The sequence below is a fragment of the Malus domestica genome, chromosome 06 (assembly GCF_042453785.1).
Source record: "Malus domestica chromosome 06, GDT2T_hap1".
NCBI lineage: Eukaryota > Viridiplantae > Streptophyta > Magnoliopsida > Rosales > Rosaceae > Malus > Malus domestica.
The window spans coordinates 21415318-21487406 of NC_091666.1; the positions used below are offsets into that span (position 1 = coordinate 21415318).

A 72089-nucleotide genomic window follows, 5' to 3' on the forward strand; every position below is an offset into this window, starting at 1 on the left:
AATTGTAATTTCATAATTTAACCATATTTAGTTGATTTTTTTACGCTCCATATGAGTAATTAAAATTTTGGCTCTGTTAGTGATAAAAATCAGCCTTAGTAAAACAAATGACAACATCAAGTGATTCAAAAACCAAAAGCAGCATTATAAACAACGTATGTATGTAGGAAATATAAAGATCAATGAATTAAACAAGCCAATAACTAGTCTTGATCACTGGCAAAGATGTAGAGTACTAGTACTAACTCTAATGCCAATTAGCTACTCTGTTTTCACTTGCATTGCAAACTTTTGAGCGTCTTGGCTGACAGATCAAATGCAATGGTGCAGTCCATGGTGGAAGACTTCTTCTTCTTCATTATAAGCATCAGTTCAACCTTTCCAGTCACCTTAGCCGCACTGTTGAGAGTCAACACCCCGCTGCTCAATTCACTGCCAAGATTAGAGCCGCTTAATGCACTCGAACTCAAGCTCACATCGACGTTCATTTTTTTGGTGGAAAGCATTCCAGCCTTGCTCTTTGGAATAACGACTTGCCCAACAGCTGCGCCTTGGTACAGAAACGTGACAGTGCTTGCATCAAACTTGTAAGGACCCCAGTTTGTGTTTTTCACCTTGATTTGGGTTGTGAATTTTGTGTCGAATAAAGGTGTTGCCGGGACGGAGTTGAGTTCTTGGACGTTGATGTTGCCTAGCCTGACCTTAGGGGTCTTAACTTTCATGACAGTGAGACTGATCACAGTTATGACAATGATCTGAAACACAATGAAAACACCGACATAAATGGCCAACTTGATTCTCTTCTTGCGTTTGAGCTCATCGGCTGATTGCAAAGACTCTGCATCACCTCTCTGGTAACCATTTGCCGGTGCCAAGGGATAGGCCTGGTTGGTTTTCTCAGCCATGTTTCTTTTGTTTTCTGGTATGAAATGGGGAGGAAACTTTCCCTGCTTTTGTTTCGTGGGTTCGGTTTTCTTGGATTAAACTTGATAGTTGAGGAAGTTGTTTGTGGAAATATTGGAATAGTAACGTGCTATATAGTGGTTGAATTGTGAGTGACTCTTTGGAAATTTACCCAGGACCCTTCTAAGGGTAATTCAATGTCCTGAATCTGTTTTTGACGTTAGTTTTCTCAAATTCAATCGTTTGAGTATAGTTTTGGTAATCGTACTCTTTATATGCTTAGGTGCAATTTCTAGCGGCGATTCTGTTATTCCTATTTGTACGGTTGTGCACCAACGGTGTAAGGTGAGTGGACCCCTTCTAAAATGCATTTTTTTATAGTAGAAATGCATACATGAAAAGCATGATTTAATGATTATATTTTATGAAATGTTTTGATGAGATAACATGCTTATTGAGGCTAGTTTGAATTATTACTATTTTTCTTATACCGTGTTTTTTATAGAATATCTGATGGATGACGATATAATATTTAGAACATGTTTCGAACAACTCTTTATAGTATAGATGATGGATGACTTTATACCATGAAGTTACTATTCAAATATATGTATGTTCAATGGTTTTGTACTTACCTAGTGGTCCCTATTCTGCTACGGGGCGAGGGATAGATTCCGCCACGGGCAAGGTTACTATGTTGGCATAGGGCCTGAAAAAATAATCTCTAACTATGGGTTGATAGACACGGGAAGTTGACACGGGACCTGAAGGTGATTTTCCTCTGGCCATTGGCATAAGGACGAGGAGCTGGCACGGGGCTTGGAGTGAGATTGGACATTCACTAGCGATTACTATATATACGAGATATGTTTTGAGACATTGCATGGCATGCTAGGTTTCGGAAAACTTATTTTTATTTATCATGCTATATGTGTTTTCATAAAACCTAGGGGGTTAGTATGTTGATAACTGTTTCAGTATTATTATATATATCAACTTGGTCCACTCATGTTTGTTTTGTGCCCCCTTCAGGAATTAGAATCGAGGTGTACAATCCCGGCTTCAAGGCACTTCCGCATCGGCATCTTCGAGTCCTTTCGGTGTAGGACCCATCCTTTGTTTCATTCAATTTTATACTATTTCTTTTAGTGTTATAGTTAGTTGTATGCTCTGAACACGTTCCTTAAACGCATATTCATTATATTTAAATTTATAAGTCTGATTTATTTCTTGTTCTCAACATTTACATTCAAGAAATGGCTTTCGTCACCCTCAGGTGTCGGCCAACACATGCCTATCCTGGTGTTCGGGGAATATTGGAATCGGGGTGTGTCACAAATGATGTCTCCTAAGACGTTTTGCACACATATAAATGGTAGTAGATTAAATTGTAATCTTACTGGCTTATGGAACCGTTGAATATATATGCCTAAAATGTAGTAAGTACAAACTAAAAAAAAAGAAAAAAAGAAAAAATAGGGCATCATATTTAAAAAATAAGTACAGCAATAATAATGTATTCCTGCAGAAAATACACTAAACTCACAAAGAGTGAAAAAAAATGAAAAAATAACAAATCAAGAATTAATATGGATCTCGCAAGTCTGATCACTTGCACTGCAAACTTTTGAGCGTCTTTGATGACAAATCAAATGCAATGGTACAATCCATGGTGGAAGATTTCTTCTTCTTCATTATCAACATAAGTTCAACCTTTCCTGTCAACTTAGCCGCGCTGTTGAGAGTCAACACCCCGCTGCTCAATTCACTGCCAAGATTGGAACCGCTTAATGCACTCGAACTCAAGCTCACATCCGCGTTCATTTTTTTGGTGGAAAGCATTCCAGCCTTGCTCTTTGGAATAACTACTTGCCCAACAGCCGCGCCTTGGTACAGAAACGTGACAGTGCTTGCATCAAACTTGTAAGGACCCCAGTTTGTGTTTTTCACCTTGATTTGGGTTGTGAATTTTGTGTCGAATGAAGGCGTTGCCGGGACGGAGTTGAGTTCTTGGACGTTGATGTTGCCTAGCCTGACCTTAGGGGTCTTAACTTTCATGACAGTGAGACTGATCACAGTTATGACAATGATCTGAAATACAATGAAAACACCGACATAAATGGCCAACTTGATTCTCTTCTTGCGTTTGAGCTCATCGGCTGATTGCAAAGACTCTGCATCACCTCTCTGGTAACCATTTGCCGGTGCCAAGGGATAGGCCTGGTTGGTTTTCTCAGCCATGTTTCTTTTGTTTTCTGGTATGAAATGGGGTGGAAACTTTCCCTGCTTTTGTTTTGTGGGTTCGGTTTTCTTGGATTAAACTTGATAGCGGAGGGAGTTGTTTGTGGAAATATTGGAAGAGTAGCGTGCTATATATAGTGTTTGGAGTTTGGCCCATTTTCAATGAGTTAAGAGGGGGAATGTATTTCCAGGAAATCGCGAGTTGGGGTAAGAATTTTATTGCTGACGCCAAACGCGTCCAAAGCCGAATGTGAAAACTTACTTTTGACTTCTAGATGATGGATGAGTTTTGAGAGGACTTTTAGCATATTAATCATCAAGAGAAGCTTCGATTCTATCCGTTGGCATACACCACATCTCCCAAATGGCAGGTGAGATTGTGAATCATTACTCTATAATAATCACCCTTCACTAATCAAATTGTTTATAGTATTATCATGATTTATATCTTCTTAATTTGATTGATTCTGTTGTCCAATAAGGTTTCCTCTTCAATATTGCTTGTGAACCATCATAAGCAAGAATTTCAAAACTCTTGAAGACTAAAAGTTTCGGTCCTTTAGAGCAGAGGGATTAATATAAATTATGAAGCTAATAGATGCGAATACAAAGCTGTAAACTTACAAGCCACAATTGAAAAATCTATCTGAGTTGCAAGTGATGAACTACCTTTGTGGATGCGGATTTCCTCTTCAACTTATTTCATCTTGGGTTCAAACTCCCCATTTTTATAGTTTAGATGAATTTAGTTTAGATTATCCTATTGTTTGTCATAAAAAAAAAATATAAAAATCTATGTGCGTTAAGGTAGGGAATATAACCACACAACTAGGGCCGTAAATCAGCTCGAAACAGTTCGAGCTTGACTAGGTTTGGCTTGTGTTTGGCTCGTTAAGGTTCGGTCCGTGAAGGAATGGAGCAAAGTTGAAAATCAAGTATAAAAGGAACAAATGGAATATAAAACTTTATTATTGAAAACAATGAACTACAGTTGCCAAGAAGGCTATATGAACTAAAGAGTCTCCATCTTGACTACGTATAAAATACAAGCACTCCTATATATAGCAAGAAACCCTAAACTTAATGGGCAAGGAATCCTAACCCGTGTCCTCCAAGCAAGGTTCTAAAAGACGCTAGGCACCAGTCGGGCAGCGGGCTGGGCTTAGCGCCTAGGCGGCTAGACGGGCAGCTAAGCGAACTAGGCGGATTTAAGTAAATATATTATATTTCGTATAAATGAGTGTTTGTCTATAATTAAAATATATATAATTTCATCATAAACTATAAAATATAATGATATATTATGAAGTATTGGAATATAATGAAAACATATGGGGAACAAGTCTTTTACAATTTATTAAAAGAAAATAAAACACAAAATGAGAGTTATCTATTTTCTGTCTAAGTGAGTGGCAACCAATGCGGGTGCCTAGGCTGGTCTAGACGAGTGCTTAGAAGGTCTAGGCGGGTGCCTCAGCAGGTCTAAAAGCCATTTCTTAATTTTCAAACGCTTAAGCATTAATCGGGGTGTTTGCCAGCCGCCTAACGCCTAGACTGGGCCTAGGCGGCACTAAGCGAATATTTTTAGAATAGTGCCTCCAAGTAAACTAATAAAAATCATAATAAATTAATTTTCCAACACCCCCTGTCAAACCATGGTGGTAACAACATGAACTTTCTAAGAAGGAAACCAATGGCTAAGCAGAATTCCAATTCTAATGCAAACAACGAAAACCGAGAGCAACCAATGATGGGAGAATCTACTCAGTTTGTTTTGAGTTATCTACTCTTTTGGTTTTGGATTTGTAATTTGTGGGATTTGGATTGTGAGAGTTTAAACACCCTTTTGTATCACCATTTATTTAGTAAAATTCCTCGTTGTTCTTCGTCCATGGACGTAGGCTTTTATGCCGAGCCACGTTAATATCTTGTGTTGTTATTTTGAGATTGTTTGTTTTAGGAGTCGTCTATGACGTTGATAATTATTTTGTTAGAATTCGCTTCCACTTGCGCATAAAAGTACATCACAAAGAAGGCACGGCCTCCTAACTAACCACTGTATGATGATTTGGTTTCTTTGTATTTATTTTGCATTCAGGGTTTCTTTAAGGAAATTAAAATAAATCAACACCACTCATACCTAGCTGAACCAATCTTCGTGACCCGGGATTGGGTCAATTTTTTAGAAGCCCATGATCATGTCAATTTCAGCCGAGGGATACGTTTCCCCAACGATGTTTTTGTTTTAAATTTGTGTTGATGAATACTTTGAATATGACTACTATGATTGCTTGCAGTATTTTTAAGGATACTAATTCAAATAAGGCACTATTTGGTGGGTAAAGAACTAACCAAAGTTGTGAGTATAAGTTGCACATAGGATAAGTGAACAATTTTCGAGGCTAAACGTCGGTATTTGCAAAATATTGCAAGGGAGTTTAAAATCTCTTGTGGTGAATAACTAATCGAGTATTAGCTGTGTACATGTCGTATTTAGACCTCCTATCACAAGCCTCTGATCCTGTCACCAGAATTACACATAATTGAATGTGCCAAAATATGAGAAATTGCAAAAGGGCCAATCTCAAAAAATGTGATACCAACCAATCTTATTTTTAAGACCAAAATTTAATTGGTGATTATTTAAACAACTAAAACTAATTAAAATTTGTTTATATGTTTATTTTATAGCAATGACAAACTCTCTCTCAAAAACCTCAAAGAAAACAAGCTTATTGGCCCAAACTTTCAATATTGGCTCCGCAATCGATGCTATGTCTTAACTGTTGAGAAGTTAGCATTCCATATGGATAAGGACCCTCCTACTAAGAAGTTATCTGATAACGCCACTCAACGGAAAAGGCGTGAAAGGAAGACTTTGTTGGAGGCCAATGAGACATAGCATTGCTATATGCTAGCAAACTTGAGTCTCGAACTTCAAAGACAGATTGACAAATGAAAACCGCCAAAGTTATAATCGATCAACTTGGGAAGTTGTTCGGAGAAGATATCTGCACGGTCTGCAATGATGTTGTTAGGAAGTTCATATGAGCTCGTTGGATTGAAGGAGGTGATATACGAGCTCATGGAATCAAGATGTTCCGTTTGATCGATGACATAAAGAGGCTTGGGGTTGATCTTATCCTGGTCTTCAACATGACATCATACTGCAATCTATACCCGACTCATTCAGTAGGTTCTTCTAAACTACCATACGAATGACATCTCGTGTACGACACAAGAACTGGTCCAGATGATGTCCATCGCTTGCAAAGATATCAAGAGAGCAAAGAGTTGCTCGCCATGGGAGAATCGTCTAAATCAAAGCCCAAAAAAAATAGCAAAAGCCAGTACTTAAAAGTTGAAAGCCAAAGGCACAAGCCAAGGTTAAGATCTTAGGTTCGATTTTCATAAAAAACGAATTTGAACCACATTATTACTAGCTCATTCTTCATTATTTAATTTTTTTTCTTCTAAAAGAGATAAACAAGATTAATTCAATCTAATGATTTAATTATTGACAAATTAATGTTTGTATTAATTAATCAATGTGATATAGTTAAAGTGTTTGAGAAGTGGGAGCTTGGGTGGTGCACATTGTTTGTATCATGCCATTAAATTCATCGAGTGGATTCAAAATGTTTGACATAGTGAGAGTGCAACTTGAAAGTATTTTAGAAGTGTCAAGTAAAGTTGTAAAGAGACTATAGAATTCAAAATTTTAATTTGAAGCTCTAATCCAATCAACAGTATCAAGTTTCCCTTAACTGCGGATTTGATGGGGCAATAGCTCAAGCCGTAAGACCGTATAGGTTTCATTGAGTAATTCTTATCGGCTTCTAATTCATATCCAAGTGAGATATGAGCATAAACATTCTTAGAGGCGATAATCCAAAAAAACGTAGTGGACACCATTACTCAATGAGTGATTAATGCATATAACTGGGATGAAAATTCATAATAGTACGAATTGTCATGCGCATCAACTACCTTTTGTGCAAGTGGGAGATTATTGGAGTATGCCTGGAAAACAATTGACGTGGCAACACGTAATTGGTTATTCGAGGTAACCCAATGTCGAGTCATCGACGACAAAGGGCAAGTGAGAACATCTGCCAAACACAAGACCTAATAGTAGATTATGAAGCTTCGTTATTGATTAGAATGAGTCCAAGGAATAACGTAAGTAGCAAGGACCAAATGTAAAGATGTTCCAATCTTGATATACGTAGCCTACGGATCTTAAGTCTAAAATTATCTTCCTAGCCATTGGATGATGAAAGGACTATCGAACATCAACAAAAGCCCGTTTGTGTCGTATTCATTAGTAAGTCTCGAACAAAGCATGTAGTGACATGGAATAGGTATAAAAGTGCTCATCTATGAGATCGAGTTCACTGAATATTAACCAACCATAAAAGTGTACGAATGGAAGATTTCCTACTTGTCAATCATTCCACACTTTTGAGTTATGGATGCTACTAGTGCTTAGATATGAGGCTTCACTGGTTATCTTGTGTTAATGAATATGATCTCGATCTTGCTTCGAAGCTCTCAAAAAATAGCTAAGCCCTTTAGCATGATGTTCGGGATCATGTGTATCAACATGGAGATACATGAATGCACAAAAAGAAATCTGTCACCTTGTAGGCAATTATGAAGGTTGATATTCTAGTAGCCCATTGACGATCTATATTCAGAAGCAGTCTTTGGCCAAAGCAACATACATGAGTTATATCATGGCGATCATATTCATGCTTAGCATTTGACAAATCCCATGCTGTAAAATATATGATCAGAGTATAGTACAAATGAACCGAATTGCATTGTAACCGTAACTAAGGTTCTAAATATGTGTTATATGAATTCAAACATAATCTAACTAATCTAGGTAGCTGAAGCCATTGCTAAATGTTACTATTTGGCTTGAAAATATTCCTATAAGATTGAATTAGAATGGGTTTTAACAATGTAAAAATGGTGAAGTTTGAATTGTTTATAGAAATGTTTTTTCATTTTATATTTGATTAATTGGTTTGGGCCTTATATATATTATAAGTTACTTGAACGAAAATAAGTAAGGAAGCCTAGTCCAAAAGAAAAGACCGAATTAACAAAATAAATAAAATAATAGCAAATCAAGCTAAAACCCAATAACAGAGGGGGTGTGTGGCAAGCCCAAATTGTAAAACCCCACCCCCGTTTTATTTAAAAAATGGTTTTTGGGTCCTAATTGGTGAACCCAAGGGGCCTACCCCTTGATTTGTGTCCCCTGGTCTCTATCCTCTTTGCTCTCTCCTTGTCCTCTCACTCATCACTCTCTCTCTCTTCCCGAAACTCTCTGCAACTCTCTCCTTCCCTCGAGACTCCCTCGTCAGGATCTCCAACCCATCGAAGTCTATCTCTCTCTCTCTTGCATTCTCTCTGTGCACAGTGGTACCCCCACTGTTTGGAGTTCGACTCCGGCGAGATTTCTCGTCCCTCCGACTTGGGTAAGCCTCGAGAAACCACTTGTCATTTCACGTTGTGTGGTAGTAAATTAAGTGTGTTGTATGTTGTTAGACACATAAACATGTCGGGGAAACATTCTCCATGTTTTCCGGTGAGGAACTCGGCCTTTGTTGGCATTCTCCGGTCAATTTCGACGTCAACTCAACCTCTTCATGGTATATTCTTGTTCCTTGCCTTGATATCTACATTTTTTGTTTTTACATCGTTGATAATGGTTAAGATTCGAGCTCTATCGAAGCTCAGGAATTCTTCGGCTGAAATCCAGCCTTCTTCCTTGGCGTGAAGCGGGCTTCCAAGCCCAAGGCCAGTTGACCAAACCCAGGGCCATGGCCCATTAAGCTTTAAACCCAACCCAAATATTTTTTATTTTATTTATTTGGTTTTCTTTTAAAAACCCAAAAACAATTGGGCCAGGCTTCAAGCCCAGCCCTAAACCCTTTAATCTCTTGAACCCAACCCCAAAACCCATAGGCCTTTAGCCCAACCTGTGACCCTTAAAACCCTTAAAAGCCTAACCCATTAACCCTTATAACCTAGGCTTACGGGCCTAGGACCTTTTGGCCCAAACTCACCAACCCAGCCCAAATCCGATTGGACTATTCCAAGGAATATTCTTTGTGTTGACTCTTTGGAAATTTACCCAGGACCCTTCTAAGGGTAATTCAATGTCCTGAATCTGTTTTTGACGTTAGTTTTCTCAAATTCAATCGTTTGAGTATAGTTTTGGTAATCGTACTCTTTATATGCTTAGGTGCAATTCCTAGCGGCGATTCTGTTATTCCTATTTGTACGGTTGTGCACCAACGGTGTAAGGTGAGTGGACCCCTTCTAAAATGCATTTTTTGATAGTAGAAATGCATACATGAAAAGCATGATTTAATGATTATATTTTATGAAATGTTTTGATGAGATAACATGCTTATTGAGGCTAGTTTGAATTATTACTATTTTTCTTATACCGTGTTTTTTATAGAATATCTGATGGATGACGATATAATATTTAGAACATGTTTCGAACAACTCTTTATAGTATAGATGATGGATGACTTTATACCATGAAGTTACTATTCAAATATATGTATGTTCAATGGTTTTGTACTTACCTAGTGGTCCCTATTCTGCTACGGGGCGAGGGATAGATTCCGCCACGGGCAAGGTTACTATGTTGGCATAGGGCCTGAAAAAATAATCTCTAACTATGGGTTGATAGACACGGGAAGTTGACACGGGACCTGAAGGTGATTTTCCTCTGGCCATTGGCATAAGGACGAGGAGCTGGCACGGGGCTTGGAGTGAGATTGGACATTCACTAGCGATTACTATATATACGAGATATGTTTTGAGACATTGCATGGCATGCTAGGTTTCGGAAAACCTATTTTTATTTATCATGCTATATGTGTTTTCATAAAACCTAGGGGGTTAGTATGTTGATAACTGTTTCAGTATTATTATATATATCAACTTGGTCCACTCATGTTTGTTTTGTGCCCCCTTCAGGAATTAGAATCGAGGTGTACAATCCCGGCTTCAAGGCACTTCTGCATCGGCATCTTCGAGTCCTTTCAGTGTAGGACCCATCCTTTGTTTCATTCAATTTTATACTATTTCTTTTAGTGTTATAGTTAGTTGTATGCTCTGAACACGTTCCTTAAACGCATATTCATTATATTTAAATTTATAAGTCTGATTTATTTCTTGTTCTCAACATTTACATTCAAGAAATGGCTTTCGTCACCCTTAGGTGTCGGCCAACACATGCCTATCCTGGTGTTCGGGGAATATTGGGATCGGGGTGTGTCACAAATGATGTCTCCTAAGACGTTTGGCACACATATAAATGGTAGTAGATTAAATTGTAATCTTACTGGCTTATGGAACCGTTGAATATATATGCCTAAAATGTAGTAAGTACAAACTAAAAAAAAGAAAAAAAGAAAAAATAGGGCATCATATTTAAAAAATAAGTACAGCAATAATAATGTATTCCTGCAGAAAATACACTAAACTCACAAAGAGTGAAAAAAAATGAAAAAATAACAAATCAAGAATTAATATGGATCTCGCAAGTCTGATCACTTGCACTGCAAACTTTTGAGCGTCTTTGATGACAAATCAAATGCAATGGTACAATCCATGGTGGAAGATTTCTTCTTCTTCATTATCAACATAAGTTCAACCTTTCCTGTCAACTTAGCCGCGCTGTTGAGAGTCAACACCCCGCTGCTCAATTCACTGCCAAGATTGGAACCGCTTAATGCACTCGAACTCAAGCTCACATCCACGTTCATTTTTTTGGTGGAAAGCATTCCAGCCTTGCTCTTTGGAATAACTACTTGCCCAACAGCCGCGCCTTGGTACAGAAACGTGACAGTGCTTGCATCAAACTTGTAAGGACCCCAGTTTGTGTTTTTCACCTTGATTTGGGTTGTGAATTTTGTGTCGAATGAAGGCGTTGCTGGGACGGAGTTGAGTTCTTGGACGTTGATGTTGCCTAGCCTGACCTTAGGGGTCTTAACTTTCATGACAGTGAGACTGATCACAGTTATGACAATGATCTGAAACACAATGAAAACACCGACATAAATGGCCAACTTGATTCTCTTCTTGCGTTTGAGCTCATCGGCTGATTGCAAAGACTCTGCATCACCTCTCTGGTAACCATTTGCCGGTGCCAAGGGATAGGCCTGGTTGGTTTTCTCAGCCATGTTTCTTTTGTTTTCTGGTATGAAATGGGGTGGAAACTTTCCCTGCTTTTGTTTTGTGGGTTCGGTTTTCTTGGATTAAAGTTGATAGCGGAGGGAGTTGTTTGTGGAAATATTGGAAGAGTAGCGTGCTATATATAGTGTTTGGAGTTTGGCCCATTTTCAATGAGTTAAGAGGGGGAATGTATTTCCAGGAAATCGCGAGTTGGGGTAAGAATTTTATTGCTGACGCCAAACGCGTCCAAAGCCGAATGTGAAAACTTACTTTTGACTTCTAGATGATGGATGAGTTTTGAGAGGACTTTTAGCATATTAATCATCAAGAGAAGCTTCGATTCTATCCGTTGGCATACACCACATCTCCCAAATGGCAGGTGAGATTGTGAACCATTACTCTATAATAATCACCCTTCACTAATCAAATTGTTTATAGTATTATCATGATTTATATCTTCTTAATTTGATTGATTCTGTTGTCCAATAAGGTTTCCTCTTCAATTTATTGCTCGTAACCATTACAAGCAAGAAGTTCAAAACTCTTGAAGACTGAGAGTTTTGGTCCTTTAGAGCAGAGGGATTAATATAAAATATGAAGATAATAGATGCGAATACAAAGCTATCACTACTACTACTACAAAAAAAAAAAAAAAAAAAAAAACTTTGCGTGACGAAATAAGATTTGCTGTACAAAGTATGAATTCATCGCTCAAAGCCTTGCGCGTCGTTAATGGTTCATCGCGTAAAGCTCTTGAAGATAGGGTTTGTACGACGAAAATTAATCTTCGTCACACAAAGTTTTTGGTTTTTTTTATATTTTATTAAATGGAATTAATTTAATATTTTGGGCCACAAAAATTCTTTTATTATTTCTCGTATTTTAATTTAATTACAGTAACTGTTTGCACGACGAAATATTTGGTAGCGCAAGATTTTTCGATTTTTTAATTTAATTTAAATTAATTGTATGACTTTATTTTTTAATTGCTTTAATTTAAAAATTCACAATAAACAATACAAAGAATCATAATTCAACAAGATGATTTTCGACTGAAATAGAGAAATCAAGACGAATAAATGGGCTTAGCAACACTCTTTGTATTTATAGAACCTTGTTGAATCAATGCTATATGTTTGAAGTGGCCTCTTTAAAAGTTCCCTAAATATTACAGATATAGAAGGTTCGAAGATTCTTTTTTATTGAATTTGTAATCGTACTTCATAATTAAAGTCTAAGTCGATCGGAAACTATTTGGTAAAATCACGGGCGGAGCTAATGCATGCCTACATTTAGGTCTGGCAAATGGGTCGTATATGTCGTTTTCATGTTGTTTTCGTGTAACACATGTTATCTTAACGAGTCGTGTCGTGTCACATCCGTTATCTTAACGGGTCCTTAACAGGTCGGGTCAAATGGGTAAAGTGACCCGACCCATTATGACCTATTATGACCCGTTAAGAATTTTTTTTTTTTCTTCTTAAATTTGCACATACCACACATTGCCACATAAATATTACTTCAAAACATTAAAACATATTTGTCCTTTAAATGCTACATCTACACTCGAAAATAAGAGCCTAATTAACAAACATTCATACACTAACATCCATACACTACTAGTCTATTACAAAATATTAAATGTGCAAGGATATGCAAAATGAAAGAGTTTTTGTTTTCAAGGTTGTGAAGCATTTCTCAAAAGTTTAAACCTTATCAATGGAACTCAAAGCTTGCATGTTATTCCTTTTACAAAATCCTCAATTTTCATCAATCATCATGACATAAGATTTTGTGGTATCCACTAGTGTAAATATTTTAAATTGAAGATCAAATTCATTCATGGTATTCATATAGCGTCAAGGAGTGTAGCTGTAAACAATCATCAAAATCAGAGTTAAAATAACTGTTAAATTGTGATTTTTAGTTGACAACCATGGAAAAGTTTTGTTTCGTTACTTGATCTTTGAATGTTTGTTTTTTGCAATTTTTGGCTTACGATATCTTGAAGTATATACAAATAAGTTTGACGGTTGGATCGTTGAAATTAGTTTCGCCGAATGCATATTCCATCAAAACGATATATTCACTAACATTTAGAGTTTATTTATACTTTCATTAAGTATAACTAGTGTAAATATTTTAAATTGAAGAATGAATTCATTCATTGTATTCATATAGGGTCAAGGAGTATAGCTGTAAAAAAATCATCAAAATCAGAGTTAAAATAACCGTTAAATCATGATATTTTGTTGATAACCGTCGAAAAGTTTTGTCCCGTTACTTGATCTCTGAATGTTTATTTTTTTGCACTTTTTGGCTTATGCGATCTTGAAGTATATACAAACATGTTTGACGGTTAGATCGTTGAAACTAGTTTCGTAAAATGTGTATCTCATCAAAACAATAGATTCACTAACACTGAAGAGTTTATTCATACTTTCATTAAGTATAGTATAAGATTTTGTAGTATCAACAAATGTAAATATTTTAAATTGAAGATCGAGTTCATTCATTGTATTCATATAGGGTCAAGGAGTAGCTGTAAAAAAATCAGTAAAATCGGAGTTAAAATAACCGTTAAATCGTGATTTTTTGTTTATAACCGTAAAAAAGTTTTGTCCTGTTACTTGATCTCTGAATGTTTGTTTTCTACAATTTTTGGCGTATGCGATCTCAAAGTATATACAAACATGTTTGACGGTTGGATCGTTGAAAATAGTTTTGTAGAATGCGTATCCATCAAAACAATAGATTCATTAACACTTAAGAGTTTATTCATACTTTCACGAAGTATAAATAAGATTTTGTGGTATCCACTACTGTAAATATTTTAAATTGAAGATCGAGTTCATTCATTGTATTCGTATAGGGTCAAGGAGTGTAACTGTAAAAAAACATCAAAATCGAAGTTAAAATAACCGTCAAATCATGATTTTTCGTTGATAACCGTCGACAAGTTTTGTCCCATTACTTGATCTCTGAATACTTGTTTTTTGCGATTTTTTGCGTATGAAATCTTGAAGCATACACAACCAAGTTTTACGGTTGGATGATTGAAATTACTTTCGTAGAATGCGTATCTCATCAAAACGATAGATTCACTAACAATTAGAGTTTATTTATACTTTCATTAAGTATAACATAAGATTTTGTGGTATTCACTATTATCAATATTTTAAATTGAAGATTAAATTCATTCATTGTATTCATATAGGGTTAAGAAGTGTAGCTGTAAAAAATTATCAAAATCAGAGTTAAAATAACTGTTAAATCGTGATTTTTTGTTGATAACCGTCGAAAAGTTTTGTTCCGTTACTTGATCTCTGAATGTTTTTTTTTTTTTTTTTGCAATTTTTGGCTTATGCAATCTCGAAGTATATACAAACACATTTGACGATTAGATTGTTGAAACTAGTTTCGAAAAATGTGTATCCCATCAAAACAATAGATTCACTAATACTTAAGAGTTTATTCATACTTTCATTAAGTTTAACATAAGATTTTGTGGTATCCACTAGTGTAAATATTTTAAATTGAAGATCGAGTTCATTCATTGCATTCATATAGGGTCAATGAGTGTAGCTGTAAAAAATCATCAAAATCAGAGTTAAAATAACCGTTAATTGTGATTTTTCGTTTATAACCGTCGAAACGTTTTGTCCCGTTACTCGATCTCTGTATGTTTGTTTTACACAATTTTTGGCGTATGGGATCTTGAAGTATATACAAACATGTTTAACTGTTGGATCGTTGAAACTAGTTTCATAGAATGCGTATCCCATCAAAACAATAAATTTACTAACACTTAAAAGTTTATTCATACTTTCATCAAGTATAACATAAAATTTGGTGGTATCCACGAGTGTAAATGTCTTAAATTGAAGATCGGGTTCATTCATTGTATTCGTATAGGGTCAAAGAGTGTAGCTATAAAAAATCATCAAAATCGAAGTTAAAATAACAGTTAAATCATGATTTTTCCTTGATAAGCGTTGAAATATTTTGTTCCTTTACTTGATCTCTGAATGTTTTTTTTTTGTGATTTTTGGCGTATGCGATCTTGAAGCATACACAAACAAGTTTGACGGTTGGATCGTTGAAATTAGTTTCGTAGAATGCGTAACCCATCAAAACGATAGATTCACTAACATTTAGAGTTTATTTATACTTTCATTAAGTATAACATAAGATTTTGTGGTATCCACTAGTGTCAATATTTTAAATTGAAGATCAAATTCATTCATTGTATTCATATAGGGTCAAGGAGTATAGCTGTAAAAAATCGTCAAAATTGGAGTTAAAATAACCGTTAAATCGTGATTTTTCGTTTATAATCGTAAAAAAGTTTTGTCCCAGTACTTGATCTCTGAATGTTTATTTTTTGCAATTTTTGGCATATGCGATGTCAAAGTACATACAAACATGTTTGAAGGTTGGATCGTTGAAACTAGTTTCGTAGAATGCGTATCCCATCAAAACAATAGATTCACTAACACTTAAAAGTTTATTCATACTTTCATTAAGTATAACTAGTGTAAATATTTTAAATTGAAGATCGAGTTAATTCATTGTATTCATATAGGGTCAAGAAGTATAGCTGTAAAAAATCATCAAAATTGGAGTGAAAATATCCGTTACATTGTGATTTTTCGTTGATAACCGTCGAAAAATTTTGTTCCGTTGATCTCTGAATATTTGTTTTTTTACGATTTTTTGCTGATGCTATCTTGAAGTATATACAAACAAGTTTGACGGTTAGATCGTTAAAATTAGTTTCGTAGAATTCGTATCTCATAAAGTTCAATGTGGTATGTGTGTGTATATATATACATATATTTATTAAGTAGATTTAAATTTATTTATTTTGTACATATAACACTTAAGAATTGAATGGTATGTATATTTAAGCCGATCCAATGGTCACCAATTTTTAATATTTAATTTAATATATATATATATATATATATATATATATATATAATTAGTATAGTTTTGAGCGGTATAAAATTGTTAAATTAATATATATAATTATTATAGTATTTTTTAGGGTTATAACCCACGTGTATACCCAAACCAACATGTTATCTTAATAAGTGCTTATCAGGTTACCCGATAACAACCCGATTCGTTATCGTGTTGACCCGAACACCTGTTAATTTCGTGTCATGTCGTGTCGTGCCAGGTCTACCTACATTGCCTAGTGCGGGCAGCTGCACTCACTTGGAAAAATAGTGCAACCTTTGTCCCATTATTTGGAGTGGCAAATTGAAAATTATACCTGTTAGCGTAGTAAAACCTCCACTTAGAAAAGTAGAGCAGGATTTGTCCCAATTGTAATTTTATAATTTAACTATATTTTGGTGGTCTTCTTATAAAAAAAAAAAAAAAATATATATATATATATATATATATATATATATATATATATATACTTTGGTTGATTTTCTTTACACCCCATATAAGTAAAATTCTGACTCCGTCACTAATAAAAATCAGCCATAGTAAAGCAAATGACAACATCAACGAATTAAAAAATCCAATAGCTAGACTTGATCACTCGCAAAGATGTAGAGTACAATTACTAACTCTAATGCCAAGTAGCAACTCTGTTTTCACTTGCATTGCAAACTTTTGAGCGTCTTGGCTGACAGATCAAATGCAATGGTGCAGTCCATGGTGGAAGACTTCTTCTTCTTCATTATAAGCATCAGTTCAACCTTTCCAGTCACCTTAGCCGCACTGTTGAGGGTCAATACCCCGCTGCTCAATTCACTGCCAAGATTGGAACCGCTTAATGCACTCGAACTCAAGCTCACCTCGACATTCATTTTTTTGGTGGAAAGCATTCCAGCCATAGTCTTTGGAAAAACTACTTGCCCAACAGCCGCGCCTTGGTACAAAAACGTGACAGTGTTAGCATCAAACTTGTAAGGACCCGAGTTTGTGTTTTTCACCTTGATTTGGGTTGTGAATTTTGTGTCGAATGAAGGTGTCGCCGGGACGGAATTGAGTTCTTGGACGTCGATGTTGCCTAGCCTGACCTTAGGGGTCTTAACTTTCATGACAGTGAGACTGATCACAGTTATGATAATAATCTGAAACACAATGAAAACACCGACATAAATGGCCAACTTGATTCTCTTCTTGCGTTTGAGCTCATCGGTTGATTGCAAAGACTCTGCATCACTTCTCTGGTAACCATTTGCCGGTGCCAAGGGATAGGCCTGGTTGGTTTTCTCAGCCATGTTTCTTTTTGTTTTCTGGTATGAAATGGGGAGGAAACTTTTGTTGGAAAATTTAATAATAATAATATTATATTAAATTTATTAATTGAATGGAAATTAGAAGTGGAACCTTTTGGTAGAAAGATGTGTTTACTCAAATGAAGAGTTGCAACTTTTGACTCTTCATGAATAGTCACATGTTTTCTAAAGAGGTATCTCACATTCTATAAATAGGGAAGCCCCCTATAATCACAAAATAACTTTTCATTATTTACATAACACATAGAGTGCACTCAATATTAGAGAGTCTCATTAAGTCTATATGAGAGAGTTTTCAACACAATAGTGATTCATGGAACCTTGTGATTTGGAGTGTTACTATTACAAGGACGTGGTCTTTGTATCTTGAGAGATAGAGACATGTGCCGATCAAACATGAGCACCGTAGTGAGGCGTAAACTTGTCTTAAGGACAAAGTGTTCAACATTTGCCTCAACCGTATTTTTTAGGTTTTTCTAATCCATTATATCATGTTCATTTAACATTGGTTACTCATGTGCATGCATTATTGTGATATATAATTGCATGAATTATTTCTTGATTTTCTATGCGATTTATTATAGCAATTAGACCTTAATTTTTCCAACAAGTTTGCCTGCTTTTGTTTTGTCGGTAAGGTTTTCTTGGATTAAACTTGATAATGGAGGGAGTTGTTTGTGGAAATATTGGAAAAGTAGCGTGCTATATATAGTGTTTAGAGTTTGGCCTATTTTCAATGAGTTAAGAGGGAGAATGTATTTCCAGGAAATCGCGAGTTGGGGCAAGAATTTTATTGCTAACGCCAACGCGTCCAAAGCGGAATGTGAAAACTTATTTTTGACTTCTAGATGATGGATGAGTTTTGAGAGGACTTTTAGCATATTACATATTAACAGAAGCTTTGATTCTGTCCGTTGACATACACCAAATCTCCCATGGCAGGTGAGATTGTGAACCATTACTCTATAATAATCACCCTTCACTAATGAAATTGTTAATAGTATTATCAAAATTTATATTTTCTTAATTTTGACTTATTCTGTTGTCTAGGTTCGTCTTCAATTTATTGCTCGTAACCATTACAAGCAAGAAGTTCAAAACTCTTGAAGATTGAGAGTTTTGGTCGTTTAAAGCCGAGGGATTAATATAAATTATGAAGATAATAGATGTGAATACAAAGCTGTCACTACTATAAAAATAAACTTTGCGCGACGAAATAAGATTGGTTGTGCAAAGTATGAATTCATTACTCAAAACCTTGCGCGACGAATTTTTTGTTGCTAATGATTCGTCGCTCAAAGTTTTTAGTTTTTTTTTAAATATATTTTATTTAATTAAATTAATTTAATATTTTACACGACGAAAATTGTTTTATTATTTCTCTTATTTTAATTTAATTATAGTAATTGTTTGCACGACGAAATATTTGGTAGCACAAGATTTTTCGAGTTTTTACTTGTTTTTAATTTAATTTAATTATATGACTTTACTTTTTAATTGCTTTAATTTAAATTGATACATTCAAAATAAAATTACATATGAAAAATATTGATCAAATTATCCATAATATATATTATATTTAAAATGTACATATAAATTAATAAAGTACAATAATAAAATCCTAATTCTCAACTTTCTCCGTCAAAGTCCCAACGATTCCCTATGAGAAACAAAACATGGTCAAATAACCAAAAAACAACATAAAATAATACCAAAAAATGGGCATAACCTCCCCTAAAATCGGCATACCCCAAATCTGACCTCAAACTCCCCATCACCTTGAACCTGACCCCAAACCCCATCCTAAACCCAAAATTAACTCCAAAAACACATTATTGAAAAAAAAAATTAGGGAGAAAATACCTTTACTCAAGATTGAGAGTGAATGAGAGATTGGGAGGAGGAGAGATTGTGAGACAGTGAAAGGAGATGGTGAGAGAGAGGAGAGAGTGAGTGAGTGAGTGAGAGATAAGACAGAGAGGAGAGATTGAGTGTGAGTAAGAGGAGTGAGTATGAGAGTAATGGTCGGATTTGGGTTGAGGGAAAGAGAAAGGAGTGGTAAGAGAATAGGGAGAGACATTGAGAAATTTGTAGAGGAGTTATTTTAGTTTTAAAAACCGTATCACTTTGTGCAACAAATAATACAATTTTGTGCAACGAAAGATTGGTCACGAAAAGTCTTAAAAAAAATTCCCGCGTCCCATTTTTGGCGCCCACCTAAATTTTTAGAAGGGAGACTTTGGATGCGGTCCTTAGTTATGAATATTCTTTGATTGAAACCTTGTTAGTTTTTAATTTTTGGTCGAGGTCATTGAAATCAATGTGATAATTTATTTCTATGTACGTTACTATATTTTTTTAAATTAAAAATTAGAAATTTTAGTTGTTTATATAAATGAGATTTTAAATAAAAAACCATAATTTGTGGGATTAAAAATATTAAAATATAAATATACTATAGTGTGTGTGTGTGTGTAAACATGGGTACATTCTTCAAAATCACAACAAAAAAAAAAAAAAAGATATTAGGCTTAATAACATTGGTAAATTTCTTCGATTAAACTTGACATGGATACATTTTAAAATCAAAGGAAAAAAATGTACCCATATAAGTTTAAAAATGGATTAGAAAAAAATTGAATACATTTTATGTAAAAAAATGGTACATTTTACATATAACAAATTGGTATATTTAAGAATGAGTACATTTTAAGATTAAAAAATTTTACATGAATGGGTACATATAATTAGCATGGGTACATTTATCAAAATAAAAAGTACAAATAAAAAAAATATATGGGTATAAATACAAATAAACTTTAAAAAATATGGGCACAAAAAGAAATTAATATATGGCTACAAATTAAAACTGAAAATAAAATTGGTATAAATTAAAAAAGAATTACAAATTAAAAACTAAAACTAAAAATATATGATAAAAAATTTAGTCATAAATATAAATATGCTAATTGTATTTTTAACATTAAATGAATATATTTAGAGATTAAAAAATATTTTCTATATTGAAATAATTAATGATGTTATTCATACCAAGGATCTTGATTAAAAATTAAAAAGGAATAGAATTTTAATCAATGGAGTAGCAAAAGGAAGGATAATAACCTAATTTCTCCTTTTGAGGATTTTGTTCGATGAAAGGATTGGTTGCTCAAAATTTTGTGCGACGAAAGATTGGTCGTTTCAAAGTTTTAAAAAAAAAAATTCAAAATAATTTTCCCGAGTCCAATTTTCGGCACCCGCCCAAATTTAAGGATTTTGTTTGACGAAATAATATTAAATTTTGTTTCGTCGTGCAAAATTCATAAAAATAATTTGTAATATACAATTTAAAATAAATAAATAAAATAAACAAGGTTTACGCCACGAAAGATCAATATTCGTCGTGCAAAATTTAAAAAAAAATTAAAAAAAAATTATTTACAATTTAATATATAAATAAAATAAAATAAATAGGGTTTAGGTTGCGAAGTGTTGATTCATCAAGAAAATAAAATAATAAAAAATAAAAAATAAAAAAAATAGTGTTTAGATGACGAAATATTAATATTCATCACACAAAGTTTTTAAAAATTAATAAAATCTAAGAAAATAATTTTATTTTAGAATTTAAAATAAAAAAGAAAATAAATTGGCTTTAGGCACGAAATATTTGAATTTCGTCATGTAAAGGTTTTAAAAAAGAATTTTTATTTTATCTCCTTTGCTAATCAACTCGTAGACTTTCTCACCAAGGCTCTTCACAAATCATGTCATGGTTCGAACAGACTTGACCGGTATAGGAGGACTGCTACAATTGAAATAGTATCTCCAAATTCTTCTCCAGTATCATAGTTTTCCTTATATGATTGTAAATCCTAATTGTACTTATATGATTCTTGTCATAATAAGTTAGAAAACAAGACAAATGAATGGGCATAGCAACACTCGTTGTATTTGTAGAACCTTGTTGAATCAATGCTATGTTTTAAGTGGCCTCTTTTGTTAATGTGTAAATTGATGAATTGATTTAAGTAAATTACAAATATGTTTAGTGATGTCTCTTAGCTCATAGGCTAAGATTTAGTGATTCATTTTAAATATGCTAGTTGAGTCTCATAGGACTTGGTAGTATACAAATGTCTTAAGCTTAGTGGAGTATGAATTGGATGGCTGAGATTGAATTGAGGATATGTCTCTTTCTCTCTCTCCTCTAACGATTATTACATTAAAAAGTGTGTAAGCTCACAACCTGTGTGCATATTCCCTAAAAATATGGAAAACTTTCAAAGAGTACTCTCACTCTGAGTTTTAAGGAAGAAACATTCTTATTCTTCTTCTTTCTTCAATAAAACCGCTGTATTCTTCTTTATTCTCTCTAACATGGCCTCAGAGCCAGGTTGAGTCTGAACTTCTGGGCGTCGTGTTTGTGAAAGGGTGAGCTCAGATTCATAGCAAAAGCTCATTACAGTGATTCAAGTTCATATCAGTGATCGAGTCTAACATGGTTGGATCTGGAGGAAGAGAACTCAAAGCGCCAGTCTTTAATGGCGAGAATTTTGATTTCTGGCAAATCAAAATGAAGACCATTTTCCGATCACACGAACTGTGGGATCTAGTTAAAAATGGGTATGAAACTCCGGCGAAGAAGGAGGAGGAGCTCACGGAGGCAGAGAAGAAGCTGATGCGTGAGAATATGGTCAAGTATGCTAGAGCACTTGTAATCATCCAAGGTGCCGTCTCAGATCAAATTTTTCCAAGAATCGCAACCCAGAATAGTGCAAAGGCTGTGTGGGACATCCTGAAACAAGAATTTGTGGGTGATAAACAAGTAAGATCTGTGAAACTCCAAGGTCTTATAAGGGATTTTGAATACACTTACATGAATGATAATGAATCTCTCTCTGTGTATATTGCTAAACTGTTTGACCTGATCAACCAAATGAAAAGCTATGGTGAAGATCTGAGTAATCAAAGAATTGTTCAGAAGTTGTTAATCAGTCTACCTAAGTCTTATGATAGTATTGCAGCTGTGATAGAAAATACTAAGGACTTAGACACCATAGATGCACAGAATGTTGTTGATATCTTAAAAGGTTAAGAACAAAGGCTTGATAGACATGGGGAGAGTAGTATGGAGAAAGCATTTACTAGTTTGAATATTGCACCAAAGCCAAATAGGTTTAATGGTCAGCCAAACAGTAGTAAATACCAGAAAAATTTTAAGCAAAGAGGAAAACAGTGGAGTAACAAGGCTGATTGGGGCAATAAGGCTAGTTTCCTTGTGAAGAATGATACCAATAACACTGGGGAGGAGTGTAAATTCTGTGATAGACTTCACTATGGAGAGTGTTGGGTTAAGAACAAGGTCAAATGTCACAAGTGTAGCAAAATTGGTCATATTGCAAGATACTACAATATAAACAAGGTTGTGCAACAGGTGAATTTTGCTAATTAGATAGAGGAAACTGGAAACCTATTTTATGCTAACCATTCTAGAGAAATGAAGAAAATTAGTGATGAATAGTACATAGATAGTGGATGTAGTAATCATATGACATCCAGGGAAGATTTACTTGTTGACATTGACAGACATGTGAAAGCCAAGGTCCAAGTAGGCACTGGAAACTTAGTTAAAGTGACTGGAAATGGGACACTGATTATTGAAACAATGAAGGGCAGAAGATATATAAGAGAAGTAATGCTTGTACCTGGTCTTACAGAGAATTTGCTCAGTGTAGGAAAAATGACAAAGCATGGTTACTTTCTTCTGTTTGGAGATTATAAGGTAAATGTGTTCGATGATAAATCTCTAAGAAATCTAGTGGTCAGTGTAAAATAGAAGGGAAACAGATGCTTTCCTCTAAATCTCAGTACCAACAAAGAACTTGCATTGAGAGTAAATGTGCAAGATGATGCAAAGTTATGGCATAAGCAGTTTGGGCATCTGAATTTTAGGAGTCTCAAGCGGTTGCAGAGTCAAGGAATGGAATTGGGGCTGCCTGAAATCCAAGACAGTGATGATGTATGTCAAGGCTGTGTATTTGGAAAGCATCACAGAGAGTCATTCCCTAAGGAGACCACATGGAGAGCACATGAACTATTGGAACTGATTCATTCTGATGTGTGTGCACCTATGCAGGTTCCAACCACAATTGGAAACAGATATTTCCTCACAATCATTGATGACTATTCAAGAATGTGTTAGATCTATTTTATGAGCAATAAATCAGAAGTGTTTGGAATATTTAAAAAGTTTAAAGCTATGGTTGAATTGCAAAGTGGTTATTCACTGAAGAAACTGAGAAGTGATAGGGGTGGAGAGTTTAATTCCACTGAGTTCAATGCATTCTGTGAGTTAATTGGGATGGAAAGACAACTCATTCTGTCATATACTCCACAGCAAAACGGAGTGGCAGAAAGGAAGAATAGGACAGTAGTGGAAATGGCTAAAAGTATGCTGTATGAGAAAGGACTACCATTTGAAGCTTATTAAACAGATGTCCTACAAGTGGATTGGATAGTGTCACACCATTTGAAGCTTACAGTGGAAGAAGACCTGGGATCAAACATCTCAAAGTATTTGGTGCTGTGTGTTATTCTCTTATACCTGGAGATTTAAGACACAAGCTGGAAGCATCAAGTGTCAAAGGAATCTTTATTGGATATGGAGCTTGTGATAAGGGATATAGAATTCTAAATCCATCTACCATGAAAGTGATCATATCCCGAGATGTAGTGTTTGATGAGAATGGAAAGTGGAATTGGGAAGAAAATAAAGTGAAAGAGATATGTGTTCCTTTAATTTCATCTGATTTTAGAAAAATAGATGATATTGAAGTTGGAGAGTCCTCTCAGTCATCATCTTCCATTTCTTGTGAAAGATTAAGTGCTCATGATGTATGTGCACAAACTCATTTTGTGGATACAGAAACTTTTGACTCAACTCCTTTGAAATGGAGAAACCTGAGTGAGATATATGAACATTGCAATCTGTACATTGTTGAACCTGAAAATTTTGAAGATGCTGCAAAGGATGAAGCTTGGAAAGTTGCTATGCAAGATGAAATTGATATGACAGAGAAGAATCAGACCTGGAACTTGGTGAATAGACCAACTGACAAACCTGTAATTGGAGTAAAGTGGGTATACAAGACCAAACTGAATCTAGATGGATCTGTGCAGAAAAACAAAGCAAGGTTGGTGGCTAAAGGATATGCACAGAAGCCTAATGTGGATTATAACGAGACATTTGCACATGTTGCAAGGTTGGACACTATACAAACATTGATTGCTCTAGCTGCAAAGAACAATTGGCAGTTATTTCAATTAGATGTTAAGTCTGCCTTCTTGAATGGTGTTCTTCAGGAGGAAGTGTATGTGGATCAGCCAGATGGATTTATTGTAGAAAGGGAAGAGAACAAAGTGTACAAGTTGAACAAGGCTCTTTATGGACTGAAACAAGCACCAAGGGCTTGGTACAGTGAAATTGATGCTTATTTTGAAGACTGTGGGTTCAAAAAGAGTGATAGTGAAGCAATTTTGTATACAAAAGGAGATAAGGATAAAGGAATACTCATTGTGTCAATTTATGTTGATGATATTATTTATACTGGCAGTAGCATTGAAATGATACAAGAATTCAAGGCTAATATGATGCATAAGTATGAAATGACAGATTTGGGTTTGCTACATCATTTTCTTGGAATGGGAGTTATGCAAACTGAAAGTAGTATTTTCATTCATCAAAAGAAGTATGCTACTTCTTTACTTGAGAAGTTTGGGTTACAGGATTGTAAATCTGTTAGTATTCCACTTGTTCCAGGTGATAAACTGAGAAAGAATGATGATAGTGGAGCAGTTGATGTAGCATAGTTCAGAAAAATTGTTGGCAGCTTGTTGTATCTCACTGCAACTAGACCAGATATCACGTATGCCTCTTGCTTACTAGCAAGATTTATGCATTGCTCAACTAATAAGCACTATGGAACTGCAAAAAGAGTGATGCGATACATACAAAGAACCTTAGACTATGGTTTGGAGTATAAGAAAGGTCAAGGAGTAATGTTGTTTGGATTCTATGACAGTGACTGGAGTGGATCAGAGGAGGATATGCGAAGTACTTCAGGGTATGCATTCTCTTTTGGAAGTGGGGTATTTTCTTGGTCCTCAGTCAAGCAACACTGTGTTGCATTATCCACTGCAGAAGCAGAGTACATCAGTGCAGCAGAAGCTACTGCACAGGCAACTTGGTTGAGCTTTGTGTTGGAAGATTTTGGTGAAACACAGACTGTGGCAACTCCGTTGAAATGTGATAGCACCTCTGCTATTGCAATTACTAAGAATCCCATTTTCCACCAGAAAACCAAGCACATCAATCGAAGGTATCATTTTATCAAGGAGGCTCTGCAGAATGAAATCATTGATTTCGTGTACTGTCCAACCAAAGATCAAGTTGAAGATATATTCACAAAGGCACTGGCCAAGGAGCAGTTTTGTTATCTCAGAGAGAAATTGGGAGTAAGATCAGTTCACAATTTAGAGGGAGTGTTAATGTGTAAATTGATGAATTGATTTAAGTAAATTACAAATATGTTTAGTGATGTGTCTTAGCTCATAGGCTAAGATTCAGTGATTCATTTTAAATATGTTAGTTGAGTCTCATAGGACTTGGTAGTATACAAATGTCTTAAGCTTAGTGGAGTATGAATTGGTTGGTTGAGATTGAATTGAGGATCTGTCTCTTTCTCTCTCTCCTCCAACGATTATTACATTAAAAAGTGTGTGAGCTCACAATCTGTGTGAGAAGCATATTCCTTGAAAAAATGGAGAACTTTCAGAGAGCACTCTCGCACTGAGTTTCAAGGAAGAAACATTCTTCTTCTTCTTCTCTTCTTCTTTCTTCAATAAAACAGCTGTATTCTTCTTTATTCTCTCTAACATCTTTAGAAGTTTCCTTAATAATAACGATATAAAAAGTTCGAAGTTTTTTTTTTTATTTTTTTATTTTTTTTTATTAATTGAAATTGTAATCGGAAATTGTTTGGTAAAAATCACGGGCGGAGCTAATGCATGCCTAGTATGTGCAGGCTGTGCAGCTGCGCTCACTTGGAAAAATAATGCAGGCTTTGTTCGATTAATTTTGGAGTGGCAAATTATAGAACCTGAGCGTAGTAAAACCTCCACTTAGAAAAGTAGTGGAGGCTTTGTCCCAATTTGTAATTTCATAATTTAACTATATTTATGAGTAATTAAAATTTTGGCTCTGTTACTGATAAAATTCAGCCTTAGTAAAACAAATGGCAACTTCAAGTGATTCAAAAACCAAAAGTAGCATTATGAACAACAAATATACGTATAGGAAATATAAAGATCAACGAATTAAAAAATCCAATAACTACTCATGATCACTCCCAAAGATGTAGAGTACTAGTACTAACTCTAATGCCAAGTAGCTAATCTGTTTTCACTTGCATTGCAAACTTTTGAGCGTCTTGGCTGACAGATCAAATGCAATGGTGCAGTCCATGGTGGAAGACTTCTTCTTCTTCATTATAAGCATCAGTTCAACCTTTCCAGTCACTTTAGCCGCACTGTTAAGAGTCAACACCCCGCTGCTCAATTCACTGCCAAGATTGGAACCACTTAATGCACTCGAACTCAAGCTCACCTCGACATTCATTTTTTTGGTGGAAAGCATTCCAGCCTTGCTCTTTGGAATAACTACTTGCCCAACAGCCGCGCCTTGGTGCAAAAACGTGACAGTGCTTGCATCAAACTTGTAAGGACCCCAGTTTGTATTTTTCACCTTGATTTGGGTTGTGAATTTTGTATCGAATGAAGGTGTTGCCAGGACAGAGTTGAGTTCTTGGACGTTGATGTTGCCTAGCCTGACCTTAGGAGTCTTAACTTTCATGACAGTGAGACTGATCACAGTTATGACAATGATCTGAAACACAATGAAAACACCAACATAAATGGCCAACTTGATTCTCTTCTTGCGTTTGAGCTCATCGGCTGATTGCAAAGACTCTGCATCACTTCTCTGGTAACCATTTTCCTGTGCCAAGGGATAGGCCTGGTTGGTTTTCTCAGCCATGTTTCTTTTGTTTTCTGGTATGCAATGGGGAGGAAACTTTCCCTACCTTTGTTTCGTGGGTTCGGTTTTCTTGGATTGAACTTGATAGTGGAGGGAGTTGTTTGTGGAATTATTGGAAGAGTAGCGTGCTATATATAGTGTTTGAAGTTTGGCCTATTTTCAATGAGTTAAGAGGGGGAATGTATTTCCAGGAAATCGCGAGTTAGGGTAGAATTTTATTGCTGACGCCAAACGCGTCCAAAGCCGAATGTGAAAACTTACTTTTGACTTCTAGATGATGGATGAGTTTTGAGAGGACTTTTAGCATATTAATCATCAAGAGAAGCTTCGATTCTATCCGTTGGCATACACCACATCTCCCAAATGGCAGGTGAGATTGTGAACCATTACTCTATAATAATCACCCTTCACTAATCAAATTGTTTATAGTATTATCAACATTTATATTTTCTTAATTTTACTGATTCTGTTGTCCAATAAGGTTTCCTCTTCAATTATTGCTTGTGTGACACGCCCCGATCCCGATATTTCCCCGAATACTAGGATAGGCACGTGCTGGCCGACACCCGAGGGTGACGAAAGCCATTTATTAAGTGCAAATGCTGAAAACAACGGATATATAAGACTTATAAATATAAAAGAATAAAGAATATGCATTTAAGGAACGTGTTCAGAGCATACAACTAACTAGAACATCGAAAGAAATAATATAAATTGGAGTGAACAAAAGAATGGATCCTACACCGAAAGGACTCGAAGATGCTGAAGCGGAAGTGCCTGGATGTCAGGATTGTACGCCTCGATTCTAAGTCCTGAAGGGGGCGCAAAACAAACATGAGTGGACCAAGTTGATATATATATAGTAAAACAGTTATCAACGTACTAACCCCCAGGTTTTATGAAAACACATATATAATGATAAACATAGGTTTTCCAAAACCTAGCATGCCGTGCAATATCTCAAATCATAACTTGTATATATAATAATCACTAGTGAATTGTCCGATAACCCCCAGGCCCCATGCCGACTCCCCGTCTCTGAGCAGACAATCAGAGGAAAATACACTTCAGGCCCCATGCCGGCTCCCCATCCCTGTGCTAAATAGCCAAAGGAAACATACTCCAGGCCCTATGCCAACACCAAACCGTCGCCCGGGACGGACCGGAATCTATCCCTACGTCCCGTAGCGGAAAGGACCACTAGGTAAGTACAAAACCACTGAACATATTTATATTGAAAAACAACTTCGTAGTATAAAGTCATCCATCATCTATACTACAAAGAGGTGTTCTAAACATGTTCTAAATATCATATCGTCATCCATCGGATATTCTATAAGGACATGGGTTATAGGAAAAATAGTAATAATTCAATCTAGCCTCAGTAAGCATACTATCTCATAAAGTACTTCATAAAACATAAGTATTAAATCATGCTTTTCATGTATGCATTTCTATTAATAAAACATGCATTTTTAGAAGGGGTCCACTCACCGTACACCGATGATGCAAAGCTGTACCAAAAAGGTATAGCGGAATCACCGTTAATAATTTCACCTATTCACATAAAGGAGTACCTTTGGTCAAACTCTATTCAAACTAAGTCAACAGTCAACTGGTCAGAGGTCAAAGTCAATTGGGCTTTGAATTGGGTTGGGCTGAAAAGGGCCTTAAAGGTTTTGAGGAAAAGGGCTTTCAGCCCCTTAACAGAAAATGGCCCAAAGGGCCCTAAATTCCTAAAACAGAAAATAAAATAAATAAAAACCTTAAAAGGTTTTTGGGTTGGGTCATGGGCCACATGCCCTAAACATAAACGGCCCGAGGGCCTTTGGGTCCTAAAACAATAACAATTAAATTAAATTAAAAAAAATAATTAAAAGGATATGGGTTAGGATTTGGGCTTCCCCACCACACGGGCCTAAGGCCCTCTTGCTACAGGAACCGGCCTGGAAGGCCTGGCCTCACCGGAGCACCACCACCGGAGCTTCACAGCTCCGGCCGACTTCCACACACAACCCTAGACTTCGATCTAGGTACCAAAACGAAGAGCAAGACGAGGGGAGAATTTCTATACCTTCCTTTCGTCGTGGAACGACCGGAGATGGCCGGAATAACCCCCGAGGTCGCCGGAGTTGGGTGTGCTTACACCCGGCTTCGATTTCGTCCTATAACCTCCAAAAATCACGAATTAACTCCAATTAAACCTCAATCTCGCAAGAATCAAGGACGAAAAGAGAGAATTAGGGGCTTACCTAACCGGAGATTGAAAAATCTCGCCGGAGCTCCTTTTCCGGTTCTCTGGGGTCGCGGGAACGAGAGGGAGAGAGAGAGAGAGCAGGACGCGGTGATGAAGGGTGATGGGCTTCCTCGCGTGGGGAGATGGGTGCGTGCGTGTGTGCGCGGTGCAGAGAAGAGGGAGAGAAGTGAGAGATGAGAGAGAGCCGAGAGGGAGAGACATGAAGAAAGAAAAGAAAAACAAAAAAAAGAAGAAGAAAGAAGGGAGTTCACGGGGGGGAAAGAGAGAAGAAAGAGAAATTAGTTGGGGGGCTGCCACGTGGCAGATTTAGAAAGAAAAGGGATCCAATGCTTTGGATCCTGATTTGGTAGACAAAAAAGATGAAATTGATATATTTAAAACATTTAGGGGTAATTAAAAACATAAATCTTTATAATTAGGGGGCAGGTGTTACAATCTTCCCCCCTTATAAAAATTTCGTCCCCGAAATTTAAAATTACTACTAAACTGAAATACTCTAAAATAGTAAGAAGAATATATATATATATATATATATATATATATATATATATATAAAGAGAAATCTAGTGAGAGTGGGTGCATCAAAGAGAATATGTCACACCGTCGCGAGCGGGTTGCAAAATCCTCTATCATGCCTCCAAACTCTTACTTTCATCCCCATCAGTGTAAAAATAGAAAACATACTTTAATAAGATATAAGGTCAAAAACATATATTGACGTAAGGTCAAAAATAAGTACATAAAATACGATAACGTCAAAATAGAGATATACTAACATATAGGTCGAAAACTCGAGCTGAACTTAAAATTGAAAATGGAAAACACTTTCCTCTAAACATTTGTAACAACAAAAACAAATAACTAAAGTAAAGGAAGTTAAAATACTTATACTGAAAACCAAAACTGAAAATGGAAATGGGTCTCGCCCAAGAATTCGTAACTTCACATACTCCGAGAAAAGATGTCTTTGGGTCGAGCCCCAAGAATATCAATTCTTAATCTGCATCAGCTGCTGTAGACGAATCTTCTTGTCCACTTGCTTAACGAACCCAACGAATAAGTTATCGATACAACAGTCGGCCGCCCGTGATATCGATCATATATTTGTTGTCTCGATAAGCAAGCAGTAATTTCCTGATGGTGCACAATTTCACATGTCGTAAATTCGATCCTCCGAATACAAGCTCGCACAACTCCTCTAACAACCAATGTTGCATGTAGCAACTTTCGTACCATGCCGCAACAAGTGCCATACTCAAACCGAACAAAATACGAACTGTCGTCGTAAAACTTTATCCAGCACCAAGCATCCTATCCTCCTCAGTTCTTCCAAATGTGACCAACTACTCCAGAGTATCACTAGTAAAGAACCCATTTGAAAATTGTACCTTGGGATTCAAGAGAAGTGGCTACCATGTTAGTAATAGACCCAAAAGCTCGAACCAAGCAAGCAGAAAACGAGAAGTCATCTTCCTCAACACGCAGTATCTCTTGGGAGTTGTTCTAATGCCCAATCCACTTCTCCATTTTTGCTTAGTTGCAGACTTCTAGTCAAACAAAGTCAAAGTTGGAGGAAAGAAGAAGGACTCTCAAGTGATCAACGTAAAAACCCCATAAGAGCACACCCCATTCAATAGAAGTTTAAAGATCTTCCGATTCTCACCTCAACAGCACTGTGGTGACATTCCAGAGTGCACCAAACAGATCTGCTATAAGTGTTTCGACAACCACGTATTCATAACAATAAGGTTCAGAAGTGAAGCAGTGGAAATATACGTTGAGACGAACACATATCATCATAAAAAAGGTCTACCAGAGTAAGATATGATAGTTATGAATGGTAGCAACATAATGAGTGGTGACCATTCAATTCAGCATGAAGATAGTGATGCAATATGCTATTCATCTGCACCACAACCTTTCACCAGTATCTTACCAAAAGACGACTCAAACTTCACATCCTCGAGGAACTCTTTCTGGTAAGTCTGGTAAGCTTGTCAAAATATTATGCTCCCAACATTCCTGCCCAAATCGATGAAAATTGAGCGCACACTTCCGCCAAATCGATCAATCGTGAATTCCTCATTGATTGAGCGAGAAACCATGTCGAGAAGGCTAAAAGAACACTCAAGAATTTGAGAGTCAAAACAAGTTTATTAAAACTGGAGCACAAGATATTGCGATTTGAACGAGAAACCATGCCGAGAACAAACGTTTTTTTTTTTTTACACCCTCCGTATAATATCCCGGCATGATCTGGTTCACATTGAGAAACAAACAAGTGAAGGAAAATGAAGATGCAGAAATAGAAGTCACTGTTTATGATTATTTGGCTAATCATCACCATAAGGTTGACGGGTTTCTTAGCCAAAAGGGAAACAGGTCTAAGCTCAAAGAATAGTTAACAACTGCTTATAAGATTTGACGAGGCCAAAGACATTTCGAGATTCACAATACTTTGTGAGAGCTGTTTCAAAGTTCATAAATTAAACATAGAACCTTCGAATCAACAGAATGACGAAGAAGAAAGATACAAAGCAGCCTGCGTACGCATGCAGTGACACGATTGGCTACCTTAAAGTGATGCCCGTGAGCAAACCAAAGCTCAATGAGTCTAGAGAATTTTATAGCAAAGCTCGATCTTCATACAATGATGAATATGGTAGAGTATCAAGCCATTACGCTGAAAATTACAAGGTTAAACAGTTAGTGGACAAGAGCACTAGTCAGTTGGGCCACAAGCAAGAGGCTAAGTTCACCTTTACGTAAAAGTGCGTGGACAAGGAGTTAGGGTTTACCGCCGAGTACCAGACCCCGGTGAAATTCAAGGAGTCTAATTATCCAAACAAGACTGGATCTTCATCATCCAAGTCCAACTACCATAACAACAAGAATTGTAACTCCATTTAGGGAAATTGATGGGAATAGCATCTGCTACCGAGGAGTTTCCCAAGAAAAGTAATTAATGCGAACGAAGTCAACACTCAAAGAATTTGGTATGAAACTGACGGTCAAAGGTTAATGAACTTGATTTCGTCATTGGAATAAGCAAGAAGGTTATCAATAGAACAATCGACAAAGATTCATTCTAAAGATTCACACGAATGTCCTCAATGGAAACGAGTCTGAGAACATTGATTTTCTCCCAAGATTTCGATGCAAAGTCGACTCCGCCCGCAATTCCTAAGGAACGCATGTTGCAGAGTGGCATCGCCATTTCGAATTTACAACTAGTCTTGACCAGACTTCCTCAAACTGAGATTTCTAAAACACGTCGCTTCCAAGTAACACCGACTATGCCCGTCATTCCCAAGGAATGCACGTCGTAGAGTATCAATCTGAAGCTGAAAGTCGTCCAACAAATCAAACACGTCACCGATGAGGCACAATCCCGACACGAATTTTCTTATATTTCAACCGGAATGTGACAATTCAAACAGAGAAAAGCTCGCACAACTGTGCCGAATGACATCAAATCTAGAAGTCCTGACATCCAAATGATGTCAAAACCGACACACTACTTTAGTAAGAGAATATCCTAAGTATGCTCTGAACAAACCACGCTCTGATACCAATCTGACACGCCCCGATCCCGATATTTCCCCGAATACTAGGATAGGCACGTGCTGGCCGACACCCGAGGGTGACGAAAGCCATTTATTAAGTGCAAATGCTGAAAACAACGGATATATAAGACTTATAAATATAAAAGAATAAAGAATATGCATTTAAGGAACGTGTTCAGAGCATACAACTAACTAGAACATCGAAAGAAATAATATAAATTGGAGTGAACAAAAGAATGGATCCTACACCGAAAGGACTCGAAGATGCTGAAGCGGAAGTGCCTGGATGTCAGGATTGTACGCCTCGATTCTAAGTCCTGAAGGGGGCGCAAAACAAACATGAGTGGACCAAGTTGATATATATATAGTAAAACAGTTATCAACGTACTAACCCCCAGGTTTTATGAAAACACATATATAATGATAAACATAGGTTTTCCAAAACCTAGCATGCCGTGCAATATCTCAAATCATAACTTGTATATATAATAATCACTAGTGAATTGTCCGATAACCCCCAGGCCCCATGCCGACTCCCCGTCTCTGAGCAGACAATCAGAGGAAAATACACTTCAGGCCCCATGCCGGCTCCCCATCCCTGTGCTAAATAGCCAAAGGAAACATACTCCAGGCCCTATGCCAACACCAAACCGTCGCCCGGGACGGACCGGAATCTATCCCTACGTCCCGTAGCGGAAAGGACCACTAGGTAAGTACAAAACCACTGAACATATTTATATTGAAAAACAACTTCGTAGTATAAAGTCATCCATCATCTATACTACAAAGAGGTGTTCTAAACATGTTCTAAATATCATATCGTCATCCATCGGATATTCTATAAGGACATGGGTTATAGGAAAAATAGTAATAATTCAATCTAGCCTCAGTAAGCATACTATCTCATAAAGTACTTCATAAAACATAAGTATTAAATCATGCTTTTCATGTATGCATTTCTATTAATAAAACATGCATTTTTAGAAGGGGTCCACTCACCGTACACCGATGATGCAAAGCTGTACCAAAAAGGTATAGCGGAATCACCGTTAATAATTTCACCTATTCACATAAAGGAGTACCTTTGGTCAAACTCTATTCAAACGATTGAATTTGGGAAAACGGACTTCAAAAACGAGTCCAGGACGTCGAAATTAGCCTAGGAGAGGTCCTGGACGAAACCTCGAAAAGTCAACTCAAAAAGTCAACGTTGATCGTTGACCGATCAAAGTCAAAGTCAACTCTGACCGTTGACCGTTGACTAAGTCAACAGTCAACTGGTCAGAGGTCAAAGTCAATTGGGCTTTGAATTGGGTTGGGCTGAAAAGGGCCTTAAAGGTTTTGAGGAAAAGGGCTTTCAGCCCCTTAACAGAAAATGGCCCAAAGGGCCCTAAATTCCTAAAACAGAAAATAAAATAAATAAAAACCTTAAAAGGTTTTTGGGTTGGGTCATGGGCCACAGGCCCTAAACATAAACGGCCCGAGGGCCTTTGGGTCCTAAAACAATAACAATTAAATTAAATTAAAAAAAATAATTAAAAGGATATGGGTTAGGATTTGGGCTTCCCCACCACACGGGCCTAAGGCCCTCTTGCTACAGGAACCGGCCTGGAAGGCCTGGCCTCACCGGAGCACCACCACCGAAGCTTCACAGCTCCGGCCGACTTCCACACACAACCCTAGACTTCGATCTAGGTACCAAAACAAAGAGCAAGACGAAGGGAGAATTTCTATACCTTCCTTTCGTCGTGGAACGACCGGAGATGGCCGGAATAACCCCCGAGGTCGCTGGAGTTGGGTGTGCTTACACCCGGCTTCGATTTCGTCCTATAACCTCCAAAAATCACGAATTAACTCCAATTAAACCTCAATCTCGCAAGAATCAAGGACGAAAAGAGAGAATTAGGGGCTTACCTAACCGGAGATTGAAAAATCTCGCCGGAGCTCCTTTTCCGGTTCTCTGGGGTCGCGGGAACGAGAGGGAGAGAGAGAGAGAGAGCAGGACGCGGTGATGAAGGGTGATGGGCTTCCTCGCGTGGGGAGATGGGTGCGTGCGTGTGTGCGCGGTGCAGAGAAGAGGGAGAGAAGTGAGAGATGAGAGAGAGCCGAGAGGGAGAGACATGAAGAAAGAAAAGAAAAACAAAAAAAAGAAGAAGAAAGAAGGGAGTTCACGGGGGGGAAAGAGAGAAGAAAGAGAAATTAGTTGGGGGGCTGCCACGTGGCAGATTTAGAAAGAAAAGGGATCCAATGCTTTGGATCCTGATTTGGTAGACAAAAAAGATGAAATTGATATATTTAAAACATTTAGGGGTAATTAAAAACATAAATCTTTATAATTAGGGGGCGGGTGTTACATTGTGAACCATCACAAGCAAGAAGTTCAAAACTCTTGAAGACTGAAAGTTTTGGTCCTACTACAAAAAACACTTTGCGCGATGAAATAAGATTTGTTGCGCAAAGTATGAATTCGTTGCTCAAAACCGTGCACGACAAAATTTTTGTCGCTAATGGTTTGTCACGCAAAGCTCATGAAGAGAGGGTTGCGCGATCAAAATTAATCTTCGTCGCGCAAAGTTTTTGGATTTTTTTTGGTATTTTATTTAATTAAATTAATTTAATATTTTGCATGACGAAAATTGTTTTATTATTTCTCTTATTTTAATTTAATTATAGTAATTGTTTGCATGGCGAAATATTTGGTAGCGCAAGATTTTTTGAGTTTTTACTTTTTTTTTAATGTAATTTAATTTATGATGACTTTATTTTTCAATTGCTTTAATTTAAATTGACACATTCAAAATAAAATTACATACGAAAAATACTGATCAAATTATTCATAATATAAGTTATATATATATATATATATATATCTAAAAATTAATAAAGTACATTAAGAAAATCCTAATGCAAGTATATTGTAGTGGTGCTGGCATGGGATATGGTCCGATAGCATCCTAATTCTTAACATCTCAACTTTCTCCGTCAAAGTCACGACGATTCCCTACGAGAAAAAAATGGTCAAATAACCAAGAAAACAACACAAAATAATACCAAAAAATTGGCATACCCCAAATCTGACCCTCAAACTCCCCCCTCACCATATACCCGACCCCAAACCCCACCTTAAATCCAAAATTAGCTCCAAAAACACATTAATGAAAAAAAATATTAAATTTTAGGGAGAAAATACCTTTTAGCAAGATTGAGAGTGAGTGAGAGATAGGAAGGAGAGAGTGTGAGACAATGAGAGGAGATAGTGAGAGAGAGAGAGAGAGAGAGAGAGAGAGAGAGAGAGAGAGTCAGAGGAGTGAGTGTGAGAGGGTCGGATTTGGGGAGAGGGGAAGAGAAAGTAAAGGTAAGAGAATAGAGCGAGACATTGAGACATTTGTGGAGTTATTTTGGTTTTAAAAACCGTATCACTTTGTGCAACGAATAATACGATTGTGCATGACAAAAGATTGGTCACATAAAGCCTTAAAAAAAAATTCCCACATCCCATTTTTGGCGCCCACCCAAATTTTTTGGATTTTGCACGATAAAAAGATTGGTTGAGCAAAGGTTTGCGCAACGAAAGATTGGTCGTGCAAAGTTTTAATCATCAACATAAGATTCAATTTTATCCGTGGCATACACCACATCTCTCAAATGGCAGGTGAGATTGTAAGCCATTACTCTATAATAATCACCCTTCACTAATCAAATTGTTTATAGTATCATCAAAATTTATATTTAGGTAATTTAGCCAAAGGTCAATAAAATTTTTACTATTAAGCCATATATCAATGACATATTTGTGTTTTGGACTTTATCAATGATATATTTTTATTAATTAGGCATAGGTCAATGATTAATGCCACATAGGCTTTAAGTCATTATAAATAGTTAGAATTTGACTATTCTATCATTTACTGTCTCTTTCTCTCTCTATAAATGTTATATGGGGTTAAGCTATTATAAATATGGATTTAGATCATCTCCCGATCAATTTGTGGAGATCCTTCGAGCCGATGGATCTCATCCATTGATACAAATCCAACGGCCAAAATCTCTTATCCTTCCTCTTTTTCCCTCAACTCTTCTCTTTTTCCCTCACTTCGAAGCTCTCAACCTCGAACCACTAACTCCTCAAATTCGAAATTAAATTCAACCCCACCTCAAAATCAGCCCCAACATTACCACAACCCACCCAACCCACGACCACCAATTGAAAGTCCCTCACCTTACCCTCTCCAAAATCAGCCCCAAACACCACCACATCCCTCAGTTGCAAGTCCCTTGACCTTAAAATCTTAGTCGATGTTAATGAAACAACAAAGAGAGGGGTCGTGCAAACCAATGTCTTTTGGTTGCAGAGATCTTTTTCATAACTATGGAAGAATTAGAGTGAGAGAAATCTCAAAGATGAAGAAGAAGGAAGAGATGACAAATAAAAAACTAAAATAGTAAGGGATAGTGAAAAAATAAATCAGACTTAGTGCACATATGACCTGCAATTGAATTTGAGGTTTCTTAACAACGATGCGGTGTAGGGGTGCGAGGGAGAAGTAGGAGTTGAGGGGGAAGAGAGGCGGGGGAGGAAGATTTGGCCGTTAGATTTCTATTCCTATAGAACTGATCTTGAGAGGATCTGAATCCAACAAATAGTTAGAAAATGTATATTATATCACTCTCTCTTGCCCTACGTTTACATAAAGGAGTCTACTCAAGTAAAAAAAAAAAGGGGAACCAAGAAACAGACATTGCATTACAATGTTCTAATGCAAATGTAAAAAACATAACCAGGAAACAGACACTACATTACAGTGTATGAATCTAAATGTAAACAATAGAGCTAGGAAACGAACATTGCATTACAGTGTCTGAAGCTAAATGTAAAATCATGAGTTGCATGAGGTGTGTAGGAGACATGTGAGTGATGGAAAAAGTAGAACTAGGAAACGGACACTGCATTGCAGTGTCTGAATCCAAATGTACAAAGGAACATGTTGGAGGTGTGTGAGTGATGGAAAAAATGAAAACAATAAATAGACACTACAACTCAGTGTCTCAATCCAAATTTAAAAAGCAGAATAGAGAAACAGACATTGCATTGCAGTGTCTGATCCGTATTAACTTATTCAAAATATAAAACTATAAGAAAGAGAGTGTTAATTGAAGTGGGTGCCAGCTGTAGTTGCAGATTTTGTAATTTTTGTTTATTTTAAATGCATTTAAGTATCACAATACATGATTGATCTATTTATAAAATTAACATAAATATTGTTGGTCTATTGTTGCTTGTGAACCATCATAAGCAAGAAGTTCAAAACTCTTGAAGACTGAAAGTTTCGGTCCTTTAGAGCCGAGGGATTAATATAAATTATGAATCTAATAGATGCGAATACAAAGATGTAAACTTACTAGCCACAATTTAAAAATCTATCAAAGTTGCAAGTGGTGGACTGTCTTTGTGGATAAGGATTTCCTCTTCAACTTATTACCTCTTGGATTCAAACTCCCCATCCTCATAGTTTAGATGAATTTAATGTAGATTATCCTATTGTTTGTCAAAAAAAAAAAAAAATCTATGTGCGTTAAGGTAGGGAATAAAATCACACAACTAGGGCCGTAAATTAGCTCGAAACAATTTGAGCTTGACCAGGTTCCACTCGTGTTTGGCTCATTGAAGTTCGGTTCATGAAGGAACGGAGCAAAGTTGAAAATCAAAGTATAAAAGGAACAAATGGAATGTAAAACTTTATTATTAAAAACAAAGAACTACAGTTGCCAAGAAGGCTACATGAACTAAAGAGTCTACATCTTGACTGAGTTGTTCATAATAAATACAAGCAGTCCTATATATAGAAAGAAATCCTAAACTTAACGGGCAAGGAATCCTAATCCGTGTCCTCCAAGTAAACTAATAAAAACCATAATAAATTAATTTTCCAACACCTCTTGTCAAACCATGGTGGTAACAACATGAACTTTCCAAGAAGGAAACCAATGGCCAAGCAGATGTAGATTCCAATTCCAATGCAACCAACGACAACCGAGAGCAACCAATGATGGGAGAATCCACTCAGTTTATTTTGAGTTTTCTACTCGTTTGGTTTTGGATTTGTAATTTTGTGGGATTTGGATTGTGAAAGTTTAAACACTCTTTTGTATCACCATTTATTTAGTGAAATTCCTCGCTGTTCTTCGTCCATGGACGTAGGCTTTTATGCCAAACCACGTTAATCTCTTGTGTTGCTATTTTGAGATTGTTTGTTTTAGCATTCGTTTATTATGTTGATATTTAGTATTTTGTTAGAATTTGCTTCCACTTGCGCATAAAAGTACGACACAAAGAAGGCACGGCCTCCTGACTAACCACTGTATGATGATTTGGTTTCTTTGTATTTATTTTACATTCAGGGTTTCTTTAAGGAAATTAAAATAAATTAACACCACTCATACCAAGCTGAACCAATCTTCGTGACCCGGGATTGGATCAAATTTTTAGAAGCCCATGATCATGTCAATTTCAGCCGAGGGATACGTTTCCCCAACGATGTTTTTGTTTTAAATTTGTGTTGATGAATACTTTGAATATGACTACTATGATTGCTTGGAGTATATTTAAGGATACTAATTCAAATAAGGCACTACTTGGTGCGTAAAGAACTAACCAAAGTTGTGAGGATAAGTAAACAATTTTAGAGGCTAAACGTCGGTATTTGCAAAATATGGCAAGGGAGTTTAAAATGTCTTGTGGTGAATAACTAGTCGAGTATTAGTTGTACATGTGGTATTTAGACCTCTTATTTAAACAACTCTCTCTCAAAAAATGTGATAGGACCCAATCTTATTTTTAAGACCAAAATTTGATTGGTGATTATTTAAACAACTAAAACTAATTAAAATTTGTTTGTATGTTTATTTTATAGCAATGACAAACTCTCTCTCAAAAACCTCAAAGAAGACAAGCTTACTGGCCCAAACTTTCAATATTGGCTCCGCAATATTCGCTATGTCTTAACTGTTGAGAAGTTAGCATTCCATATGGATGCGGACCCTCCTACTAAGAAGTTATCTGATAACGCCACTCAACAGAAAAAGGCGTGAAAGGAAGACTTTGTTGGAGGCTAATGAGACATCGCATTGCTATATGCTAGTAAACTTGAGTCTCGAACTTCAAAGACAGACAGACAAATGAAAACCGCCAAAAGTTATCATCGATCAACTTGGGAAGTTGTTCGGAGAAGATATCCGCACGGTCTGCTTTGATGTTGTTAGGGAGTTCATTTGATTGATGACATAAAGAGGTTTGGGGTTGATCTTTATCCTGGTCTTCAACATAACATCATACTGCAATCTGTACCGGACTCATTCAGCCGATTCTTTTAAATTACCATACGAATGACATCTCGTGTACGACACAAAAACTGGTCCGGATGACGTCCATCGCTTGCAAAGATATCAAGAGAGATGAGGGGAGCAAAGAGTTGCTCACTGATGAGTAGATTTTATATTATATATTTTACCCTAATCTTAGTATATTTTGGTTAATATTTTACAAGAATTTTGATACTTTGAATTGTATTTCTAATATATGACTTTCGACTTCCTCTGGAGCAAAACAGGATCAAATGGACGAATTTTGGAGTAATTAATTCTAGTCGGAGGATGTTCGTGAGTCACTTAGCTTGATCGTATCAAAATCTGGGATTTTTCCACTAAGCGGTTATTTTCTGGCGATAAAATAAAGGAGCGATGCGCAGTGCTGGAAAATGACGTTTTTGGGCTTAAATTGCGTTTTTGGAGCCAAGATGACCTCGGATAGGTTTGTGGCCTTCTGGAGAAGTATTCAGAATATTCCAAACATTAAATCCAGCTATATTGGGCCAGTTTTGGAGTAGCTTATAGGTCCAAAACGTGGCTGTTTAGATTTTAGGCGAATTTTACCATTTAATTTAGGGTTATGTTTCCTATTTTATTTTATTATTATTTTTAGTTTCCTAGTGGGAATAAATGACCTGTTTTTAGGGTTTGTGTGGGGGGGGGGGGGCTTAGCAGATATAATTGGTTGGCCGGCTACCATATTTCGCTACGCTTTTCTTTTATGCAATTTTGGAGACAGAGAGAATTGTTAGGGTTTTGAAGACTTTTTACTTGAAGCTGCTTTCAATCATTTTCTTGAATATATTTTCTATGATTCTAATTATGAATATGCGTAACTAATTCCTTTTGCTAGGGCGAAGTCTTGGGTCTTAGCATGAATATGTGATTTTTATTTAATTGCTTATGATTGATTGCATGCATACTTTGAATTGTTAATTACCGGGAAAAAAACTATCTAATTGTCTTAATGTCTGATCACCATTAGGATCTTTAGAAAATTAATTTGATGCAATTTTGGTCGGAAGGTTCCCTGAAATTGACGTTGGCTTCTTGTGATTAATAATTATAATTTCACTTAGGATGAATACCACGTCTTAAGGATTGCATGGTTTTTCAAAGGATTTTCATAAAGAATAATGAGTCTTTCATGTTCAGATTTGATCCGAATGTCCGAACGGGTTGCATGTTAGATATACGTTCTATGTTGGAGGTTCCAAGTAGAATATGAATTAGGAAAATCTAACCTTCAAAGTGGCATGTGTAGATCATAAGTAATTGGTAAAAGTTCATAGGATTGCTAGGTGATGGTGGAACCCTAGTGCTTTCTTAATTTGATTTCTCCCAAAACTGATTTCTTTTTCCCCCAATTTTAATATTGCAGATTGTCTTATCTTTAATAGTTAATTTCGTTTTTAATTTAAGTAGGTTATAAAATCAATCATCTCAATTTCTACTTTACAATAACTAATTGGAATTTGGTTAGTTTAGAATTATTTAATAATCCCTGTGGAGAACAACCTTGCGAGATTCGTTTATATTACAACAACCTTGTGATTCTTGCAAGTATAATAGGAGTTTTTAGCTCGTTCACATGAGTAGTAAAATCCCTATCACTCACCATGGGAGAATCATCTAAATCAAAGCCCAAAAAGAAAGCTAAAGCCAGTACTTAAAAGTTGAAAGCCAAAAGCCGCTAAGATCTTAGGTTTAATTTTCGTTAAAGGCGAATTTGAACCACATTATTATAAGTCCATTGTTCATTATTTAATTTTTTTATTAAAGGGATAAACAAGATCAATTCAATCTAATGATTTAATTATTGACAAATTAATGTTTGTATTAATTAATCAATGTGATATAGTTAAAGTGTTTGAGAAGTGGGAGCTTGGGTGATGCACTTTGTTTGTATCACGCCATTAAATTCATCGAGTGGATTCAAAATGTTTGACATAGTGTGAGTGCAACTTGAAAGTATTTTAGAAGTGTCAAGTAAAGTTGTAAGGAGACTACAGAATTCAAAAGTTTAATTTGAAGCTCTAATCCAATCAAGAGCATCAAGTTTCCCTTAACCGCAGATTTGATGGGGCAATAGCTCAAGCCATAAGACCTTATAGGTTTCATGGAGTAATTCTTATCAGCTTCTAATTCATATCCAAGTGAGATATGAGCATAAACATTCTTAGAGGCGATAATCGAAAAAAACGTACTGGACACCATTACTCAATGAGTGATGAATGCATATAACTGGGACGAAATTCGTAATAGTACGAATTGTCGTGCGCATCAACTACCTTTTGTGTAAGTGGGAGATTATTGGAGTATGCCCGAAAAGTAATTGACGTGGCAACACGTAATTGGTTATTCAAGGTAACCGAATGTCGAGTCATCGACGACAAAAGGCAAGTGAGAACATTCGCCGAGCACAGGACCTAATAGTAGATTAGGAAACTTCGTTATTGATTAGAATGATCCAAGGAATAACTAGGAATAACTTAAGTAGTAAGGACCAGATGTAAAGATGTTCCAATCCTGATATACGTAGCCTATGGATCTTCGGTCTAAAATTATCTTCCTAGCCATTGGATGATGAAAGGACTATCAAACATAAAAAAAAAAAAACTTTGCGCGACGAAACACACATCGTCACGCAAAGTCACTTTGCATGACAAAACTTTAAATTTCGTCACACAAAGTCTTTACAAAAATAAATAAATAAAATAAAATTATTTTTTAAAAAATCTTTGTGCGACGAAACCAAATATTACGTCGCCTAAACCCAATTTATTTTTGTTTTTATTTATTTTTATATTATAAATTTTAAAATATAGTTATTCTCATAAGTTTTTATTATTTTTTAAAAACTTTTGCACGACAAATATCAATATTTCATCGCCTAAACTTTGCTTGACCAATTTTTCATTGTGTAAGATCGTATCCTTCGTCGCACAAAGTGCTACGGTTTTTAAAACCAAAATAACTCCTCCACAATTTTCTCAATGTATCTCTCAAGTTCTCATACCTCTGCTCTCTTTCCCTCTCCCCAAATCCAACCCCCTCTCTCACACTCAATCTCTTCTCTCTCTCTCTATCTCTATCTCTCACTCTCACTCACTCTCTCATTATCTCTTCTCAGCCTCTCCTCTCTCTCTACCTCTCACTTACTCATCTCTCTCCCTATCTCTCACTCACTCTTAATCTTGCCAAAAGGTATTTTCTCTCCAAATTTTAATATATTTTACATTAATATGTGTTTTTGCAGTTAATTTTGGGTTTAGGTGGGGTTTGAGGTCGGGTATAGGTTGAGGGGTGGAGTTTGGGGTCAGATTTGGGGTATGCCAATTTTAGGGGAGGTTATGCCCATTTTTTGGTATTAATTTATGTTTTTTTTTTTATTATTTGACCATGTTTGTTTGTTTTTTTTTTTTGTAGGGAATCTGTCAGGACTTTGACGATGAAAGCTGAGGATTATGATGCTATCGGACCATATCCCCCACCACCACCACCCCCAAAACAAACTTGTATTAGGATTTTATTATTGTAATTTGTTAATTTATATGTATATTATGGATAATTTGATCACTAATTTTCATATGTAATTTTATTTTGAGTATGTCAATTTAAATTAAAGTAATTAAAAAAATAAAGGCATACAATTAAATTAAATTAAAAAGGTAAAAATTCAAAAAATCTTGCACTACCAAATATTTTGTCGCACAAACAATTACTATAAGTAAATTAAATAATAGAAATAATAGAAAAAAAATTCAATTTAATTAAATAAAAAAATAAAAACTAAAAACTTTCGTCCGCAAAATCTTGCACTACCAAATATTTCATTGTGCAAAATATTAAATTAATTTAATTAAATCAAAAATCAAAAATAAAAAACTTAGCGTGACGAAATATTTTGTCGTGCAAAGTACCTTCGTGTTTCGTTGCGCAAACCCTATCTTCACGAGCTTTGCACGACGAACCATGCGTGACAAAAATTTCATCGCACAAGGTTTTGAGCGACAAAATCTTACTTTGCGCAACAAATCTTATTTCGTCGCGCAAAGTGTTTTTTGTAGTAGTATCAACAAAGGCCCATTTGTGTCATATGCATTAATAAGTCTTGGACAAAGCATGTAGTGACATGGAATATGTATAAAGGTGCTCGTCTATGAGATCGAGTTCACTAAATATTAACCAACCATAAAAGTGTACGAAAGGAAGATTTCCTACTTGTCAATCATTCCACACTTTTGAGTTATAGATGCTACTAGTACTTATACATGAGGCTTCACTGGTTATCTTGTGTTAATGAAACTGATATCAGTCTCACCTTGAAGCTCTCAAACAATAGCGGAGCCCTTTAGTGGGAGGTTCGGGATCATGTGTATCAACATGGAGATACGTGAATGCACAAAAAGGAATCTGTCACCTTCTAGGTGATCATGAAGGTTGATATTCTAGTAGCCTATTGACGATCTATCTCCAGAAGCAGTCTTTGGCCAAAGCAACGTACATGAGATACATCATGGCGATCATATTCATGCTTAGCATTTGACAAATGTTCCATTCTCTAAAATATATGATTGGAATATAGTAGACAAATGAACTTAATTGCATTGTAACTGTAACTAAGGTTCTAAATATGTGTTATATGAATTCAAACATATGCTAACTAATCTAGGTAGCTGAAACTCATTGTTAAATGTTACTATTCGGTTTGTAGATATTCCTATAAGGTTGAATTAGAATGGTTTCTAACTATGTAAAATTGATGAAGTCTGAATTTAATATGAATTGTTTATAGAAATCTTTTTTCATTTTATATTTGATTAATCGGTTTGGGCCTTATATTTATTATAAGTTACTTGAACTAAAATAAATAAGGAAGTCTAGTCCGATAGAAAAGACTGAATTAACAAAATAAATAAAATAATAGCGAATCAGGCTAAAACCAAATAACAAAGGGGGTGTGCGGCAAGCCCAAATGATGTCTCTTAAAGACATATGGCACACATATATATGATAGTAGATTAAATTGTAATCTACGTTTGTTGCACCGGACTATTTCGGACTGGACTAGCTTTAGGGACTAAGCTAGACTGGCTTAGACTAGACTAAGCTGGACTGATTTAGGGAAGTGTTTGGTGTAGCATTGGACTAAGAAGCAGGATTACAATATTATATTATTTTATATTAATTTACTATATATCGATTAATATTTTATTATTATTATTTCTTTTTCTTTTTATTTCTAGAATCCTCTTCTTCATTTTGGAAAGATCTCGTCCATAAACCCACTTAGGCAAACTGACATTCCACTTTGAGAAAACAAAGCAGCAATCCATCTCGCAAAGCCTTCTCTCTCGCGGGTAACTCTCAATTGTTCATCAATCTTTGCTCTTCAATTATTAATCTATCTCTTATCAATTTTATTTTAGATTTTGTGCTTAAACCTTCATGGGTTTTAATGGATATTTCAAAATTTTGTTTTCTGCCCCTTTCCCTTTTTCCCCATTTTTGTCCCTCCGCCTCTCCCTCCCATTTCCCTTTTCTCCCCATCTTTGCACCTTTTTTTTTTGTTACCAGTGTCTCCCTCCCCTTCCTTTTGTTTCTCTCATTTCTCCTCTGTATAATGTTCTGTCTCCCATCGCTCTCTTTGTATTTATTTTTTCTATTTTCTTCAAATTTGGTTCTTGTATTTTCTAGGCAAATCATAGTTGGTCAAGAAAAATCACTCAGAGTCATTGCACCAATGCTAAAGTTTTCAATCTTGCTGTCAGCGGAAGAATCTGGATCACCATCAGACCCATTTTTGCCGTCGTTCAGGTAGACCCAGATGGAAAAAGACACCAAATCATCGACCCAGATGCCAAAAGGGCGCTGGGTTTATGGGACGAAGGAGGGTTGGTGCTGCTCATGCGGGTTTGAGCGACGTTGCTTGCAGAACAGGGAGACGGGACTAGCAATCCCGTGGTTTTTAGGGGGTCTAAGACCTCTTAGTGAAGCCTTTAGTGTAGGCGAGTCCGGGCTAGTCTCATTAAGACTAGTCCCGCATGATAACAAACATCAGACTGGACTAACTATTAGTCCAGTCCAGTCCAGTCCCACTTAGTGAGGACAAACAAACGCTCCCTTACTGGCTTATGGAATGGTTGAATATATATGCCTAAAATGTAGTAAGTACAAACAAAATAACGATAAGAAAAAAAAAAATAGGGCATCATATTTAAAAAACAAGTACAGCAATAATATCGTATTTCTGCAGAAAATACACTAAACTGACAAAGAGTGAAAAAAAAAATGAAAAAATAATAAATCAAGAATTAATATTGATCTCGCAAGTCTGATCACTTGCACTGCAAACTTTTGAGCGTCTTTGATGACAAATCAAATGCAATGGTACAGTCCATGGTGGAAGATTTCTTCTTCTTCATTATCAACATAAGTTCAACCTTTCCTGTCAACTTAGCCGCGCTGTTGAGAGTCAACACCCCGCTGTTCAATTCACTGCCAAGATTAGAACTGCTCAATGCACTTGAACTCAAGCTCACCTTGACGTCAATTTTTTTGGTGGAAAGCATTCCAGCCTTGCTCTTTGGAATAGAAACTTGCCCGACAGTTGCACCTTGGTACAAAAACGTGACAATGGCTGCATCAAACTTGTATGGACCAAAATTTGTGTTCTTGACTTTGATTTGGGTTGAGAATTTCGTGTCGAATGAAGGTGTTGCTGGGGCGGAGTTGAGCTCTTGGACGTTGATGTTGCCTAGTCTGACTTTCGGGGTCTTAACTTTCAGGACAGTGAGACTCATCGCTGTTATGACCATGATCTGAAACACAAGGAAAATACCAATGTAAATGGCTAACTTGATTCTCTTCTTGCGTTTCAGCTCATCAACGGATTCCAAAGACTCTGCATCACTTTTTGTGTAACCATTTGCCGGTGCTAAAGGATAAACCTGTTGGTTCTTTTCGGCCATGTTCTTGTGATTGTTTGAGGTGTATGTTTTCAGGGATGAAACTTGGAAGTGAAGGGAGTTTGTGGAAATGACGGAAGAGTTGTGCGCTATATATAGCGTTTGGAGTTTGGCCTATTTTCAATAAGTTGTGTAGGGGAATGAGCTTCCTGTAAAGTGAGAGTTTCAAGGGAAGAATTTGATTGCAGACGCGCCAAACGCGTCCAAAGCCAAAGGTGAACTTACTGTCTTCTAGATGATCGACGACTTTGGCGAAGCATCTAATATACACTTTAGATCATCTTATATTGTTATTTTTTCTTGCAGCTGTCTTGACATTGACATTCAAAATATCAACGGAAGCATCTATTAGTACACTTTAATATTTATAAACTTGGACAAGAAGGACATTTCTAGGGTGATTTTCACACTATCAATTTCTCTTTTTGCACTTTTTAATTAATTATTTATTTTTCTTTAATTTATACAATCGTAAGACTAAAAAAATGTAGAAATACAGTAGCAGAAAAAAAAATATTAGATGAGTGCAGAGGAGAAAATTGAGGACGAAAAACACTTGTTTCTGTTTCTTATGGAAAAAGTAGAATATGGGTTCTCAAATTATAATATTAGACTGAAAGATATTTCATATTAATCCAGAAAAAACAAGGCTTAAGAAACTTAAATTAACATCCAAGCTAATATTTTGTTTCACATGTGATTGATATGATTATTATAATAGAAAGCACATAACTCATAATACTAAAGTACAGGGAACATTTTAATATAAACTTTGCCTAGAACACAAACAATTGGATCTCTACAAGTCTTACAGAGAAAGGCACCTCATGTGTTATTTTGTATTTTATATCCATTTCTTTGTATGCTATGTGACACAAAAGACTTCTTCCTACATACAGCCGTCTAGATTGATCCCGAATGTCAAAAACCCTACCCTATACGCGCGTTTTGGTTACATTATTTGAGCATTTCCTAGAAGCTTGTACCACACAACATTAACCCTCTATATATAACACACTACTCTTCCATCATGTCCACAAACTCCCTCCACTTCCAAGCTTTCATCCCACAAAGAAACTAGCAAAAGCTAGCGGATAACTAACATTGTTTCCACTTTCACATCAGAAAAGAATAAGAAATTAATATGACTTGGAAAAGAAATGATGAGGAATCTTTGCAATCTGCTGATGAGGTGAAACGCCAGAAAAGAATCAAGTTGGCCATTTATATTGGTTTTTTTTATTGTGTTTCAGATCATTATCATAACCACGATGAGCCTCACTGTCATGAAAGTTAAGACCCCGAAGGTCAGGCTAGGCAACATCAATGTCCAAGACCTCAACTCCATCCCGGCAACACCTTCATTCGACACTAAATTCACAACCCAAATCAGAGTCAAGAATACAAATTTTGGTCCATACAAGTATGATGCTGGCATTGTCACGTTTTTGTACCAAGGCGCTACTGTCGGGCAAGTCTCTATTCCAAAGAGCAAGGCTGGAATGCTTTCCACCAAAAAAGTTGATGTAGAGGTGAGCTTGAGTTCAAGTGCACTGAACAATTCCAATCTTGGCAGTGAATTGAGCACCGGGGTGTTGATTCTCAACAGTGCGGCTACGTTGACTGGAAAGGTTGAACTTATGTTTATTATGAAGAAGAAGAAGTCTTCCACCATGGACTGCACCATTGCATTTGATTTGTCATCAAAGACGCTCAAAAGTTTGCAATGCAAGTGATCAGACAAACCAAGTAGCGCAGTACAGGAGGGTGGAGTTGAACTGCATTCTTTCTGTAACATCTTTAGGATTCAAATTGCGAGTGAACAAGACTAGTTCTTGATTTATTATTCTTTATGCGACCTTGAATTTGAATTTGATACAAATTTTTTAATTATTTTTTTAACCATTTATGCCAGTTTTTCCTTTCTTCCTGTCTCCAATATATGGTGCAGTTTCAAGTTTAAAACCTTTTAGATGTGTGCATTTTTACGCGTGTACTTGACTCTATCATGGTTACTGTGTACTTGTTGGGCTAAAGGTTGCTCTTTAACTTGGTAATGTAAAATGTCACTTCTTCCCTGCGAATTAATTGTTCCCAATTGTGGCTGCCGCTAGATTTGAACGGCATCATTCTATCCTCACATATGTTTCTTGTGAGCTTCGTATAACTGTCAGTGAGTGTGAGTTTCTCAGAATCTGCTTTCTACAGTAAGACAGTCCTCTCAATTCTAGTGAGAGAAAATGTTTCATCTCTGTGAAAAATCATGAAAGTAGGAATCAATTCTTCTTGTATTCTCAAATTGATAAGCATTGCCTATTTTGAAATTATATGTTTTGATGATATATCGTTCTAATTATCAACGAAAGCTTTTGAGCCGCAGTTCATTTGAGAGAAACTTAAATATTTTCACTGTTGGATGCAGATTTCATACTAGCTGATCAGTATTATTTTTCATATCAGAGGATCACAAATCATTCTCTGTATTTGTGTTTAAAATAAACTTCTATTTTCACAAATCATTCTGTATCTGGTGACTGAGCTTGGATGAAGATTGAGTTGTAACGATGGTTGCCTTCCTGAAACAGCTTCGGTAGAGGAGACTTGAAGCTACAGAGGAACTCGCTGCCACTTAGATTAGAATTGAGTGATCATTGAGCTTAAATGTGTACTTGTATTGCCATTCAACTGTTACATTGTGGTGGTTATTGACTTCTAGATGATCGATACCAAGAAAAAAATGTTGGAATTTAAGTAAATTAACAGAAACTCTAATCACAATTCACAATACATATATATTTATATATCCATCGTTAGTCTCAAACCTTAAACCCTTTCGATCCTTGAGAGGTCTGCCAGTTTCGATCCCATGACTAATTGGATTTGAACCTCCCTCAAACCCAACAACATACATGGATGTCAAGTAGTTTCTTCTACCCACTAAGAGACCTTATGTTCAGATGGTGATAGAGCCAAGAATGCTGAACGTTTTTCTCTATGAGCAGGGAACTCTTGCACTTATAGAAGCAATGACAGCCAACTCCCATCTATCGTGGAGGGTTGGTTATTTTCTCATTGCTTCAAATCCCGATCATGGAGAGGTGGTTGTGATTAGTGCTTCCTTTCAAATGCACGATGTAGCTTTCCACGTATCCAAACTCTTATTAATTTGTATTACCAACATATTATTTCTCCTTTATCTTTTACTAGTGGAGTCCACATAGGATTCTTACATTCTCCCACATGGACATTAACTAGTTCTGAAATAATATGTCCATGACAAATTATTCCTTAGTGATCACCTTTGAGTTTATCGCAGCTATCATCATATACACATCCATCAATATTCGTTTGAGACTTGAACCCTAGAAAGCAATGCATGCAGTGGCGGAGCCAGAAATCTTACCACAAGGGGTCTTAGTGTAAAAGTCCAAATAAAAATTTAGGATGGAAAAACATAATGAAAATGAAATCATAGTACTTTCATTCATAATTCATAACGGAAACAATATTACAAGCTATAATTGTCCACGACGAGGTTTCATATTTTGAAAACGAAGCATTATAGCTTCATTTTCAATACAAGCAAAAATATCTCTCTCAATATAAACAAGCAAGCTATCACTCAACCATTGATCTCCCATTTTGTTCCTAAGTGGACCCTTAACAATATTCATGACAGAAAATGCTCTCTCCACTGAAGCAATTGCAACTGGTAAAACTAAAGACAATGTAATGAGCAAATATACATAATTGAATACTTGATGCATCCTTATCTCCACCAATTTTTTTGCAAGATCACCAATCCCTTCCAATTGAGAGAAATCACTACTGAAACGCACATAATGAATATAAATCTCAAGTTGATCTTCAAGTGCCAAATGATCCTCATCCGAAAAGTCTTGAGGATAAAATTGAGCAAGACGAAGTAACTTTGGTTTATCAAAGGCTACAAATGAATCTTTCGGACTCAAACATGCCAAACAAATAAGCAACTCAGTATTTACCTCATTAAAGCGATCCTCTAACTCCGTAATTTGCTCATCAATGACATAAATGAAGAGCTCCACACGATAATGATGACGATTCGTCTTTATTGGAGCATTACGCCTTGACCTCCCTGGAAGTATAAATGCCTCTTCCATGTTAGGAACATCAATATGATGTTTTTCACAAAAAGAAGATACTTCATCAACCAATGCATCGAACCCATTATTCCTCATCCAATGTAGCTTTTCCCTGCATGATTTCATTAAAGCCATTGCATTCACAATTTCTTGATCCTTCATTTGCAATGTTTGTGACAAATCATTTGTGAGTCCCAATATGACTTTCATCAAGAAAAGGTGAAACACAAACTCAAAAGTACGTATGTCTCTCATTAACTTATTTGCTTCACCCGCACTTTCATTGGGATTATCATCAATAACCATTTGAAGCACATGAACCACGGATGAAAACATGGAAATGATGCTAATCAAGGTACCATAGTGTGAATTCCATCGTGTGTCACTGACACGTTTGAGACTTGGTTCTTGATTTAAGCCTCGCCCCGTTATAAGACAATCGTTTTCAAAAGCTATCACAAGCTCTTCTTGAAGTTGTTGTCGAAGTAAATCACGCCGCTTACAAGATGCTCCAACATAATTAACCATACTATTAGCCGTTACAAAAAAAGAGGCAATGTCTATATTCTTCTTTGCTACAGCAACAAGAGCTAGTTAAAGTTGATGTGCAAAGCAATGAACATAATATGCACAAGGTTGTTCTCTTAATATCTTTGTTTTAAGGCCATTCAACTCACCTCCCATATTGCTAGCACCATCATAACCTTGTCCTCGTAGCTTGGAAATGCTCAAACCATTGCGAGAAAAGAATGTGTCAATAGCATCCTTTAGTGAACTTGAAGTAGTGTCGGTAACATGTTGGATACCCACAAATCTTTCAATTACATGCCCGTTGTCATCCACATAACGCAACACCATAGCCATTTGCTCTTTCACCGACACATCACGTGCTTCATCCACCAATATTGAAAAGAATCTATCTTTTAGACCATCCATGATAGCATCAAGTGTTTCAAGGGCACATGAATTCACAATTTCTTTTTGAATGGAAGGAGTTAGTAATTTGAGATTCCCCGGAGCATTTTCCATCACAACTTCTCTAACTTTATCATCATTATCTGCAAGGAATTTCAATAGCTCCAAGTAATTTCCCTTATTGCTTGAAGTGGCACTTTCATCATGGCCACGAAAAGCAAGACCTAATAAAAACTTAGTGCACTTGATTGATGCATTCAAGCATGTGCGATAAGCCTTACGAGCTTGGTCGGAGTGTTTGCTCACTGCCGTTTCAATATGTGTAGCTTGATTCATCAAATTTGTAGCAGCTTCTCTAACCTTATTATGAACACTCCCAACCGTTCCAACATGCATCTTAAATCTTTCTCTCCTTTTCTTCCAAGTCTTAAATCCATCTCTAGTGAAAGCTTCACTACCCATTTGTTCAAAATTGGTTTTAAAGAGATAGCAATAGAGACAAAATGCCGCATCTTTAGATATACTATACTCCAACCAATCAAACTCATTAAACCATAGGGGAATGAAGTGTCGATTAATTCCGGACATATTAGTTATTGGGAAATTATGACCTCTAGGTTGACGAGGTCCTTTTTGTAGATATGATCTTCGGACCTCATCTCTCATATTAGCATCATAATCTATCATTTGAATTCTTAATCCATGATCAGCTTGAAGATTACCCAAAACATCATCTAACTGACTTTGTCTTGAACTTGGAGTTCTTGAACTACCAACAGTATTCGAACTACCCGAACCCGATGATGACTTTCTCTTAAAAAACCGTTCCATAATAATTCTACATATACAAAATATTCAAAATAAATACTCACAATATAAACAAACCATCAACATAATCAAAATAAATATGAATTGGATTTCAATTAAATTAAATATATTCTACATATACAAAATAATGAAAATAAAAACTCACAATATACACAAACCATCAACATAATCAAAATAAATATAAATTGGATTTCAATTAAATTAAATATATTCTACATATACAAAAAAATGAAAATAAAAACTCACAATATAAACAAATCATCAACATAATCAAAATAAATATGAATTGGATTTCAATTAAATTAAAGATATTCTACATATACAAAATAATGAAAATAAAAACTCACAATATAAACAAACCATCAATATAATCAAAATAAATATGAATTGAATTTCAATTAAATTAAATATATTCTACATATAGAAAATAATGAAAATAAAAACTCACAATGTAATCAAATCACCAATATAATCAAAATAAATATGAATTAGGTTTCAATTAAATTAAATATATCATACATTATACATAGGGTTTAGAACTTACTTGAATTGTGAAATTTCACAATAACAATGTCAATGAGCAAATATAAAGAGAGCTGGCGCGGCACCTCAATGGTGGCAGCAAGGGAGGAGATGGAGTTGAGGGTTTGGGGGGGGGGGGGATTGAGTTTGGACTTAGGGTTGGAGGAGGAGAAAACAAAAGAAAATTGGGGGTTTTGGAATGGGGGAGTCGGATCTGTGAAAAAAGAAGAGAGCTGCCTTTTTTTTTCTTTTTAGACCTGGCCCAAAATGACGTCGTTTTGGCCAGGTCATTTAAAAAAAAATTGACTGAGCCAAAACGACGTCGTTTTAGCCAGGTCATTGAAAAAAAATTGCCTGGGCCAAAACGACATCGTTTTGGCCAGGTCATTTAAAAAAAATTGTCTGAGTCAAAACGACGTCGTTTTGGCAAGGTCATTTAAAAAAAATCCCTGAGCCAAAATGACGTCGTTTTGCCCAGGTTGTTTTAAAAAAAAAGGCCCGCGCGGGCTCCTCTTTCTTCTTCAACCTGCAAGGCTGCCTTCTTTCTTTCAAACATTCCGTCGAACAAGTGGTGTGCAGCTCCAAGGGATCGAACCAGCAGCTCCAAGGGACCTCTAAGGTTATTTCCATGGCTTCCAAGGGGTCGTGCGACCCCATTGACCCCACTGTGGCTCCGCCTTTGAATGCATGTACTAATACTGCACGCACCCTAGAATCACAATCCTCAAAACCATATTATATGATGCATTTGATATACCTTTATATATACATTTCATTCAAGTAATTTACTACTCATATCACTACCAAACCCTCCCACATTTTTACCTAGTATACCTTCATAATTCCGGTTTCAAGGCTTCATTCTTAACCACTGGACATTAGCCCCTCACATTTCTGCATAACAAACTAAATCAATATGCTCTTTGGAACACTGATTAGTTATTTAATTGCATGTAACAAAATTAAACCTGTATGACATCGTCAATTCTTAAGTTTGAAGGAAAATTATCCAAAGTCTTGCAATAGAAGATACAACAAAACATGTAGTGGCTTACTGTACTCCCACATTTCAGCATATTCATAACCATTATGCACATCCATATTTGAAAAATGGTTTTTAAAACTCCCACATCCAGTGGGTTTGTCAATGGGTCAACTAGCATCAGTCTCGTGTCGATGCCATCTGTCGACACTAGTCTCATTTCCCCACATGAAAACACCATCAAAACATGATAAACAAGATGATTAATGTATTTTGTAATATGTGTCCAATGAAACAATCATCTTTGGTCCTTTATCAAACTCATTGGAGTTTGCTTTAATGCTTCCAATGAAGCCTCGATTTCGTCTTGCATATAAACTAATTATTCAATGAATAACTATGTCATGAAGTAGAAAATAAAGATGTACTTTATGTGTCTGCAAACATCTTCATTTTATGATCCTCTTCATCAGTTTCCAACGAAATTCTTCAATGCTTCAAATGAAGCTGACCTTAGTTGCAAGTACTGCTAATAATCATACATACATAAGCACTCTCAAAATGCAACTAAATAAAAGCTTTAGTCTCACAAAATTATTTCAAGAATCAAACACTCATGAGTAAATATGAATGATAAAAATCACAACAGTATCACAATTAATCTTTCATGCATAATATTCCTTTAACATTCATTTAAATATGTATGATGGATACACAAAACCAGACCAAAGAAAACCAAACGGTACAAATCAATTAGAAAATAGTTGTACCGATATTTAACATTTGTTCTTAATGCCCTCAAACTCTTTATTATGACCAATATGTAACCATCCAATGAAACCATATGAATGAGACAAGGAAGATAGACAATGCACATATGCATCATTTATACATTATATATATATTCATGCAATTTAATCATGTTGTATCTTAAAGATCGTGATTTAACTCCAAATCTTCAGCAACCATTTTCAAAAGTACTAAACATTTCATCAGAGAAGAAAATTTTGGCTTTCGTTCACTCTTTCAACTTGATTGTGACGATACAAGAACAACTCCCACAATCTTTTACAACTCAATGTCTGTAGAAAATGTTAATGAACTGAAACCCAAAATTTCTTACACTTATTCTCCCAATTGGGCAAAACAATCATTAATTTATTATTTCATGAAAATTACGAATGATAGTTGCTTAAAATTTTAAACACCATAGATTAGAAGTCTAAAACTAGATTCCATGAGTTAGTCTCAATTACGTTAGGATTTACTATAATTGATTTTACTTTTATAAACAAACAAACAAGAATTCTTGTGCAATTCAGAGTGCGGATGGGAGAAAGGAATCAGCATCTTCATACAAAATACTTAAAAAGAAATAGCCTTGAACTCTTTTCACAGGATGAGAAAAAAACCATCGAACCAAAGCCATATAAGAAAAGAACGCTCAAACCAAAGGCAGACAGGTTTCAAGGAAACTAAAACTGGTCATCAAGTTCCAATAACCGAAAAAGCAACCAACAGGGAAATAAATTGAACTTCTAGAGATAGGCAAAGGAAAATGCAATTTATTGAAACAAATTATTCCAGCAAGTTCTGGTTCACATACCAATTGAAAATTTTCAAATTAGTTTGACTAAGTATGAAAAGTATGCACAACATCACCCAATATTTACTCGACTAAGAGTCCTGCCTATAAATATGGTTTCAGACTTTGACCCACACCAATCTTTGTATTATTCAAGGCCAATACTGAAGTAAAAATCAAGATTTGTTCTGCTTAAAACAATTATACTGCAGCCAGCCTTTCAAAGACTAATTGCACACCCACTAGCACCCTATGTCATTGAACTAGAAGAGAAGGTTGTCTCATAATTTCATGAAATACAGTACACTGTATCACAATTTGAACCATTCATTATGTCTTCCTTCGGAAAGATTAGTCTCATGTAATAAACTGTTGGTCACAATTTCATTTAAGAAAGTCCTTGAACAAAATTTCCTAATAATTCCCACTTTGGTGAAAAATTATATAAACATTTGTTCAAGAATGATTTATCATTGTTAGTGCTCTTACAAAAACTATTAGCTTCACTAACCTTTGAGTTGATTTATCTTTATCCTCATGCCTTTCAACCTGCGTTTGAGGAACTTTACACACATGAACAGTGATCAATATTCAAGACAACAAATCCAGGATCAATTTAAGAAAACAACTTTATAAAGGGCATGATAATTCATTTAAGGAGACAACAGACTATCAATATCTGAAGAAATTCAAAGTTCATAAATGTATGTTCATGTCACACCTTTGGGCAAGAAACACAAAGTGTCATTTATTGTTTATATATTCGTGTTTTCTTTCCCTACAACCAAAACTAATGCTAAAAAGACAACCAAACTTTGAGGCAATCAGTGTGAAATCCCATCCCCGGAATTTCACCATTTATTACGTATTTCATAATTTAAATTCGTATTTCGTGATTACATGATCTTTATTAGTTAATTTTAATTCCACTAATTATAAGTTTAGTAATTGATTAGTTGTCGAGTTGGAAGTTTCATAATCAATCTTTATCTTTCGTTTATATATTTCGAAGTTACAACTAGTGTTTTTAAATTGATCTTGAATCCACAAACGTATAGGCGAAAGCCGTTTGCAAGTCTGAATTATAACGGTATAGTTACGGACGTTTGAAGTTGTGAACTTTAGATTGTGGGAAGCATGGGTTAAAGGTTAAGTTAGTAAAGAAAAAAATAAAAAATAGAAAAGTGAGGACCTATTAGATTTTTAAAGGGTATGAAAGTACCCATTTGGAAAAAAGAAAAAGGAAGGCCACTTCTGGCCTTCCCCCCCCCCCCCCCCAATTTCGTGAAACCGTGAGGTACACCAAACCCTTTTTTTTATTTTCAAACCGACCAATTTTAGGCCAATTCCTACCATTTCTCTTCTGATTTTTCCTATCTCCTTCACCTGCAACTTGCTCAACTACCTTCCTCCTTCCCTCTCTACCAAAAATGAGTTTTTAAGGTCTATTTCATGTAGAACTCCATAGGAGAACCCGGGGGTTCTCGACAACGAATTGTCATTCCGGAGAGTATCACCATTCACCATCACCCTTAATCAGCTTCCCTTGGACCCAAGAACAAGACCCAACTGGTGGTTGGGGCGTTGGAACACCAAGGAAGCCGAATTGAAGAACACCCACCTTAGGGTTCGTTGGGTGTGAGACAATTTGAGGGCCTTCCTGGCCAAATTGGACTCAGCCACAGGTATAAAGTTTACTCTACTTGTTGAAATCTTTATTCCTGTAAAATTTGAGAATTTTTGGAGAAAGTCAAATTTCCAGTGTGTGACATTCGATTTATGAAAATGTTCTTGGTTGAGTATTTTATCGATATGCTCTGCCACTTGATTATTCTAACGATTGATGATCTTACCATTGAATTGACACCAATTTTAGTATGCTATGGTAGATAATGTTTAAGGACCTTAGGGACTTACAAGTGAAAATCTAGTGATTGGATATTATGGAATAAGTGACGTAAGATCATGGACCCTACCTTAGAGTGACGGTTCGATTCCTCATTAAATGTTGTTGTGAGAGATATATGAGAGTTTTTAAGTATGTGAATTATCAAAGGAAATCTAAATGTGGCGTGTACCTTGTTAGGCGGTGATAGAACATAATGCCTTGACTCTCGTGTTTGAGTGCGTTAGTGTGAATCTCAGGTGAGTTATTCTAATCTATGTGTTATGGTTATTTCTTTGAAATCTTTTGTGCTAATAAACTTTGTGGTTAAACTATGGATTCTTAAAATATTTCTGATCCTAAATAATTGTTGCTATTAACTTGCCGTCGATCTACTTATAAAACATTAGGTGACTTGGATATTTGAACTGTGATGGATTGTGTTTTGGGATATATATTTGATGGTTGATAAAAATGATGCATTGTGTTTTGGGATATATATGTGCTGGTTGATTTTGGGATATATATGTGATGGTTGATAAAAATAATGGATTGTGTTTTGGGATATATATGTGATGGTTGATAAAAATGATGGATTGTGTTTTGGAATATATATTTGACGGTTTGATAGAAATGATGTATTGTAAAGGACCATTACCCTAGTGTCATGGGGTTAGGTGACACTAAGTCTGCACCACGTAGCAATGGTCCTAGATGGTCCTAGATGGTCCTGCTTGGTTAATCCGCGTTAGGGGACCATATTTTTTGTGGATCGCGCTTGGTTAATCCGCGTTAGGCGATCCTTATATCCTAGGTATGGCCATACACATTTAAAGGTGATCATGCTTGGTTAATCCGCATTGGGTGATCACCTTCCAATAGTTATAGGAGTGATTCTGCTTGATTAATCCACATTGGGGGGTCACTACCTATTTGGTTATTTTCTCAGGGGTGACTCTGCTTAGTTAATCCGCATTGGGGGGGTCACTACCTACTTGGTTACTTTCTCAGGAGTGGCTCTGCTTGGTTGATCCGCTTTGTGGGGCCATTTCCTATTTGGTTACTTGCGTAGGCTTCGGCCGAACGACGTCTCTCTAACTCTAGTTTTGAATATATTTGTGAATGTGACTTTGAGAACTCTGAGTTTTGATTTAGAAAACTTGTTGGATGTATGTGTGACTCCTTTGGAGGTTGTAAGGTTTGGTAGCGATTTCTTATGAATGATTTATATTCAAGGTTTCTAAATTGTGAATGATGACTGGTTTTATTATTAGTATTATATACTTTGTATTATTTGTCGCTCACACAAGCTTCGTAGCTTATCCGGGTTGTTGTTTGCCTGGTGCACCATTTCGATGGTATAGGCACTGATCTTACAAGTAACAAGTCTGAGTAGCTTCAAGAGGTTCGTAGGTGGGGTAACGGTACAGTTATCAGAGATTTGGAGTGCTAGGTTACCCCTATATCCTATCTTGTACTTTATCTTTGGGACTTTCTTTTGAGCACCTCAAACTTGTTCTTAGTAAAGCAAATATTATGCTTCTTTTTGGGATGTACTTATTTGTAATTATTTTTTGGAGAACTTAGCCACCTTCATATTATTTTGGTTTATCAGTTAAAGTATTTTATTCAGTAACTTATACCGTATTCAACGGACGTTATTTTCTTTGTCACGTGTCGATTCTCGACGTATGCTGGGATTGGGGCGTGACAATCAGTTAGAAAAATTAAAACAAATTATGTGTCATACTCAAGGATGAAAATATCGGTAATATCGGAAATATCGGTAGTCCGAAAACACGGAAATATCGATGGAAATATCGGGATAATATCGATATCGATAAAAATTACATGGAAACCACGGAAATTGTAAGAAAAACTTGGAAATTTTTATTGAAACTTTGCAGGATGTTTATTTAGTCAATTCTCTATTAGTTTATCACAAAAAATTGGAAGGAAATGCATTGCATGATGGATTTAACTGATTTAAGTTGATTATATAGCGAGCTGGCAAACATTGTGAGTGTAGAAAATATATAATAATTAATGAAAGAAGTTTAAACACACCATAATCATTTATATATAATGAATTAGTACAATATTTTACACTTTATACATTGCATGGTAAGATACATGAGTGACTAAGTACCACATAGAGTTCCTATGAGGTTCAAAATTTTCACTATCTTCATCATCACTATGTGTAGAGTAAGTGTATTGTGAAGAGTAGTTAGCAACCATGGCAATGGCTTTCAAGAACCGAAACCCAAAAGTCAATAGGAAACCGAATACTTCGGTATTTTTCGGGATTTCAGGATTACCAAACAAATGGGATTTGGAAACCAATCCCATATCGAAAATTTCGGTATTTTTCAGGATGGTTTTGGTTTGGGACTTTTTCAGTTTGGTTTGGGATTTTCGGGAATTTTTTCCAACCATACATGTAAGTGACCAAATAAAAAATAGAAAAATTAAAAACCACATGCCATTGACTAAGTAATTAATTGACACAATTTAAAATATAATACCACAAAAAATTTGGAATATGTGCAAATTTGTTTCTTGCAAAAAGAATTCAAAACAAAACCATATATATAAATAGTTTAGCATGTTTTCACAAAAACGTAAGTGGTATGGTGGTCAAGTCGCTGAAGGAGTTAGATGGGAGGGGTTCGATTCCCTTTATGTGCATGTTTGAGACTTTTCAGAAATTTTCAAATATTTTTAGGTTCATCTCGCGATATTATATATAATATCGCGATAATAATTATCGATATTATCGCGATATATTAACGATAATTAAAAAAATACTCGCGAAATATCGTTATATGAAAAAAACGATAATATTGACGAAATATCGCCGATATTATCGATTTTTAAATCTATGGTCATACTGCATCATTTATATCGAGCCTAGTAGCGTAAGCTTGTAACCCAAGTAGGAGAATCTTAAGACATCACCCTGACTACATTCTGGGGACGAGTGCCTTCATATTAGTTGTGCCAATCCTGATTAGGGCCATCGAGACCATTCAGACTAGTTGATGCTTGGAGAAACCATACTATTTCTGGAACCTCTACTACAAATAATTGATAACTATCCTTACAGAGAGCCATATGAATTATTAATTGTCCCATGTATATAAAAATAGACTTTCCAGACCAATGGAACATAAGGGCTTGCATTGTATAACGGCATACCACCCAAACAATATTAGGAAGCTACCCTAGTCAAACCAGTGAAATCTTGCTCCTTGTGTCCATGTAACATGAAATTCAAATAAAGTAAGCATGTAAAGAGTTATCACAGGGGGCATTAAACTGATAAGAGAAACCCAATATTTCCCCTCACTCCAACTTATAAAGCTCCAGTGAAGTGGAAAACGTGATGCTTACGGAGGGATAAGTGAAACTAAAGTCCCAATCATCACATGTGATGGCACCTGCCTTTGCACCCAAAACACAAATTATATTCTCAGAAACTGGACAATAGTAGGCCGAGATAAAACCCAATGAATAAAGAACAAAATACCCTGTGAATAAAGAATAAAATACCCCAAGATCAACTCTCAGATCATTGATGAAGGGATCAAAACAAACAGTGCTCAATAAATTCTTCAAAATACCTCGAGAATAAAGGACACCCAATTCCATAAACACTAGTAGAAATCTTGAATGATTAGAGTACTAAAGTAAATAGAAATCACCAAACCTATGTGATTTGTAAAGATTAAAAATTGGGCAAACCCAAAACCTGCTTGAGTCTTTATTCGACCTAATCGAGCCAGTTATACCCAAAAGCACATACATTTCATTCCAACTAAAGATATAAGCTTTGGTAATTGAAATAGAAAACTAGAAAGCCTCACATTTAGGGATGGGCAACGGTTATGGCAGGCAGGTAACCGTTGTTATTTACCTATAATCGTTTAGGCTTTTAACCGCATAACCATTTACCCGTTGGGTATTTACATAAACGGGTATACCCATACCCATAACCGTTTATAAGCGGTTAACCATACGCATAACCGCATACCCATTTAACTATAACCACGTACCCGTTTACCCATTTTTATCCCGTTTACTCTCTTTTTTTCACCCTTTTACCCTTTTTTTTAACAACTTGAAAATTAAAAAGAAATTTGTCATAATTTTCTTTTTCTAACAACTAAATACCATTATAAATATATTTAACATGAATTTTTGTATTAACGGCAATATTATTTATGAATATTTGCGATGTCTTCTAATTATTTGATGGTCAATCTATTACAAGAATCATGCATGGTTGTAGGTTAATTAATATTCTTGTATACATACATACATACATACATACATACATACATACATATATATATATATATGCATGTATGTAAGTACGCATCAATCTGCTAATAAGCTAATTTGATAAATATTTGGATTTTTATTTAGAAACATATGTTCATCAATCCAAGCCATTTAATTGATTTCTAATTTTTGGGTCAAATACTTATTGAAAACTCGAGGCCAATTAAATATATATACATATATATATATATATATATATATATATATGTACGCATCAACCGACAATAACATGTTTCTAAAAGCTCAAGGTAATCATTATCTTGAATTGGCCAAAACTCCAAAAGACTCCAAAATAAAATTGTCGAACACTCGAATGTTTTAGCACATTCAATCACATATATTAAACATTAGCCCGTTCTATAAACTATATTTTTCTCTCAAGTAAGGCATATATATATATATATATATTATGGCCCTTTATAACCAAATATGTTTCGGGATACTAAACTTAGCTAAAAACTTTATTTTTTATTTTTATAATTTTACATATATTAAAATAAATGGTTAAATGGGTAGCCGTTTATAACCGCGGGTAATACCCATAACCGCCCATTTAAATTTCACGGGTAAACGGTTATACCATAACCGTTTATTTATCTAAACGGTTACCCATAATCGTAACCGTCAAATTTAAATGGACGGATAACAACGGTTACCCATAACCAATGGGTATTTGCCCATCCCTACTCACATTGCCTCAGGTGCGTATGTTTGATGAAACCTTAATCTTTAGCATGAACCTTAGATCACAATGATACAAATAGAGCTAGAAGACATACCTGACGAAGCCTAGCTAACATTGTCAGTGGTTGTAAATGCATGTTTATATCACACCTTTGAGCAAGAGATATAAACTGTCATTGTCCTTTATTGTACAGTCATCACTACAGGATCTTATCATGCAATTATATCAAGTCCTTGGACAAGAATGTAGCCTGATCAATATGATGCTATACACAGATTAAAAACACCTACAACTTATACATTCTCCTCCTTGGAAAAGAATGTGAACATTTCATGGGTTTTTGAACCACAATGCATGTAAATAGGAAATTGGTTATTCCTTTTGAGAAAACCTTCATCTTTCTGAAGAAGCAACGATTAGTACAGATAAACAAAAACCCAACTTTCAATTTTCGAGAAGCAATAAATATAGAACCAGTTGTAACTGACTTGTTTCAATTCCAATTACAAAAGAGTTACATTATGTTTGGATGAGGGAAATACACTTGGAATTTGGATAAAAGTCAGAATTTATAAATTGACATACACCAATTCCCTTGTTTGAATTTATAACATAGAAATTTAGAATTTCCGCGTGAAAAAAAAAACTTGGAATTTGGGGCCTTCAATTTCCAAGTTTAAATTCCATGTAGATATGTGTCATTTCCCAATTTCTATGATTGAGAGTTTAAAGTTAACAAATTCCGTTTTCAATTCCATTGTTCTTTTAAGTTAACCAAACAATAAAATTCACAAATTCTAGAAAATAAAATCTCTTCATTTCAATTTCCGTCATTTTCAAATAATGTTCGAAGGATTAGAGCCTGTTAATTTGGCTCTGATACAAAATGTTGGAATTTAAGTAAATTAACAGAAACTCTAATCCCAATTTGCAATACATATATATTTATATATCCATCGTTAGTCTCAAACCTTAAACCCTTTAGAACTTTGAGAGGTCTGCCAGTTTCGATCCCATGACTAATTGGATTTGAACCTCCCTCAAACCCAACAACGTACATGGATGTCAGGTAATTTCTTCTACCCACTAAGAGACCTTATGTTCAGATGGTGATAGAGCCAAGAACGCTGAACATTTTTCTCTGTGAGCAGGGAACTCTTGCACTTATAGAAGCAATGACAGCCAACTCCCATCTATCATGGAGGGTTGGTTATTTTCCCATTGCTTCAAATCCTAATCGTGGAGAGGTGGTTATGATTAGTGCTTCCTTTCAAACACACCATGAAAGTATACCACTCAATTATATGATGTAGCATTCAACATATCCAAACTCTTATTAATTTGTATTACCAACATATTATTTCTCCTTTATCTTTAACTAGTTGAGTCCACATAGGATTCTTACAAAAAATACTTCAAAATACTTCGTTATATTATTCATCTTCTAGGTTTACAATATATAGGCAAATGTCTTATTCTACAAGGGAAAATAATTACAAAAGATAAGGAAACTAAATCTTAAAGACTACAAGTCTCAATCCTACCAGAAATAGGACTCCAAAAATATTTACAATTAAAACTCAAATCAACAATTTATTTATTCGTTATTCTTTAATTTATTACCGTAAGACTACAAAAAGTAGAAATGCAGTAGCAGAAAAAAAAAATATTGATGAGTGCAAAGGAGAAAATGGAGGGCAAAAGTGTTTTCATATTTCTTAACAAACAAAGTGGAATGGGTGCTCAAATTATTATATTAAAAAGTGAAAGATGTTTTCAAAATAATCCAGCAAAAACGGATTTGGATCTATCCGGATTCAAATTGTAAGGATTATAGAGATTTTCACATTTTAGTTATTCATCATACATCATGCGGTCAGAAATTATTTTACTTTTTATTTAAAAATCAAGTACAAATAATACTTGATGAAAACTGACCGCACGGTATACGATAAACGGCTAGAATGTGAAAATCCTTAAGATCCCCTAAAGAGGATCTGGAGAGGATCCGGAGAGGATCCTTAACCACTGAAAACGACGCTTAAGACTTAATTTAACAATCAAGCCAATATCGCGTTCAACGTGTCATTTATATGATTAATATAATAGGAAGTACCTAACTCATAATGCTGAAGCACAGGTAACATTTTAACATTTTGTTCAACATGTGAATGATATGATTAATATAATGTATTATTTGTATTTTATATCCTTTTCTTCGTAAGCTATGTGACACAAAAAGACTTCTTCCTACATATACAGCCATCTACATTGACTAAACTACATTGTAACCACCGAAAACTTAGGTTAATTGTCATTTTTCATGCTTCTGTGTAATTTATCATGTCAAAGAAGTCCCCAAAAAATGAAAAAAAGAAAAGTAGGACTTTCGGGTCACAAAATTCACCAAAAACTTAGGCCTATTGTAACTAGATCTGGCAATTTCTTACATGACACGTAAACAACACGAAAATAACGAGTTTCGGGTTAACATGATAACTAATCGGATCGTTATTGGGCCACACGATAAGAACCCGTTAATAACGGGTCTCTAACAGGTTTACACAAATGTTGTCACAGCCTGTCCCGAAATTTCATTTATCATGGATGTGAAATGACGGAATTGCCCTTAAAGGTTGCTAAGGTATGTGTGACATGTTTATTTGAATATTGCATACTCTCCTAAGTTCTTGGAAAATAAATTAAGTGGATTAAAATTGTTTGCAATTGTGTGGCTAGGGACTTAGGAGGACACACACACAAAGCCAACCTCACTCTCTCTCTCTCCTATCCCGTATCTCTCCTCCCTCTCAGTTCACTCTCTTTCTCTTTCTCCCTTTCGAACTTGTACAGACAAGGAACCAACCCCTCAAAAGTTCGCAGATCGACGTCAAAAAGGTGCGTTCCTTCATCCTTACAACCTCCTGAGTTGATTGGTACTATTTTTAGAACTAGAAACTCTCGAAATCATGTCGAAACTGTAACCTCGTTTAATATCACTGTTCACGAACTTTGTAATGGTTGGTTTTTAGGACAATCCAAGCTCATAGTGAGCTTAAGGAGGTTCCCACGAAGCTCGGGGACGGTCGTTTGGAAGTTTTGGATGTCGGGAAGTCCTAGTTTGAAGGTGGCCTGTTTTGGTGAAATTATCCCGATGAGTTTTCGAAGGATTTGGAAGTTTTAAAAGGTATAGCCTTCTTCCTCGCGTGATTTGTGACATTTTGGTGAAAATTTCGTGGAAAATGGTGCTAAATCGAGTGAGAAAAGGGGAGTTGCAGGTCTGCCTAGTTTTTCGGCACCGGCGAGATTTTCCGGCGTCTGGAGGTAGAGGATGATGCGTGTGGGGGCGCGTAGCACCGGGCCTATCTCGGCGCATGGGGGCTCGTGCGACGTTGAAATTTTTTTCTAAAAATATCTCGATGTCCGTGACGTCGAGTAGGTCACTGTGGTATATTCATATACCCAAATTGAGTATCGTATGAGAAGTTATTACGTATTGTTGGTTATGTGCTTTAAAATAATGTTTTTATAGTTGTTTCGCATATAGGTGAGACCTATCACGAGGACGAGCGCAATCAAGGGCGTCACGGGGGTTACGACCCTTCGACATACCAGTGAGTGGGCAGTTATTTTCTGTTTATACCTATATACTACTAACTTTTCCCAGAAATTGAATTCAAATGAAAGTATGTTTAAAAATGCCATGCATGCATATTATATGAAATATTTGAATTAGTAATTGATGCATATATGTTAAATGGTGTTGTGGACGCACAGGTAAGTATCAGGTGAGTTTTATGTTGTTCGTGTGATTTATTGATGATGTAAATTGTGTTGAGAGCTCATAACCTGCACCCCTAGTGTTAGTGCTTATATTATTCACCACGCGCCACACGCTCACCTTGGATCCAAGTAGGTGCATGTCGTACAGATCACTAGAGGTGGTTCTGACATGTTGTACAGACCATTAGAGGTGGTTCCGACTTGTAGGTGACATTAGATTATTATACAGCTGTTGATGAGAGAAGCATTAGAACGTATTCTTACACCATTCTTGTCGTGCAGACTACTTCAGGTAGTTCCGATTTATGTGCAGAGTAGTGTCGTACAGGTTACAGTGGTGACTCCGGTTGGGTTGGATATTGAGCTATAGAATTAATCGTACAGGACAGCTGCAGGGCCTCCGATTGATTCCTTATTTCACCTGTTATATTGATGCATCCTTATTATGTTTGAAGCATAGCATGGCATATTTCTTGAAAAGTGTTAAAGACTTGTGATTTGGGTTATTTGCTGTTATATATGGTTATATATATACTATTTTTCTGGGAAAGTATACAGGTTTTACAGTGAGGGGTTAGAAGTGTTGTAAAATGAAATATTTTTGAAAAACTTTGTTTTACTGACCACTCAATCTTGTTTTGCGCTCCTCCAGGTTCTAGTTAGCAGTGTTGGTGGCTCACGAGGATCCCCACGGTGTTCTGACAGACTACTTAAATGTAGGACTCACCTTCGGGTGTTGTAATTTAGTAATGGTCCTACTTGACTGCACTTGGTACTTATGCTCTGAATGTGTGTGTTTCACACTTAAACTCACTCTAGCATGTTAATTTTATATTATTGCTAGTAGTTGGTTTTTATTCCTTCGTATTTCTTTTACCTTTTGCTTCCGCATTGCACTTTTGGTTACGTCACGCCCACGTGATGGCCAGCACGCCTTGATTCTAGGATCGGGGTGTGTCAGTTTGGTATCAGAGCATAAGTTTGCAGTCCTGTATTAAGTGTGAATGCTTTAATGATCTTTTGGTGTTTTCTGTCAGAACTATGCTGCCTCGTAGGGAATCACGTCGTGCTTCTGAGCCTAATTTCCCTGACATAACTCAATTAGGGGAAGCGATAGCCCATGCCTTTCAGACTGCAATCCATCCTCCTCAGAGAACACCCCTGGAGACTATGTATAATCTGAAATTAGACCGCTTCATGGGTAATGAGGGTCTTGAAGGGGCAAAAAAGTGGTTAGACCATATTTAGAAGACCTTTCAGGTGATGCAGAGTTAAAGGAATCTTCCTACTAGTAGATGGGTCGAGACCACTACTTGGTTTTTAGGACGAGAACCAGCAGCTTGGTGGGTAAATCAAACTCAGTTTATGTCACCTGAAACGGCAACTGATTGGGAAGTATTCAAAGAGAATTTTAAGAAAAGATTTGTTCCCCCGGGGTACATTGATCATAAGAAACAGGAGTTCACTCAATTGAAGCAAAAGAATATGTCAGCGCATGAGCATTACAGTAAGTTTATAGACTTATCCCGCTATGATCCTGATACAGCTGGTAATCAGGTAGAGATACTTTGTCGTTTTAAGTAGGGAACTAAGAGGAAATGGCGGACGTTTGCTAGTGTGATTCCTTGCACCATTTACCATGAGTTTTCTGACATTTTGGTTCAGATGGAAGATTCCGAAAATCTTCATAGTAATAGTGAGGAAGATAAAGATAAGAATGATAATCAGAAGAAAGATGACAGAGGTAAAGGTATCTCCACTCAGGGACCCCGTAAGACACAGAATTTCAAGAGAAGTGGAGCGAGCTCGAGTTCTTCCAGTGGAGGATTTAGTGTCACAGGCCTGATGAGAGGTGGAAGATTTACTGGTGGACCCAGGTTTTAAAGACAGAGAGACTTTGGTGGTGCTGGTGGTTCAGGTCCTCCGTTGTGCCGCCGTTGTAATTTCAGACATCATGGAGAGTGTAGGAGAAGTGGTGGTAGTTGCTACACTTGTGGACAGATGGGACATAGAGATGCTCAGTGTCCCTAGAGTTAGCAGAAGCCTCAGCAGTCTGCTATGCCACCTCCAGCGCTGATTCAACAAAACTTTGGATTAGGCAGTTATGGTCAGACAGGTTGTGGTGGTGCTTACCACTATCAGGGTGATGCTGCTCCCTAAGCTTCCAGACAGTATCAGTATTCTCAGGATCCTTATTTTCAGACTGGTATTCCCAAGATCCTGGAGGTTATACTTCATATCCTTCCATGCCAGCTAGTGGATCTCAATGGTATCAAGGAGGTCAGCCCCGACAGGGAGAGGTTGCTGCTAGCAGTGCAGGACCATCTAGGCAGTCTAGCCAACAGGACAGGGACGTACTTCTCAGGGGCGAGGTAATCAACATAATAGAGGTAATGGAGGATGACAGCAAGCTCATGGACGTGTTAATCACATCTTATTGCAAGATGCTCAAAATCATCCGGACTTGATTATGGGTACGTTAAATATCCTTGGTCACTTTGCTAGAGTTTTGATTGATTGTGATGCTACACATTCTATGATTTCTCATACTTTTGCTCAAATGACACAACCTCACCCTACACCTCTAGGATTTGATTTAGAGTTTTCTATGCTTAGAGGGGACAAATGTTATGTTGATAGTGTTTATCTAGAGTGTCCAGTGATGGTAAATGGTGTAGTTATGCCAGCTAATCTTATCCTGTTAGATATCATGGATTTTGATGTGATTTTAGGGGCAAATTAGTTGCATTGTAATCGTGCCCATATAGATTGTTACGGGAAATCTGTTACTTTTCATCGTCCTAAACTACCAGAGGTTACTTTTGTGGGTGAAAGAAGTGGGGTGAGACAGGTGTTATTTCTGCCATGAGAGCAAAGAAGTTGTTATCAAAGGGTTGTCAAGGATACTTAGCACATGTGGTGTTAAATGATGTTGTTCCTAGTAGTGTGGAGGAAGTTGGAGTAGTCAGGCACTATCCTGATGTATTCCCAGATGATTTGCCTGGATTGCCGCCAGACAGAGATGTGGAGTTTTCTATTGAATTGCTTCCAGGTACAGATCCTATATCTTTGACTCCATATAGAATGGCTCCAGCTGAATTGAGAGAATTAAAAATTCAGTTATAGGAATTAACTGATAAAGGTTTCATTCAACCTAGTACTTCACCTTGGGGAGCTCTAGTGTTGTTTGTAAGAAAGAAAGATGGAACTTTGAGATTATGTATTGATTACAGGCAATTGAATCAGGTAACGATTAAAAACCGCTATCCATTGCCTCGTATCGATGATTTGTTTGATCAGCTTAAAGGTGCATGTGTGTTCTCTAAGATTGATTTGAGATTTGGCTATTATCAGTTGAAGATTAAAGTTGAAGATGTACCTAAAACGGCTTTCAGAACCCGCTATGGACATTATGAGTTTTTGGTGATGCCATTTGGACTGACTAATGCACCAGCAGCTTTCATGAGGTTAATGAATGAAGTATTCCAGCAATATCTTGATAGGTTTGTCATTGTTTTTATTGATGATATTTTGGTATACTCTAAGTCGAAAGCAGATCATATTCCACATCTTAACTTGGTATTAAAGAAATTGAAGGAACATTGGTTGTATGCCAAGTTTAGAAAATGCCAGTTTTGGTTGAATCAAGTGGCATTTTTGGGACATGTAGTATCGGCACAAGGAATTCAAGTAGATCCTAAAAAGATTGCAGCAGTGGAGAATTAGGAACAGCCACGAACCGTCACTGAGGTACGGAGTTTTCTTGGTCTAGTAGGTTATTATCGACGGTTTGTTCAAGATTTTTCTATGATTGCTTTACCACTAACGAAGCTAACCAGGAAGGATGTTAAGTTCGAGTGGGACGAGAATTGTGAGCAAAGTTTCCAACAGCTAAAATATTGCCTCACTCATGCTTCAGTATTGGTACTTCCTGACGATAGTGGTAACTTTGAGATTTACAGTGATGTTTCCTTGAATGGTTTGGGATGTGTCTTGATGCAGCATAATAGAGTGATCGCCTATACTTCTCGACAGTTGAAGATTCATGAAAGGAATTATCCTATTCACAATCTTGAGTTGGCAGCCATTGTCTTTGCTTTGAAGATTTGGAGGCATTATCTTTATGGTGAGAAATGTAAGATCTTCACAGATCATAAGAGTCTTCAATATCTTTTTACTCAACATGATCTTAATCTTCGTCAGTGAAGGTGGATGAAGTTACTAAGTGATTATGACTGCACTATTGAGTATCATCCGGGTCGTGCAAATGTGGTAGCTGATGCACTGAGTAGGAAACCTCAAGGTCGACTTAATGCTTTGTATGCTTGTCGTGTTCCTCTTCTTGCAGATTTGAGAGCTACAAGAGTAAAGTTGGAGATAGAAGAGCGAAGAAAAGCTTTTCTTGCTAGTTTCCAAGTTATGCCAGTTTTGGTCGATCGTGTACTTGAAGCTCAGATGGTTGATGAAGAGATCCAAGAAATGATCCGATTGAGAAATGAAGGGAAAAAGAAAGACCTCAGGATTCGAGAATCGGATGGCAAGCTTATGCAAGATAGC

The 72089-nt window shown here is 36.2% G+C and overlaps 7 protein-coding genes and 3 long non-coding RNA genes across 16 annotated transcripts in view; 2 read left to right on the plus strand and 8 right to left on the minus strand.

Annotated features, from left to right (window-relative positions):
• The window catches only part of LOC114825672 (uncharacterized), a 12504-nt gene extending 10375 nt beyond the window's left edge, over positions 1-2129 (plus strand). For all 6 annotated transcript variants that reach the window (XR_011582030.1, XR_011582032.1, XR_011582031.1 and 3 more), the window contains one exon: positions 1936-2129. This is a non-coding gene — a long non-coding RNA (uncharacterized lncRNA). The remainder of the gene's footprint in view (positions 1-1935) is intronic.
• Positions 2130-2511: 382 nt separating this feature from the next.
• Positions 2512-3144, minus strand: LOC103426355 (late embryogenesis abundant protein At1g64065-like). Its single transcript, XM_070823212.1, has one exon. The coding sequence runs from the start codon at positions 3142-3144 to the stop codon at positions 2512-2514; it is 633 nt and encodes a 210-aa protein (XP_070679313.1).
• Positions 3145-10730: 7586 nt separating this feature from the next.
• On the minus strand, positions 10731-11363 carry LOC139196865 (late embryogenesis abundant protein At1g64065-like). The gene has a single exon (XM_070823213.1). The coding sequence runs from the start codon at positions 11361-11363 to the stop codon at positions 10731-10733; it is 633 nt and encodes a 210-aa protein (XP_070679314.1).
• Positions 11364-16970: 5607 nt separating this feature from the next.
• On the minus strand, positions 16971-17603 carry LOC103445654 (late embryogenesis abundant protein At1g64065-like). Its single transcript, XM_008384698.1, has one exon. It carries the CDS (start codon positions 17601-17603, stop codon positions 16971-16973), a length of 633 nt encoding a protein of 210 aa, XP_008382920.1.
• Positions 17604-27084: 9481 nt separating this feature from the next.
• LOC103411521 (late embryogenesis abundant protein At1g64065-like) lies at positions 27085-27717 on the minus strand. The gene has a single exon (XM_008350147.1). It carries the CDS (start codon positions 27715-27717, stop codon positions 27085-27087), a length of 633 nt encoding a protein of 210 aa, XP_008348369.1.
• Positions 27718-28350: 633 nt separating this feature from the next.
• LOC108170636 (uncharacterized) lies at positions 28351-30455 on the minus strand. The gene is made up of 3 exons (XR_011581795.1): positions 29970-30455; positions 29212-29882; positions 28351-28529 (listed from the first exon to the last, which is right to left on the minus strand). It is a non-coding gene; the product is annotated as an uncharacterized lncRNA (long non-coding RNA).
• A 3223-nt stretch (positions 30456-33678) lies between these two features.
• On the minus strand, positions 33679-35858 carry LOC139197049 (uncharacterized). Of its 2 annotated transcripts, XR_011582033.1 has the most exons (4): positions 35455-35858; positions 35277-35367; positions 34540-34602; positions 33679-33857 (listed from the first exon to the last, which is right to left on the minus strand). It is a non-coding gene; the product is annotated as an uncharacterized lncRNA (long non-coding RNA). The 2 variants fall into 2 exon arrangements; XR_011582034.1 differs by lacking the exon at positions 34540-34602 and having other exon boundaries at positions 35455-35854.
• Positions 35859-47246: 11388 nt separating this feature from the next.
• On the minus strand, positions 47247-47879 carry LOC139196866 (late embryogenesis abundant protein At1g64065-like). The gene has a single exon (XM_070823214.1). The coding sequence runs from the start codon at positions 47877-47879 to the stop codon at positions 47247-47249; it is 633 nt and encodes a 210-aa protein (XP_070679315.1).
• A 1268-nt stretch (positions 47880-49147) lies between these two features.
• On the plus strand, positions 49148-49612 carry LOC103417702 (late embryogenesis abundant protein At1g64065-like). Its single transcript, XM_070823216.1, has one exon. The coding sequence runs from the start codon at positions 49148-49150 to the stop codon at positions 49610-49612; it is 465 nt and encodes a 154-aa protein (XP_070679317.1).
• Positions 49613-50392: 780 nt separating this feature from the next.
• On the minus strand, positions 50393-53746 carry LOC103426372 (uncharacterized). Its single transcript, XM_029104192.2, has 4 exons — positions 52678-53746; positions 51881-52575; positions 50699-50766; positions 50393-50504 (listed from the first exon to the last, which is right to left on the minus strand). Exons 1-4 carry the CDS (start codon positions 53744-53746, stop codon positions 50393-50395), a joined length of 1944 nt encoding a protein of 647 aa, XP_028960025.2.
• Between the last annotated feature and the right edge of the window lie 18343 nt (positions 53747-72089).

Excerpts from the sequence above, each read along its gene's own strand:
- LOC103426355 (XM_070823212.1), bottom strand. The coding sequence starts at position 3,144 with ATGGCTGAGAAAACCAACCAGGCCTATCCCTTGGCACCGGCAAATGGT.
- LOC139196865 (XM_070823213.1), bottom strand. The coding sequence starts at position 11,363 with ATGGCTGAGAAAACCAACCAGGCCTATCCCTTGGCACCGGCAAATGGT.
- LOC103445654 (XM_008384698.1), bottom strand. The coding sequence starts at position 17,603 with ATGGCTGAGAAAACCAACCAGGCCTATCCCTTGGCACCGGCAAATGGT.
- LOC103411521 (XM_008350147.1), bottom strand. The coding sequence starts at position 27,717 with ATGGCTGAGAAAACCAACCAGGCCTATCCCTTGGCACAGGAAAATGGT.
- LOC139196866 (XM_070823214.1), bottom strand. The coding sequence starts at position 47,879 with ATGGCCGAAAAGAACCAACAGGTTTATCCTTTAGCACCGGCAAATGGT.
- LOC103417702 (XM_070823216.1), top strand. The coding sequence starts at position 49,148 with ATGAGCCTCACTGTCATGAAAGTTAAGACCCCGAAGGTCAGGCTAGGC.
- LOC103426372 (XM_029104192.2), bottom strand. The coding sequence starts at position 53,746 with ATGGAACGGTTTTTTAAGAGAAAGTCATCATCGGGTTCGGGTAGTTCG. Across the intron at positions 50,767-51,880 it reads TAGAGGATCGCTTTAATGAG|GGAGGTTCAAATCCAATTAG; the intron begins GTAAATACTGAG and ends GTTGGGTTTGAG. Across the intron at positions 50,505-50,698 it reads AAGGATCGAAAGGGTTTAAG|TGGCAGCGAGTTCCTCTGTA; the intron begins GTTTGAGACTAA and ends TTCTAATCTAAG.